The sequence below is a fragment of the Phyllostomus discolor genome, chromosome 10 (assembly GCF_004126475.2).
Source record: "Phyllostomus discolor isolate MPI-MPIP mPhyDis1 chromosome 10, mPhyDis1.pri.v3, whole genome shotgun sequence".
Classification (NCBI taxonomy): domain Eukaryota; kingdom Metazoa; phylum Chordata; class Mammalia; order Chiroptera; family Phyllostomidae; genus Phyllostomus; species Phyllostomus discolor.
The window spans coordinates 62,144,559-62,216,647 of NC_040912.2; positions in this window are offsets into that span (position 1 = coordinate 62,144,559).

Here is a 72,089-nt window from a genome sequence, read left to right on the forward strand (position 1 = left end):
ATCTGGGCTCTAATAAATTTAGCTAATAATGAGTACATCTTAATCAATATTTTTGTTGTAGATTGAAAAACCAAGAAATATATGGTACAAAAGCAAGGTGCTGTCCCATCTCCAACAATTCTCAGCAAATTATTATTTTCTAAAAAGGAGAATTTTACCAAGCATTTAAGGAAGAGGTAACCTCTATTCTTCTCAAACTATTCCAAAAAAAATCCAAGAAAATGGAAAACACCCAAACTCTTTTTTTGAGGCCCGCATCATTCTGATCACAAAATTAGATAAAGACAGAACAAGGAAAGAAAACTAGAGGCCAATATTGCTGATGAACATAGACACTAAAATCCTCAACAAAATACTGGCAAACCACATCCAACAATATGTTAAAAAGATCATACACCATGATCAAGTGGGATTTATCCCAGGGATGCAAAGATGGCACAATATATGCAAATCAATAAATGTAATACATCACATAAACAAAAGGGAAAACAAAAATCACATGATCATATTGATATATGTGGAAAAAGCATTTGATAAGGTACAGCACCCATTTATGATAGAAACACTCAACAAAGTGGGAGTAGAAGGAGCATACCTCAACATAATAAAGGCCATGTAAGAGAAGCCTACAACCAACATAATACTCAATGGGCAAAACTGAAAGCTTTCCCAGTAAAATCAGGAACAAGACAAGGATGTTTGCTTTCACCACTTCTATTCAACATATTATTGGAAATTCTAGCCAGAACAATCAGAAAAGAACAAAAAATAAAAGTCATCCAGAATTCCAGCCAAGATGGAGGCATAGGTAGATACACTTTGTTTCCTCGTACAACCAAAAGAAGGATAACAACCAATTTAAAAACAAAAAGCAAGCAAAACTACCAGAAAATCAAACTACATGGAAGTCTAACAATCAAGGAATTAAAAAAGAAATATTCATCCAGATTGGTAGGAGGGGCAGAGATGGAGATGGGCAGCCAAGGCAAAGAGGACTTGTGGCAAGGTGGCAGCTGGTGGTAGACTGGGGTGGATGAGGCAGTGGTTGGCAAACCAGAATATCCCATATTCACATTGGATAAGCTGGGAGGAAAATCTGAGGAGTGAGACAAACTGCACAAACCAAGGTCCAGTGAGGGGAAATAAAGCCTCAAAATTTCTGGTTGTAAATACCCGAGGATGTAGTAACAGTGGGAGAAACTCCCAGACTCACAACGGAGTCCTTTGGAGAGACCCATGGGTTCCTAGAACATATGTACAAGCCCAGCCACTGGGGAATCAGCACACAAAGGGCACAATCTGCCTTTGGGAAGTGGAGAAGTGACTGAAATTGAGGTGACAGCCAAGCAAGCTAGAAAGTGGCATTGTTCCCTCTCTGACCCCTCCTCCACATACAGCACCACAGCTCAATGACAATGATGAATACCTGAGGCTTCACTTCTTACAACTTAAGAGGTGTCCTGAGACAAAGAAAAATAACCCAAATGAAAGAACAGATCAATATTCTAGAAAAAGAACTAAGCAATGAAGAGACAGACAACCTACCAGGTGCAGATTTCAAAACATTGATAATCAGAATGTTCACAGAAATAATTGACTATGGTCATAAAGTAAGGGAAGAAATGAAGGCCAAACCAAGTGAAATAAAAGAAAATATACAGGGAACCAACAGTGAAGAGAAGGAAACTGGGGCTCAAATCAATGATCTGGAAGAGAAGGAACAAATAAACATTCAACCAGAACAGAATGAAGAAACAAGAATTCAAAGCAATGAGGAGAGGCTTAGGAACATCTGGGACAACTGAAAATGTTCCAACATTCAAATCATAAGCATGTGGGAAGGAGAAGAGGAAAAGGAAGATATCAAAAACTTATTTGAAAAAGTAATGAAGGAAACCTTCCCCAATCTGGCAAAAGAAATAGACTTCCAGGAAGTCCAGGATCCTCAGAGAGTCCCAAAGAAGTTGGATCCAAGAAGAAATACACCAAGGTACATCATAACTAAGTTACCTGAGATTAAAGATAAGGAGAGACTCTTAAAAGCAGCAAGAGAAAAGGAGATAGTAACATCCAAAGCAGTTCCCATAAGACTACCAGCTGATTTCTCAAAGGAAACCTTACAGGCAAGAAGGAGCTGGAGAGAAGTATTTGAAGTCATGAAAGGCAAGGACCTACATCCAAGATTACTATATCCAGCAAAGCTATCATTTAGAATAGAAGGGCAGATAAAGTTCTAGGAATTCATCATCACCAAGCCCCTATTAAATGAAATGCTAATGGGACTACTTTAAGAAAAAGAAGAAGATATAAAACTGTGAACAGTAAAATGACAACAAATTCACAACTATCAACAACTGAACCTAAAACAAAACAAAACAAAGCCAACAAGTAGAACAGGAACAGACTCACAGAAATGGAGATCATGTGGAGGGTTACTAGGGGTAGGGGTAGGGGTAGGGAAGGAATAGGGAAAAAAGGTACAGGCAATAAGAAACATAATTGATAGGCACAAAATAGACAGAGAGAGGTTAAAAGTAGTATAGGAAATGGAGAAGTCAAAGAACTTATAAGTACAACCCATTGACATGAACTAAGGGGAAGGGGGAGAGTGCTGGAGAGACAGTGGATGCAGCTTGGAGGAGGATAAAAAGGAGGAAAATGGGACAACTGTAAGAGCATAATCAATAAAATATACTGAAAATAAAATAAAATAAATAAATAGAATTTTTTTAAAGAAATAAAAGGCATCCAAATTGGAAGGATGATATAAAACTATCACTGTTTGCAGATGACATGATAGCATACATTGGAAATGCTGTAGACTCCATCAAGAAATTATTCACCTTAATAAGTGAATTTGGCAAAACAGCAGGATACAGAGTCAATATTCAGAAATCAAAGGCATTTTTGTACACCAACAATGAAATATCAGACACAAAAATTAGACAAACCATCCCATTTGCTATAGTAACAAGAAAAATAAAGTATCTGGTAATAAACCTAACCAAGGAGGTAAAAGATATGTACTCAGAAAACTACAGAACACTGAAATTTAAAAGACAAAAATAAATGGAAGCATGTATCGTGTTCATGGATTGGAAGAATAAACACCATTAAAGTGTACATACTACCCAAAGAGATCTATAGATTGAACACAATCTCTATCAAAATACCAGTGACATATTTCACAGATATAGGACAAATATTTCAAAAGTTTATATGGAAACACAAATACCCTGAATAGCCTCAGCAATTTTGAGAAAGAAGAACAAAGTAGGAGGGATCACAATACCTGATATCAAACTATGTTAGACGTTCGCTGTAATGAAAACAGTATGGTACTGGCATAAGAACAGACACATAGATCAGTGGAACAGAATAGGGAGTTCAGAATTAAATCTATATATCTATGGTCATTAATATTTGAGAAAGGGTGCAGGAACATAAAATGGAGTAAAAATAGTGTCTTTAACAAATGGTGGTGGAAGATCTAGACAACTACATGCAAAAAAATTAAACTCGACCATCAATTTACAACATACACAAAAATAAATTAAGATGGACAAAAGGCTTAAGTATATGTCAGGATACCTTAAAAGTTTTAGAGGAGAACATAGGCAGGAAAATTTCAGATATTCTATGCAGCAATATATTTTCACCAATATGTTTCCTGGAGCAAGGAATATAAAGGAAAAAATAAACAAGTGGTACTAAAACAAATTAAAAAGCTTCTTCATTGCTAAAGAAAACATCAGCAAAATGTAAAGGGAACCAACTGTATGGGAAAGTATATTTGCAAATGATACCTCAGACAAGGGTTTCATCTACAAAATATATAAAGAACTCCACACCAGGAAGACAAACAATCCAATTAAAATATGGGCAAAGGACCTGAACACTTTTTCAAGGAGGACATACCGAGGGCCCAGAAACATATTTTTAAAAATGCTCAAAATCACTAGCCATTAAAGACATGAAAATTAAAACTTCATTGAGATACCACTTCATACCAGCCAGAATGGCCATCATTGACAAAGCAACAAACAGCAAATGATGGCAAGGTTGTAGAGAAAAGAGAACTCTAGTAAACTGTTGGTGGGATTGCAGACTGGTACAACCACTATGGAAACAGTATGGAATTTCCCCAAAAAACTAAAAGCAGAACTGTCTTTTGGTACAGTCATCCCACGGCTGGGATTATACCCTAAGAATCTTGAAACACCAGTTCAAAAGAACCTATGCATCTCAGTGTTCATAGATGCACTATTTACAATAGCCAAGTTCTGGAAACATCCTAAGTGCTTTTTAGTAAATAAGTGGATCAAAAAAAATGTAGCATATTTACACAATGTAATAGTATGCAGCAGAAAGAAAAGAAATTCCTACCCTTCTCTACAGCATGGACAGAACTGGAGAATATTAAGCTAAGTGAAATAAGCCAGGTGGTGAAAGTCAAGTACCACATAATGTCACTTATACGTGGAACCTAATCAACAAACAAACAGGCAAGCAAAATAGGACCAGAGATATGGAAATAAAAAACAAACTGACAGTGACCAGAGGGGAGAAGGGTGGAGGATAATGGGGGAAAGAAGGGTAAGGGTCATCAAAGAATATGTATAAAGGACCCATGGACAAAGACAATTGGAGCAGAGGATTGAATGTGGGTGCGGGGGGGGGTGGATACAGTAGGGAAGACTAATGAGGGGAAGGAGGGACAACTGTAATTGAACAACAATAAAAAATAAATAAAAACCAAAAAATTTTCATTTTAAATCTATAAAAATGAAAATGCTTTAAGTAGCAGGAGCAGGTTTAAATTATAGCTTGACAATAATTTTATTTAGTAACTTAATGTATTTTAATTATGACAGAGAGAGAGCAAAATATTATCAAAACACACAGGCTTTGAATCAGAGAGAAATGAGTCTATTCATCCTCTGAGAGTTGTGGTCAAGATGGAGGCATAGGTAACATGCTTCAGCTCCTCACACAACTATGGAAAGAATTGCAACTAGATCTGAAAACAAATAACACCAAGATCTGTCAGAAGATAAAGCTATATAGAAGTATGACAGCCAAGTTTTTTAAAAAGCCACATTTATCCAGGTGGTTAAGAGGGGTGGAACTACAATGATGGGCAGAAAGCCATGTAGACATGGTGTGGCATGGAGAGGAGGTGGGGCAGCAAAACAGATTATCCCACATCCACATATGGTGTATAAAATTTGGGAGGGGTACTTTGGGAGCAATCAATCCTACTGCAGATCAGACCACACAGCCCAGGCTTCTAGTACCAGGAGGCTAAATCCCCCTAACTTCTGGTTGTAAAAACCAGTGGGAGTTGGGGTTATGGAAGCAACTGCCTAATTTTCTGCTTAATGGGCCCTCATGGATTAAAACATACACAGACTCACACCATCTGGAATTCAATACCAGGGCCACAGCTGGAAGGTCACCAGTGTCACAGAGCAAGTGCAGGGCAAATCTCCAGATGTCAGACAGTGGCACTGACTCCTCCCTGAGTCCTCCCTCTAACACAGAGCCATAAAGTGGTGAGACTGGTTTGCCCTGCCCTGGCAACTACCTAAGGCTCTGCCCAACACAATTTACAGGTGCCTTTACTACAATAGGCCACACTAATAAGATAGGGAGTTAAAACAGCTTACCCAATACATAGAAATGAACACAGGAAGGCTACAAAATTGAGAAGACAAAGAAATGTGGCCCAAATGAAAGAACAGAATAAACCCCAGAAAAAGAACTAAACAAAATGGAGATAACCAACCTATCAGATACAGAGTTCAAAACACTGGCGATCGAGATGCTCAAATAACTCGAGTATGGTAACAACATAAAGGAAGAAGTGAAGGTTACACTAGTTGAAATAATGAAAAATACAGGGAATGTTCAGTGGAGGGAAGAAAGCCAGGATTCAAATCATAGGATTTGGATCCAGGATTTGGAACATAAGGTAGAAATAAGCATTCAACCAGAAGAGCAATAAAAAAAAGAATTTTAAAAAATGAGGATAGTATAAGGATCCTCTGGGACAACTCCAAGCCTGCCCACATCTGAATCATAGGGAGGCCAGAGGGAGAAAAAGAAGAGCAAGAAATTGAAAACTTATTTGAAAAAAATAATGAGAGGAAATTTCCCTAATTTGACAAAGGAAATAGACATGCAAGACCAGGAAGCACAGAGAGTCCCAGGCATGTTGGACCCAAAGAGGACCACACCAAAGCACATCATAACTAAAATGCCAAAGGTTAAAGATAAAGAGAGTCTTAAAAGCAGCAAGAGAAAAGCAGAGAGTTATCTACAAGTGAGTTCCCATAAGACTATTAGTAGATTTCTCAAAAGAAATATTACAGGCAAGAAGGACCTGGCAAGAAGTATTCAAAGTGACGAAAAGCAAGGACATACAACCTAGATTACTCTATTCGGCAAAGTTATCATTTAGAAAGGAAGGGTAAATAAAGTGCTTCCCAGACAAGGTAAAGCTAAAGGAGTTCATTATCACCAATACATTATTACATTAAATGTTAAAGGGATTAGTTTAAGAAAATGAAGATCAAAACTATCAACATTATAATGGCAACAAATTCACAACTATCAACAACTGAATCTAAAAACAACAAACTAAAGAAACAAACATAAAAGAATCGTAGATATGGAGACCATTTGGAGGATATCAGCTAAGAGGGAGAAGGGGAAGAATGGGAAAAAGGAGTAGGGGTTAAGAAGCATAATTGGTAGCTACAAAATAGACAGCAAAATGTTAAGAACAGTATAGGAAATGGAAGAAACAAATAACTTACATGCATGGCCCATGGACATGAACTAAGCAGGGGGATTGGTGGAGTGAAGGGCAATACCAGGCAAAGGGTGGCAAAAGGGGAAAAATTGGACAACTCTATTAGCATAATCAGTAAAATGTATTTAAAAATTCACCTTCTACTATTTTATTTTTTGCTGTGTGAGTATCATTTCCTTGGTAGAGCGTAAGAAATCATCAACAAAATGAAAAGACAATCCAATGAATAAGAGAATATAATTGACAACAATATATACTTAAGGGGTAATTTTTAAGAAATTATATGTAAAAACTTATAAAAATAACACACAAAAAACCCCACAATCCAATTTAAAAAAATGGGCAAAGGACCTGAATAGACACTTCTCCAAAGAGGACATACAGATGGCCAATAGACTTATAGAAAATGTTCAAGTCACTAATCATCAAAGAAATACAAATTAAAACTACACTGAAATATCATTTCACACTTGTCAGGATGGCTATCAGTATATCAACAAATAGCAAATGTTGATGAGGATGTGCAACAAATAGCAAATGTTGATGAGGATGTGGAGAAATGGGAATTCTTCTGCACTGTTGTTGGGAATTCAGATTGGTGCAGCCACTATGGAAAGTAGTATGAATTTCCTCAAAAAAGCAAAAATAAGATTGCCTTATGATCCAGTGATTTTACCTCTGTGAACTTACTCAAAGAAACCTGAAACACTAACTCAAAAGAAATATGCATGCTTATGTTTGTTGCAGCATTGTGTACAATAGCCAAATTCAGAAGCAGTCCAAGTATCCTTCCATGGATGATACAGAAAAAAAGCTGTGGTGCATTCACACAATGGAATACTCCTTGACTATAAGAAAGAAGGAAATCTTATCCTTTACAATAGCATGGATGGACCCAGAGAGCATTATGTTAAGTAAAAAATAAGTTCTTAGAGAAAGACAAGTACCATATAATTTAACTTATATGTAGAATCTAATGAACAAAATGAACCAACAAGCAGAATAGAGACAGACTCATAGATAGAGGGCAAGCTAACAACTGAAGGGAGAGGTTAGGGACTGTTCTGGTGTGGTGGAGGGATTGAACAAAAATAATAAATAAAAGAGAGAGAGAACTAACGGACATGAATAACAGTGTGTAGATTGCAGGGCGTGGGGAAGGTTGATGGAGGAGGTGGAGGAGGGCATAACAGGGGTAACTAGTGATGGAAGGAGAATTGACTTGGTGTGATAAACACATAATACTATGTACAAATGCTGTATTATGGAACTGTGCACTTGAAACCTGTTTAATTTTGTTAACCAGTGTCACACTAATAATGCCATTAAAAAACAAAATGGAAAATAATTATACTTATTTTCTTGGGATGTTGTGAAAATAAACACAAATATAGATAGAAAATCTGGCTCATCATAGGTGCTCAATAAAAAAAAAGTTCTTATTAACTAAATCATGTCTATATAGGAATAGTATTATTTGATTTATTGCTGAACTTTTACTTGGAAAAGAATTATAATAATCAGGTACTAAGATTGACTAGTACTTGTAGCATTTTTTTTCTCTAAAATGGGGAAAAATCTGTGCCTCTTAGAGTGTGACAGGACGTAGCTGAGCAGTAGCTATTCTTAAGTAGGAGCTGACCAGCAGCTGTTCTCAGACAACAGCCATTCCCAGATTAGCAGTTATCTCAAGGTCGTACACTAACCCCTGTTTCAGCAGCTGCATTCCTTCCCCTCCTCCATCTGCCTGTGTAACAAGCATATAAGGAAGCCCCAGCAAGATGCTCATTGCCCAGAATTTGGATTTTTTTTTATCTCCTCTGGGTCCACATGCGTGAATAAACCCCACTTTGCAAACTTTGAGGCCGTCTGAGTCATCTTTTCTGTAACAAGAGTATACTGTGTATAAGGCAAGTTTCCTGCAGTGACATTGTGGAGCCTTTGGGGACCACTTTGGATAACAGTACTGTATGATTTTTCACCCCCTCCCTTCATGAGTTATGATGCTATTTCTGTGTGATCCAGCCCAGTGGGAATAAGCTATCCAAAACTACCTTTAACTTCTCTTAAGTTTGTTTATTTTCGTGAAGAAAAATGCTATGATATTCCTTTGCAAGTTTTCTTCTCCACTGCATATTTTTGCATGAAAACAGAGGGCAGAACTTTCCAAAAGTTGTATCTACTTAGAGATAACTGGGTAAAGCATTTACACAGAATTTTACATTTATGTTGACTACATGTTTTAAATGGGCATTGAAGACTGATTGGACTGTGGCTGGACCTTTTCCTGTACTGGAGAGATTGCATAGTGTATTTCTTACACCTTCTCTCTCAGGAATTCAGACATGATACAGAAAATAAAACAGTAAGCCACCATTGCCTACAGAATATGAGAAGTAAAAAGAGCAGGAAATGCATTGATACATAATTACCATTTCCCCAACCCACACCTGGCCAGTTTATCTGGTGGATCACTTAAGTTTTTGGCTCTCTAGTATCTAATACTCACTTGGGTGTTCATGAAGATCCTAAAACAGGTTTACATTACAGATGAAAATGTAATAATATACATGCCCTGAAGACCTACTCTGTGAAAGATAACTTTGAAGATATAAAGAAAAATAGGACACAGTATCTGCCATCAAGGAATTTTTCATTTATTAAAAAAAAGTGCCATACAGAGAATAAACTATATAACTAAGCAGAATTTATGAATGTTATAAAAGACAGAAACAGTTTTTTGATGAGTAGAAATCAATTATAATCTGATAAATGGGGGGACTGGTCACAGAATGAAGTAACACTTAATTCATAACGGGGATAAAATGTAGAATTTCATTCTATGTAAATGCTCAGAATGAAAAAATGTTTAAAGTGTGAAGGGTAAAAGATCAGAGCATTATCTAGCAGGTTGCAGAGGTCCACTCAGAGTGAAATTTGAAGAACAGATGAAACTTAAATAAAAACGAGATGTACAGGTGTGTAGAGGTAAAAATGATGTAATTACATTTTGAATATGTTCCCTTTGAGATGTTAGCAGAATATTAGATTCTTTTTATTTGAGATGAAATTTTTAGTCTAGTGCTTAGGAGAAAAGATAGAACTGAGAACGGTTGACTCCCAACACCATAAAAGTAGTAGTTACTATTGTTGGCATAAAGGTGGTAGTTATAGTCATCAGCATTAAGGTTGTAGTTGAAATTGTGAAGTAGATGTACTAACCCAACAGGAGGTATGGATGGAGATCAGAGAAAAGCGAGGAGAGGTCTTCTGGGTATTTCTACGTTCAGGGCATAAACATAAGAAGTAGGACCCAGGAGAGACTCAGTAAAAGAAAACCTAAATAATTAAGAAAAGAACCAGAAAAGTGCAGTGTCATGGATTCTAAGGGAAGAGAAGCCTTCAAAGAACAAGTGGTTGTTGAACACATGGTGAATTCTAACAAAGACGGAGAGTCAAATAATGGCAAAACGAAAATTCTGTAGCTACATAGGTGCAGAAAGTTATTGGCACCGTTTTATAATGGTGTCAGTAAAAATTACAGATGGAAATAAAACTGTTAATATATTATACAGTTTAATATAATATATTAAATATTTAATATTAAATATATAAACTATAAATATATATAAACTATAAATATATATATCTATAGTTTATAAATAAACTATATATATAAATAGATATATATTTATATATTTATATAAATATATTTATATAAACATATAAATATATAAACATTTAATAAATATATTAAATATATAATATTTAACAGTTTAATATATATATTAAATGTTAATATATATTTTGGATATTAACCCCTTATTGAATATATTGTTTGCGAGTATCTTCTCCCATTCAATAGGTCTTCAGTTTTGTTGTTGGTTTCCTTCATTGGGAGAAAGCATTTTAATTTGATGTAGTCCAGCTTGTTGGTTTTTATTTTTGTTGTCCTTAAGGAGACATATCAAAAATATTGTTGAGACTAATGTCAAAGAGTTTACTGCCTATGTTTCTTCTAGGAGTTTTATGGATTCAGGTCTTACATTTAAGTCTTTAGTCTATTTTTAATTTATTTTTATACATTGTATAAGAATGTTGTCTGGTTTCATTTTTGCATGTGTCTGCCCAGTTTTCCAAACACTGTTTGTTGGAAAGTCCATGATTTCCCCATTTTAAATTCTTGCATCTTTTGTATATTAGATGACCACATAAGTGTGGGTTCAGTTCTGTTCCATTGATCTGTGTGCCTGTTTCTGTGCCAGTACTATAATGTTCAATTACTATAGCTTTGTAGTATAGTTTATAATCAGGGAGTATGATATCTTCAAATTTGTTCTTTCTTAAGATTGCTTTGGCTATTCAGGGTCTTTTGTTGTTATATATAAATTTTAGAATTATTTTTTCCAATTCTGTGAAAAGTGCCATTGGTATTTTGAAAGGGGTTGCATTGAATGTGTAGATAGGGTCGTATGATGCGGATACCAGCCTGCAGTGTCCTCGGCAATATGGATGAGATGAGATAAATTCACACAGACTGCTGAGTCCTGTGGAGGAAAAGGGATGGCACAGCTACTCTCTCAAACCTGGACCCTTGCCTTGACAAGCTTTTATTGGCTTTCTAATAGCATACATCAAAGGTTTTCATTCATTATACTTAGGTTTGCTTTAGGTAATTACTTTTTACAGATAGCAAAGGAAGGGATGTTACTTATTACTTTTTACAGATTAACAAGGAACAAATGTTGCAAATGCAAGGGAACAATAAAAGTAACAGGTCTGGTTACACTTCAGTCCTTGAGAGAATTAGCACGAACTTCAGGAAGTTACTTTAAAGATATGAAGCAGGCATTTGTTGCCTGAACTCAGTGTGAGAGAGCTTTAGCAAGAGCAAATCACAAAGAACTTCTTCATGGGCATGGTCCTGTGTGCCAACTCACCCCCCACTGGTTTTCCATGTGGGTGCTGAGCTACTTTTGCATGTATCAAGAAGTGGTTCCCTACAGTAGTACAGATATTTTAATGATATTAATACTTCTACTCCATGGGCATGGTTCATGTTGAAGTTTTCAGAATACAAATATTTTGCCTGCATGGTTAAATTTACTCCTAGAATGCCCATCAAGATGACAGAGTAGGTAGATGCAGCACTCACTTCCTCTTATGCCCACATCAAAATTACAAATAAATTCTAGAACAAGTAACCTGGAAAACCATGTGGGCACAAAAATTTTTAAAGTACAGATATAAAGATGAAGCCACTTCAAGACTAGTAGGAGGGGCAGGCCCCACACATGTGGCACTTGACAATCAGGAGGGACATCTCAAATGCTGAGCTCTCCTTTGAGGATCAAGGGTACCGAACTCCACACCAGGCAACCCAGCCCAGACCACCCGTTCTAGGAAGAGGAGCCCTCCCACCAAAACTGGCTGTGAAAATCAGCAGGGGTTCTGCCCTGATGGAGAAGAAGGTATCCTTTTAAAGGGCTTGCATACAGACTCACTTAGTCCAGACATTCACCCTGGGCTCCAGTGAAAGGACAGTGGGTTGGGGCCAGAGACATACAGGAAGAAGCTGAATTGTGTGCCTTCAAGGCAAGGGGTTGTGAGACAGTTTCTATTGTCCCTCTGTTGGGCCCTCCTCATACACAGCCTTCAGGTGGATGCCATGTTTCTTATTTTGAGCCCCTCCCCCACACATACATGGCCAAATCTAAATCTGTATTAGCTTAGTGACAGCTTGGCCCACCCTGCCAACTCCCTGAGACACTCCCACCTAACTTGTGCATCACCAGAGGCTCTTTCAGTGTCAGGCAGTCAGCCTTGTCCTTCACTGCACTCTTTCTGAAAAATTGTGAAAGGTCCACAGGCCCCATAAAGGTGGCTACTGGCCTTGGTGTGACCTGTGCCTTTTGCTGAGTGGCACTAAGCATGGTGTCAGCACCAAATCTGAACCTGGTAAACACCATTTGCCATATCCTGGTGACCCCCTGAAATCCTGTCACACCCAACTCATGTACTGCCCAATATTCCTTAAGTGGTTGAGTTTTGTGGGCAGCCCAGAGGTGGTGGCAGATCTATGCATTGTGCTAAATGGTTCCAGGTCTGGTACTGGAGGCAGTCAGCCTCAGTTCACAGTGTGGCCTCTCCCATATGTATCCATGCCCAGCATAAGGAGTTGCCAAATGTAGATTGCTTTGTAGCCCCTAACAGATAGCCTCAGTCTGGTCAGAAGCAACAACTAAGCTTGGCCTGTACTAGATACTCTTCCAAAAGGCCCCCAAAGCACCCACCTGGTGGCCAGCTTCAGATCACAGCAGAGAACCAGTAAATTAAGACTACAAGTGGCAAACCCAAAGGGATGTCTTGGCAATCACCAGAACGTGCTAGAGTGAATCTCACTCCATGTAGTGATTCCTCACACAACAACTCATAGGTTCATTTATGGTCACTCTTCAGAGCCAATCAACCTAAGGGTTAATCCCATCTACCTGCTGAAGTTCCAACAGCAATAAAGGTTTAACTACAATAGAAGGGCACACCCAACCCATACAAGGAATGCTCCTGTAGCACCTGGTTCATGTGATCAGAGAGATTGCATCACTGGGACCCACAGGTCACCTACTACCTAAAGCCACCCAGGTCTACTAATACATAGAAGTTGACAAAGACAAGTTGACAAAATGGGGAGACAGAGAAACATGTCTCAAATGGAAGAACAGAAGAACACTCCAGAAAAAGGAACAAATAAAATGAAGGCAAGCAATCTACCAGATACACAGTTCAAAATACTGGTTAAAGAATGCTTGGGAAATTTAGGGAAACCTTCAACAAAGAAATAGGCATAAATAAAAAACATAGAAACTATAAAAAGATCCAGTCAGAAATGAAGAATACAATAAATAAAATGAAAAATATTCAGAAGAAATCAACAACACAGTAGATACAGCAGAGGATAAAATCACTATTTCAAAGACAAGGTGGCAGAAAAAAATTCCAGCTGGAAAAGTGAAAAGATAAAAGAAAAAAAATGAGGACAGTTTATGGAATTTCTGGGAAACATCAAGCAAAAAAACATTTGCATCATAGGGATACAAGAAAGAAAAGAGCAAGAAACTGAGAACATATTTAAAGAAATAATGACTGAAAGCTTTCCTCACCTGGTGGGGACAAAAGACATACATGTCCAGCAAGTGCAGAGAGTCACCAAGAGGGTGAACCCAAAGAGGCTCAAATGAGACATAATTAAAATAGCAGAGGCTGGAGACAAGGAGAGACTCTTAAAAACAGAAATAGAAAGACAGCTACCCACAAGGGAGTTCCTATAAGACTATCAGTTATTTCTCAAGAGACATTTTTTAAGTAGTAAAGTGCTGGCATAAAATATTCAAAGTGATCAAAAGGAAAGACCCACAACAAAGAATACCATATTCTGCAACAGTACCTTTTGAAATCAAAGGAGAGATAAAAATCTACCCAGACAAGAAAAAAACTAAAGAAATTCATCACTACCACACCTGTATTACAAGAAATATCAAAGGGATTTATGTAAAAAGAGGAGGGCATGGAGAAAAGCATAATATGAGTAATAAAATGGCAGTAAAAAGCACATATCAATAATCACTTAAAAATATTTTAATCATTGTTCAAGTACAGTTTTCTGTCTTTTACTTCCATGCCTACCCACCCACCATCCCTCCCCAACTCCCTCCCATTTCCACCCATCCCTCCCCACCTCCCGTCCATTTCCACCCCCCTAGTTTTTGTCCATGTGTCCTTTATACCCTTTTACCTTCCCCTTTTCCCCTGAAATTCCCTCCCCTCTCACCTCTGGTCACTGTCAGCCTGTTCTCTATTTCTGTGTCTTTGGTTATATTTTGCTTGTTTCTTTGTTTTGTTGATTAGCTTCCTGTTAAAGGTGAGATCATATGGTATTTGTCTTTCACTGTCTGGCTTATTTCGCTTAGCATAATGCTCTCCAGTTCAATCCATGCTGTTGCAAAGGGTAGGAGCTCCTTCTTTCTTTCTGCTTCATAGAATTACATTGTGTAAATGTACCATAGTTTTTTGATCCATTCATTTACTGGTGGACACCTATGTTGCTTCCAAGACTTGGCTATTGTAAATTGTGTAGCTATGAACATTGGAGTGCACAGGATCTTCTGGACTGGTGTTTCAGGGTTCTTAGGATATAACCTAGCAGCGGAATTGCTAGGTCAAAAGGCAGATCCATTTTTCGTTTTCTGAGAAAATTCCATACTGTTTTCCATAGTGGTTGTACTAGTCTGCAATCCCACCAACAGTTCACTAGAGTTTCCTTTTCTCCACAACCTCTCCAACAGTTGTTGTTTGTTGCTTTGTTTATGATGGCCATTCTGACTGGTGTGAAGTGGTATCTCACTGTGGTTTTAATTTGCATCTCTCTGATAGCTGGTGATATTGAGCATCTTATCATATGTCTATGGATCCTCTGTGTCCTCCTTGGAGAAGTGTCTGTTCAAGTCGTTCGCCCATTTTTTTAATTGGGTTGCTTGTCTTCTTAGAATGGAGTCATGTAAGTTCTTTATATATTTTGGATATTAAACCCTTGTCTGTGGTATCATTGGCAAATATGTTTTCCCATACAGTTGGTTCTCTTTTTATTTTAATACTGTTTTTTTTTTTTTTTTTTGCTGTGCAAAAGCTTTTATTTTGATGAGACCCCATTTGTTTATTCTTTCCTTTATGTCCCTTTCTCTAGGGGGCATATCAGTAAAAATGTTACTGCATGAAATATCTGAGATTTTCCTGCCTATGTCCTCCTCTAGGATTTTAATGGTGTCACAGTTTGTATTTAAATCTCTTATCCACCTTGAATTTATTCTTGTGTATGCTGTAAGTTGGTGCTCCAGTTTCTTTTTTCTTTTCTTTTTTTTTTTTTTTTTTTGCACATAGCTGTAGAGCTCTCCCAACACCATTTGTTGAAGAGGCTATTTTTATTCCACTTTATGTTACTTCCCCTTTTGTCAAATATTAATTTACTGTAGAGACTTGGGTTTATTTCTGGGCTCTCTGTTCTGTTCCATTGGCCCATGTGCCTGTTTTTAGGCCACTAACAGGCTGTTTTGATTACAGTGGACTTGTGACCCCTCCTACTTTACTCTTCTTTCTCAAAATTGCAGCACCTATTCAGGGTCGTTTATGGTTCTATATAAATATCAGGTATTGTGATCCCTCCTACTTTACTCTTCTTTCTCAAAATTTCAGTGCCTATTCAGGGTCGTTTATGGTTCTAAATATAAATATTTGAAGTGTTTGTTCTGTTTGTGAAATATGCCTTTGGTACTTTAACAGGCATTGCATTGAATCTGTAAATTACTTTGGGTAGTTTGGACATTTTGATGATTTTAATTCTTCCCATCCATGAACACGGTATGTGTTTCCATTTGTTTGTGTCTTCCTTGATTTCATTCTTTAGTGTTGTATAGTTTACTGAGTACATGTCTTTTATATCTTTGGTTAGATTTGTTCCTAGGTGTTTTATTTTTCTTTTTGCTATATCGAATGAGATTTTTTTCTTGAGTTCTGATTCTGCTGTTTCATTGTTGGTATAAAAAATGCCTTTGATTTCTGGATATTGACTTTTAATCCTGCTGTTTTGCCAAATTCATGTATTAGGTAGAGAAGTTTTTTGGTGGAGTCTATAGGATTTTCTTTGTACACTATCATGTCATCTATAAACAATGACAGATTTTTTTCCTCCTTTCTGATTTGGTTGCTTTTTATTTCCTTTTCTTTTCTGATTGCTGTGGCTAAAACTTCCAATACTATATTGAATAGAAGTGGTGAAGGTGGACAACTTTGTGTTCTTCCTGATCTGAGTGGAAAAGGTTTTAGTTTTTACCCATTGAGTTTGATGTTGGCTGTAGGTCTCTCATTTATGGCATTTATTATGTTGAAGTATGCTCCCTCTATTCACACTTTGCTGAGTGTTTTTATCATAAATGGATGCTCTACCTTATCAAATGGTTTTTCTGCATCTATTGATATGATCATGTGATTTTGTCTTTGCTTTTATTTATGTGATGTATTACATTTACTGATTTGCGAATATTGAACCATCCTTGCATCCCTGGAATGAATCCCACTTGGTCACAGTGTATGATCTTTTCAATGTATTGTTGGATGTGGTTTGCCAATATTTTGTTGAGGATTTTAGTGTTTATGTTCATCAGTGATGTGGGCCTGAAGTTTTCTTTCTTTGTTGTGTCTTTATCTGGTTTTGGGATTAGGATGATGCTGGCCTCATAAAAAGAGTTTGGGAGTCTTCCATCATTCTGGAGTTTTTGGAATAGTCTGTGAAGGATAAAGATTAGCTCTTCCTTAAATGCTTTATAGAATTCTCCTGTGAAATCGTCTGGTCCAGGGCTTTTGTGGTTTGGGAGTTTTTTGATTACTACTTTAATTTCATCTGCTGTCATTGGTCTGTCCAGGCTTTCTGCTTCTTCTTTACTGAGTTTTGAGAGATTATATTTTTTCTAGAAATTTGTCCATTTCACCTAGGTTTTCAAATTTCTTGGCATACTGTTCTTCATAGTGATTTCTCACAATCCCTTGTATTTCTGTGGTATCAGTTGTAATCTCTTTTCTTTCATTTCTGATTGTGTTTATTTGGGTCTCCTCTCTTTTTTTCTTGATGAGCCTGCTTAAAGGCTTGTCGATTTTGTTTATATATTCAAAGAACCAGCTCCTGGATTCATTGATCCTTAGAATTGTGCTTTTAGTCTCTACATCATTTAATTCTGCTCTGATCTTGGTTATTTCCTTCCTTCTACTTTCTCTTGGCTGTCTTTGTTGTTGTTCCTTGAGTTCTTGTAGACATAGGGTTAGGTTGTTTGTTTGAAATGTTTCTATCTTTTTTAGGTAAGCCTGTATCGCTATGAACTTCCCTCTCAGGACTTCCTTTGCTGTGTCCCATAAGTTTTGGATTATTGTGAGCTCATTTTTGATTTCTTCTCTAATTTCATTCTTGACCCATTCATTGTTTAACAGCATGCTATTCAATCTCCATGATTTTGAGTGTTTTGGTGTTTTTTCCTTAGGGGTGGTTTCTAGTTTCAGTCCCAGGTGGTCTGAGAAGATGCTTGGTATCATTTCAATTTTCTTGAATTTTTTGAGGCTTGTTTTGTTTCCTATCATATGGTCTATATTTGAAAATATTCCATGTGCATTTAAAAAGAATGTGTAAATAGCTTCTTTGGGGTGAAGGGCTCTATATATATCAGTGAAGTCCATTTCATCTAGAGCATTGTTCAATGCCACAATATCTTTGTTGATATTTTGTTTGGAAGATCTGTCCATTTTTTAAAGTGGGGTGTTAAAATCACCTACTGTAACTGTGTTGCTGTTGATATTTTTCCTAAAGTCTTCTAAGACTTCCTTTATGTATTTGGGTGCTCCTATGTTGGGTGCATATATATTTACAATGTTTATGTCTTCTTGGTGGATTCTTCCCTTAAGTATTATGAAGTGCCCTTCTCAGTCTCTCTTTATGGGCCTTTTTTTGACATCTATTTTGTGTGATATGAGTATTGCTACCCTGGCTTTTCTTTCCTGTCCATTTGCTTGGAAAATTTGTTTCCATCCCTTCATTTTCAGTCTGTGTAGATCTTTTGTCCTGAGGTGGGTCTCTTGTAGGCAGCATGTGTTGGGCCCTGCTTTCTTATCCATTCAGCTATTCTATGTCTTTAGATTGTAGCATTTAATCCATTTATGTTTCAGGTTATTTTTGATAGGTACTCATTTATTGCCATTTTGTAAGCTTGTTCCTCTCTCTGTGTCTCTTTTCTTTCCTTTCCTTAAAGCAGCCCTTTATCATCTCTTGCAGAGCTGTTTTGGTGGAGGTGTATTGTTTTAGACTTCTTTGTCTGGGAAGCTCCTTATTTGGCCTTCTATCTTGATTGAAAGCCTTGCTGGGTAAAGTAGCCTTGGTTACAGGCCACTGGTTCTCATTACTTGGATTATTTCTTGCCATTCTCTTCTGGCCTAGAGCGTTTCCATTGAGAGGTCAGTTGCTAGCCTTATTGGGATCCCCTTGCATTTTACTTCCTGCTTCTCCCTTGCTGCCTTTAAGATTCTCTCTTTGTCTTGAAATTTTGCCATTTTAATTATGATGTGTCTTGAGGTGGGCACCTTTGTGTTCCTCTTGATTGGGACTCTTTGTGTTTCCTGGATTTGTGTGACTTTTACCCTCATCAAATTAGGGAAGTTTTCCATCATTACTTTTCCAAATAGGTTTTCTATCCCTTGCTCTTCTTTTTCTCCTGCTATCCCTATTATATGGATATTATTACATTTCATATTGTCTTGCATTTCTCTTAATCCCTCTTCATTCTTTCTGAGCCTGTTTTCTTTTTCTTACTCTTTCTGGGTGTTCTTTTCTGCTTTGTCCTCTACTGATCCCATCTTCTGCTTCATCAATCCTGCTTTTGATTTGCTATACTGTCTTCTTCAGTTCAGAAATTGTATCCTTCATTTCCTCTTGCCCCTTGTTGATAGTTTCTATTTCCTTTTTCATGTTGATATAGTTTGCAGTAAGTTCATTGTAGTTTCCCTGTAGTTTCTGGTAATTCACTGTGAGCTCATTGAGCTTCCTAATAACCATGGCTTTGAACTCAATATATGATAGTTGAGTTGCCTCTATTTCATTAGCATTATTTCTGATGGTTCTTCCTTTCTCTTTATTTGGAGATTGTTTCTTTGTCTTCCCCTTGTTTGTGAGACTCTTTTTGTTAGTCTCAGCTCCTTAAATAGATCTGTTCTGGTACCCAGGGCATGGTGTGAAGTTCTGTGGTAGAATACCTGTGAGATTCAGTGGTCAGTCTCCTTTTGTATCCTGGTGTTCACAGCTTCCACCTACTCTTTTTTGTGATCTGTTTGAGGGGGAAGGCAAAATGGTTTAAGACAGCAGAGAGTATTTTATGATATTTATGGTAGCGGTTGGTAGAGAAGAGATAGGAGATCCTTTGGCTATGTATAGTGTTAACTGTGATATTCCAACCAACTAGCCACTTTTTAGAAGGGATGGAAAGAAGATGAGACTCTTGTTGGGGAGGGAAGGCTTCTGAGTTGGATCTAGAAAGCAGTGAGGTTGTGGGAGGTCAGATACTGAGTGAAAGTGAGAGTAAAGATAGTAAAGAGGTGCAGTGTGTGAGAGAATAGAGTTAATCACCACAGTAATAGGTTTCAGTAAACCATGAAATGGCCTCAGATCTGGGAGGGGCATTGTATAGTATTTACAATTATATGGAATAGCTATTATTTATAAGAATATTAGAGCAACAATCATATAACAGAATCTATGAAATCTAGATAACAAGAATAGGGACTATAGGACCTTGAGTAGTGTGTTAGTGGAACACAAATGAAGTGAAGGACAGTAAATTAGCAATACACTATGAATGAGGTAACAGGGGAACCTGTCAAACAATACAATATAACCAGCCAAGCAAAGATGACTATACAGAAAGGAGAGGAATGCAAAAATACTGTTAAAATAAAATATGTAAGAAAAATGAAAAAAATAATAATACAAATATGCAATGACTTGCAGGTTTCCTGTAGTAGCAAAGTGAAATTTGTCTCACTGTCTCAGCTATTTTAATGCCCCCTCTTTGGGTCCAGCTCTAGTATTTTCACAGTTCCAGGTGTTTTTGTGTGCGTCACTTGTGGGTATTTAAAAAGATAAAAGAAAAAGGAAAAAAAGAAGAAAAAAAAGAAGAATGAAGAAGTGATAAAATTGGAAAGGAAGGAAGAAGGAATAAAACTAGAAAGAAGTAAAGAGAAGCAAAAGGAATTGAGAGATATGAGATACAAAAATAAGAAGAATTAGAAATTAAGAAAAATTATTTAAAAAATCAAACAAACAAATGAAAAACCTCTTGCTGGTTTCAAACTGGCCAAACTCATTTTTCTGGTCTTGCTTGCTGCAGCAGACTGAAGGGCAATTGGTTTTGCTTTTCTCACTTCCTATTCAACACTCAACTTGCGCATACTCTCCCCAGGGCTAGCCGTGCATTCTCCCCAAAGTTAGTCAGGAGCCTCTCCTCAGGCCTTGGGTTTTGGATCTGGGTCTTCCTCAACTTGTGCTTTACCTGGGTTTATGGATGTGGGCTCCACATATCAATAATCACTTTAAGTGTAAGTATACTACATGCTTCAATGAAAAGATTTAGAATAGCTGAAAGGATAGGAAAACAAAACCAATATATCTGTCTATAAGAGAACCACTTCAGCTCTGGCTGGTGTGGTTTAATGTATTGAGCACCAACCAGTGAACTAGAGGGTTGCCAGTTGGATCCCAGTCAGAGCCCATGCCTCAGTTGCAGGCCAGGTCTCCTTCCAGGGTGTGGAAAAAAAACAATACATTGATGTTTCCTTCTCTTCCTCCCTCACTTCCCCTCTCTCTAAAAGTAAAATAAAATAAAATCTTTTAAAAAAGAGAGTTTATGCTTTTTGATCTCACTTCAGATCAAAAGGCATACACAGACTGAAAGCAAATGGATGGAAAAAGATATATCATTCAACTGGAACTGAAAATAAACTGGGATAGCAATACTTGTATAAGACAGAATAAACTTTAAAACAAATGCTATAAGAGACAAGAAAGAACATTTTATAAAGGTAGAGGAATCAATCCAACAAGAGGATACCATTGTAAAGATATTTCCCCCAACAGGGGAGCACCTAAATATACAGAGAAAATATTGATGGAAATAAAGGGAGAGTCTGATCCTAAAAGAGTCATACTAGAGAATATTAAGACTTTATTGACATCAATGGACAGATCGAACAGACAGAAAATCAAAAACAAAATAGCACCCTTAAATGACACATTAGAGGAGATAGATTTAATTGATATTAGCATTTCTATCTAAGACACACAATATATATTTTTTTCAAGTGTAATGGAACATTTTCCAGAATAGACCATCTGTTTAACTATAAAACATATCTCAGTAAATTTAAGAAGACTAAAATCATGTTAAGCATTGTCTTTAATTACAATGATATGAAACTAGAAATCAATTTTAAAAATCACACAAAATTGTAGAGACTAAATAACATGCTAATAAACAATAAATTAGTTACCACTGAGGTCAAAGAAGAAATAAAAGGATGTTAAAACCAATGATAATGAAAACAAAATGACCAATATCTATGAGACAGAGCAAAAGCAGTCCTAACTGTAATTTATAGAGGTATGGGCCTACCTCAAGAAAGAAAAATATCGAATAAACAATCTAACTTTACACTAAAGGAACTAGAGAAAGAACAACAAACAAATCTCAAAGTGAGTGGAAGGAAGGGAATAGTAAATGTCAGAGTGGAAACAAATAAAAGAGTCTAAAAATGTAATACGAAAGATCAATGAAACCAGGAGCTTATTCTTTGTAAAGATAAAAATAATTCATATACCCCTATTCATACTCATCAAAAAGAGAGGACAATCAAATAAATAAAGTCAGAAATGAAAGGGAAGTGACAACTGATACCACAGAAATACAAAGAATTATAAGAAAATACTCAAACATTAATTATATACCAATAAATTAAAAACCTAGAAGAAATGTATAAATTCCTAGAAATATACAATATTTTATGACTGAATTAAGATGAAACAAAACCTGAACAGATTATTAGTAGTGAAATCAAATTAGCAATAAAAAAGTCACAACAAACAAATGTCCTGTACTAAATGGCTTCACATGTAAATTTTAACAAACTTTTAAAGAATAATTAACACCTATCCTTCTCAAACTATTTCAAAAAATTCAAGAAGAGGGAAGGCTTCCAAGTTCATCTTAAGGAACCACAGATACCCTGATTCCAAACTTGACAAAGATATTATATAGAAAAAAATAATAAACATAGATGTTAATATCATAAACAAATTATTAGCAACCAAATTCAACAATTATTAAAAAGATCATATACCATGATCAGGCGGGATTTATTCCTGTGGTGAAAGGTTGACTCAAAATCCACAAATTAATTAGTATAATATGCTACATAAAGAAAATATAGGATAAAAATTATATGGTCATATCAATAGATACAGGAAAAGGATTTGACATAATTCAGCATGGATTTATAATAAGAACTCTCAGCAAATTGGAAATAGAGGGAAACTTACATAATAATGCCTTAAAAATAATGCCATAAAAAATACCTTAACATAATAATGACCATATTTGACAAATCCACAGCTAACATTGTGCCCAATGGGGAAAAGTAAAAGTTTTTCCTTAAGATCAGGAATAAGACAAGGATATCCACTTTCACCATTTTAGTCAACATAGTTTTAGAAGCCCTAGCCACAGCAACAAGAGAGGAAAGAGAAATAGCAGACATCTAAATTTGTAAGAAAGAAATAAAACCGTCATTATTTGCAGATGGCATGATCTGCAAATAATGTGAATAGTAAAGATTCCACCAAAAAACTATCAGAACTGATAAATAAATTCAGTGAAGTAAGAGTATACAAAGTTAATACTAAAAAAATCAGTTGCATTTTTATAAACTAACAAAATGTTAAAAATAAAAAAATAAGAAAAAATCTTATTTAAAATTGTAGCAAAATACATAGGAATAAATTAATAAAGGTGGTAAAAAAACTTATAACTGAAAAATTATAAGACTTTTAAGAAAGAAATTGAAGAAGATACATTATCAACATACAATCAAAACATATATCATGTTCATGTTTGGGAAAAATTAACCTTATTAAAATGTCCTTATTACCTAAAGAAATCTATAGACTAAATGTAACCTCATCAAAATACCAAAGAAATTTTTCATGAAACTAGAAAGAATAATTTTAAGGAACCCAAAACACTAATTCAAAAGAATATAAGCATGCCTGTGATCACTGTAGCATTATTTACAATTGCCAAGATTTGGAAGCAGTGCACATGTCCATCAATAAATGAGTGGATAAAACAACTATGATATATTTACACAGTGGAATTCTACTTGGCTGTAAAAAAGAAAATTTTACCCTTTGCAACAGTATGGATCCAGACCTGGAGAACACTATGCTAAGTAAAGTAAGCCAGTCAGAGAAAGACAAATACCATATAATTTCACTTATATGTGGAATCTAAAGAACAAACTGAACTAACAAGCAAAACAGAGACAGATTCATAGATGGAGAACAGGTAACAGATTGCTAGTGGGGAGTCAGGTAGGTTAGAAGGTGGAGGGATTGAGCAAAAAGACAAAGGACCCATGGACATGGCCAACAGGGTGTTGATGGCTTGAGGGAATAGGGGTATTAGGGGACTAAATGGTAATGGAGAAAATATAATAAATATGATACATTTTTAAAAAATGACTGTAAAAAATAAATAAAATAAAATTTATATGGAAGCACAAGAGACCCTGAATAGCTACAGAGATCTTGAGAAAGAACCAGGCTTGAGATTTTACTGTCTGATATTAAACTATACCACAAGACTGTAGTTATCAAAATGGCATGATACTGACATTAAAACAGACACATAAATCAGTGGAACAGAATACAGAGCCTAGAAATTAATGCATACTTATATGGTAAATTAATCTATGACAAAGGAAGCATGAATATATAATGAAGGAAAGACAGTCCACTGAATAAAAGGACAGATGCATGCAAAAGAATGTAACTAGATCACTGTCTCACCCATATACAAGAATAAACTCAAAATGTGTTTAAGACTTAAATGTAGGACCAAAAACCATAAAACTCCTAAAAGAAAACATAAGCAGTAAAATATATGACATTATTCTTACTACTATATTTTTCAGATATATTACCTCCTTGGGCAAGGGAAACAAAAAAAAGTAAAGAAACGGGACTTTGTCAAACTGAAATGTTTTTATACAGCAAAGGAAACATCAATAAAATATAAGAGAATGTTCCAATTGGGAAGATATTCACCAATATCATTCTGTAAAAGTCAATATCTGAAATTTAATAAGAACACAAGCAACTTAACACTAAAGAAACAATTTAACCAAAAAAAATGGGCAAAGACCCTGGATAAACATTTCTCCAGAGAAGACTCACAGATGGCCAAAAACCACATGTAAAGATTCTCAACTTCACTAATCATCAGAGAAATTAAAATTAAAACTACATTGAGATATCACTTCGCACCTTTCAGAATTGTTATCGTCTACAAATCAACAAACAAATTTCGGAAAGAATGCAGAGAAAAGGGAAACCTGGTGCATTATTGGTAGGATTAAAAATTGGTTCTTCCACTATGGAAAACAATATAAAGGACCCTCAACGTATTCAAAATAGAACTACCTTATAATCCATCAGCTCCACTTATCGGTATTTATTAAAAAAATCCAAAACACTGACTGGAAAAGATATGTGCATCCCTATGTTCAATACAGCATTGTTTACAATAACCAAAATATGGATGCAAACTAAGTGCCCAACAATAGATGATCAGATAAAGAAGCTATGGTACATTTATACAATGAAATATTACTCAGCCATTAAAAAAATTAAATCTTGTATGTGACAACACAGACACAGTAGACAGTATTACACTAAGTGAAGTAACTCAGACAGAAAAAGACAAATACCATAAGATTTTACTTATGTGTGGAATCTAAGGAACAAAATAAGTAAACAAAACAGAAACCAACTCATAGAAAACAAACTGATAGTTGCCAAATGGGAAGCAGGTTGGCAGACTGGGTGAAAAAATTTATATAATTAAGAAGTAAAAATTGTTAATTACATAATAGTCATGGGCATGTGAAGTACATCATAGAGAATATAGTCAATAATATTGTAATAACTATGTACGGTGCCATGTGATTACTAGAGGAACTACTACTTCATTTTCAATAACCAGGATATGAAAACAACCTAGGTGTCCATTGATAGACAAATGGATAAAGAAGACATAGATACAATGAAATAATACTTAGCCATAAAAAGAATGGAATGCTAAGTAAAAGAGGTCATACAGAGAAAGACAAGTACTGTATGACTTCACATATACACTATATGTGGAATCTAAGATAACATAAGAAATGAATAAAGGAAACAAAACAGGAACAGACTCGTAAATACAGGGAACAAACTCATGTTTGCCAGAGAGGATGGGGAAGGGAGAATAGGTGAAACAGGTTAAGAGAATGAGAGGTACAAGCTTCTAGTTATAAAAGAAATATCATGGGGATATAATGTACAGCATAGGGGATACAGTCAATAATATTGTATTAACTTTGTTACTAGACTTACTGTGGTGACCACATTGTAAGGTATATAAATGTCAAATCACTATGTTGCACACCTGCAAGTAATATAATATTGTATGCCAACTATAATAAAAAAATAAACTAAAAAATTAAAAAGGAAATAGATGCAGTAGTTGTGGACATGGTGATGTAGAAGGGTGTTAATGGGTTTTTAGGGATATGAGTTCTAAGAGCCTCCTATGAAATGAAATATAATAATAAGTGTGTTGACTTTGAAACATTGCTTGACCTAGGCCACAGGGACTTTTTGTCAGGCTTCCAAGAGAGGAACGAAAGGAGAGGAGAGAGAGAGAGAGGGAGAGGGAGAGGGAGAGAGAGAGAGAGACAGAGAGACAGAGAGAAAGAGAGAGAGAGACGGAGAGACAGGGAGAGAGAGGGAGAGGGAGAGAGAGGGAGAGAGAGAGAGAGGAAAGAAGGAAGGAAAAGAAAGAAAACCTGATTTTCTTTACAGAAGAATAATTAAGACAGCTGGCACAGGTAAGGTTAATATCATCCAAGATGGGATTATCAGGAGAGAAGCAGAACTTTCTATTTAAGATAAACAAGTGCCCTGGCTGGCATAGCTCAGTGGATTGAGCACAGGCTGCAAACCAAATCATTGCAGGTTTGATTCCCAGTCAGGGCACATGCCTGGGTTACAGGCCAGGTCCACAGTGGGGGCCATGTGAGAGGCAACCACACATTGATGTTTCTCTCTCTCTCTCTTTCTACCTCCCTTCCTGTCTCTAAAAATAAATAAATATTTTTTAAAAAGATGAAGAAGTGATATAACAGAAACAAGTAAGACCCAAGGGTCACTCTGTGTTTCCCCTGTCCCTTGTAAAACCTAAGTCAGCTGTAGAAAGAGAACCTGTCAATTTGGAAGGACCCAGGAATTCAATGCATGGAAACTTGGAGTTAAAGTACTTTAAGGTTGGTTCCTAGACTCTTAGTTTTCTTCCTTCAATATTGCTTTTGACCAGGACAACCTTAATGTTTTCCTCCACTTAACTAAACTTTAAATATATTTCTTTTTAACTGTAGGACCCCTTTTCTTAGAACATTTACTTTAAAAAACTTGTCATTGTAAACAGTGTCTCTGCCCCTTTGGAATATATATATCTTTTCCCAGCCTCTTACCAGTTTTACAATATAAGAATGTCTTTCTCAAGAACCTGGAGCCATCCCTTTGAGAAGTAATCATCAATAAACAGGAGGTTAGGGGGTGGAGTGATTGGACAAAAGGAAAGGACTCATAGAAATGGGCAACAGTGTGGTGATTTCTGGGGAAGGAAGTATATGGGGACTAAATGGTAATGGTAAAAAAAATATAGTATGGATTACATCATAAATAAATAAATAAATAAATAAATAAATAAATAAATATAGGAGCTCTACTTCTCAGGCTCTGGGGAGAGTAGGAACCTACATAAATGCCAATTAATAAACAAAGAGAGCCTAATCACTTTCATCAACCTCTCCAGAATGTCCTCCACTACATCACCTCGGTGCTTAAAAATCCCTCTGTAACAGGGTGCAGCCAAGAGGGGGGCCCCAAATAGGGATTTGAAATGGGGTCCAGAACTCAAGGTGTCCAGGAAATATTAAGACATCCTCATCCCCCAACACACTGGTGTGGGTTGGTGGAAGGGATACATGGAGCAGGGCCATTCAGAGCTGTTTTGCATAGCAACAGCTTTGCAGCTAACCTCTGGTGTGGTCATTTAACATGTCTATAACCTTTAACTGGTTGCATAGATATGTTAAATAGCTGTGGCCATGCTGTGAGCCAGGGGAATGGAAGTAACTTCCCCACCAAGATGTAACTGGGGGGCAGGTACCCCGAGTTATAGTGCCTGTGTGAGAGCTTGGAGATGTTTGGCTCCATGATATGGGGTCACGCCTGCCCAGACTCAGGATGGAAGCCCAGTAAAGCTGGAAGGATATGAGAGTGCAGGCAGGTGTAGCTGATTGTGGGAGCAGTCAGAAATGGGGCTGCAGAGGAAGATTGGCACAGAGATTTAAACCGACACAGCAGCCATTGTGGGGAGAAGCATGCAGTTTTGGCTGAGTGCAGCCATGGTGCACGCAGCCATGGTGCAGAGAGGACCACACAGCTGGGGCAGTCGAGAGAGAACCTAGCAGCTTTGCCAGAGTGGGGACCCCCACAGCCTAAGTAGAGGGAACCACCACTTGGCTTTAGGAGAGATCCCGGCAACATAGCTGAGAGTGCCAAGAACTGAGGGAGGCCTACCAGCTGAGGCGGATTACTGGGAAGAACCGAGGGCTGCCTGAGCCATGGACTTCTATTTCTTTTCCTGAGATATGGTACCCCAGACTGGGCAAAGGGGGAAAGAAGGACTGTGTGTGTTTGTGGGTGTTTTAAGGGACTTTGGGATTTTGATGAAGACATTACTACTACTACTACTACTTTACTACTACTACATCACTACTTTAAGTTTGTATAGTATTAAATAAACATTTCCTTTCCTTTTCATGGATCTCTGGCATTGAGAGATGTCTTTCCTCTGGCAGCAGACATAATGAGCCTGGGGGGTTCCTTTTGGTAATAGTATATCGCCTTTCGGCCCCCACCTTGTTGTTCTGTAACACCTCCACCTTTCATTCCTCTATTTTAATACAATTGTCTCTTATTGCAAAAAACCTTGAATAAAGTCTTTCTTGTCTATTTAATTTTGTCACAATTTTTTTATACTTCCAAGAAGCATATTTGATTATCATTGGAGTTTTGATGCTTAGCCTTTTGTTTTGCTTCTATACATGCTCGCTGTCTTCCTAGGTTTGCTGAGTCTGGAGATCAAAGATAATGTATTTCTCTGCTAGGTGGATGGACTAATTCAATAACCCAGAAACATGGCTTAATGATGGGGGACTCAAGAGTTGGAAAATTGTAGTTTAATGTAATAGTTAATAATAGCCTAGTAGTTAATGCATGTAAAAAGCTATTATTTCAGGGATGGAAGGTACGGCCCACCCTGACTCCAGGAAACTGCAAGCGATTGACCTTTGTGCTCCAGAAACAACCACAAGCAATCAAGGTAGTCTCTGAGCCATTGTGTTCCTAAGAGAAACAGCCCCCCACCCAGAACACAGATAAAATCACCCAGGACACAGGACACAAATAAAGAAAAATCACAGATCAGCAGATGAAAGGATGTTGGGGAATTTTCCAGGCTGCAGCTTTTATCTGATTAACCTGTTTCCTGAATTCCAAATCCCTTACCTACAGTTTTTCCCTTGAATTACAGACCTCTTACCTACACTTTTCTTGTCCTTATGAAAGGGTTGGTTTAAAATGGAATTTAAGATGGTCTGTTAGGGTACAAACCTACCTTCTTCTCAGATCGCTGGCCATGTGAATAAAGAGCCCATAAAAATTCAATTCCTCTTTCTGCTTCTTGGGTCTGGTAGGTAATAAGCAGCAGGAATGCTGGCTTTTCTGGTTTTATTAATATAATGGTAACTGATAGATATACTCCAGTCTGAAAAACAGAAGTATTTCAGCCCTCTCTCTGAAGTGCAATATACAGAGTACACAATAATTTAAAATGTGTTTTTAAATAAAGAAATGTCTAGTAATAATCCCTGATATTAAGGAGATTGTGATACATATATCTGAATTCTGGATAATTAAAAGAAGTAGAATTTGGTCCTGAATGATGGAATCTGAGTTTCAGGACAGCCCCTTGGTTTAGATTCATCTGTCTTCCAAATGTACTAAAGAATATGGCTGTGTCTTTAAAAGAATGATAAAATATTTATTTAAAAAATAGAGCACATGTACAGAAACTACTTTCTCAAATAAATAACTTGGTCATTTTACTTTTATCTTTGAGATGCCTAAAGGTACCACTCAACATCATGGTGAAAAATTAAGCTGTATTTAAACCATACCAAACTAGAAATTTTTAAAAAACTAAAATAAATACACAAAAAGCATTTTTCGGCAAAATTTATTTTCTTTTTTTAAAAGATTTTATTTATTTTTAGAGGGAGGGGAAGGGAGGGAGAAAGAGAGAGAGAAACATCAATGCATGGTTATCTTTCATGTACCCCCTACTGGAGACCTGGCCAGCAACCCAGGAATCTGCTCTGACTGGAAATTGAATCAGTGTCTCTTTGGTTCACAGTCTGGCAATCCACTGAGCCACACCAGCCAAGGCTGTGCAAATAATACTTTCAATAAATGTAGTTGCTAGGCTAGTTATTAACTTTGGTTTAATTTCAATTTTTACTGAAGACTAATACATCCTAGAAGGGGAAAATGGTTTTATAATGAAAAAGGTAATTTGTCACAATATTGTTTTCTTTATATGTCATATGATTCTATCTGCTATTTTATATCTTTGAAGTAAATAAATACACATTACCAGAAAAATACTCATCCCAAACTAAATATGTTTTGATGTTTAATTGAAAACAAAAACAAAAACAGAGAAACACCATCTCTATTTGTCATTTGAACTTTGCAATGTATTATTGTCATTTTATAAGATTCCTGACTTTTTAGTGGCAAATTTCTGTGAGCCGCACTATGGTAGATGTTATGGTACTACATTTTGTAATAAAAATAACCTCATATTTTTATTTTTACTGAAGAGTATAGTGTCAATATAAAAAAAGTTCAGATGATACAGAGGACAAAATTGAGTAAGAAATAAGAAGGAAGCCCATACAGTGTTTCCCTCCTTTATTCTATCTTTAAGACATCAAGGGAATTGGTTGAATGTGTTATCTCTATTTATTTCTGAAGTATTATATGAGAACAACAGAACCTTCATGAAACTTTGTAAAGAAGATTTCACACTGAATTCTTTTATCATTTGAAGAGGAAGGTGTAACTTGACCATTCATAAAAATCTATAGAGACTGTGTTTGGGTTAAGAAAATGAAAAGGTATGTACTCCTGACAATCTTCTCACACCACATAACTAAGCCTACATTTTTTTTTCTATTAAATGTGCTCATGTGGTTTTGTGACTGTTCATGCAAAAGGTCAATTAGTGTTTCAGCTCTCGATCATGGGGGCACACTAGATAAGTGCCAATGACCAGAGAAGCCAAAGAGATGAACTTGGACATCTTTTATCTACAACTTTAAAAACTATATCTTATTGGGGCATAAAATTTTGAAAACTATTGTAGAATTATCAGTTAGGGCCTGGATATAAAAAGAAATGATGCTTTGCAAAATCCCCCAAGACTGCCTGAGATTTTCATGGTAATGAAGTGTCAGTGGAAGTTGATGGGGCTTGTTTGCATGTGTATGGATGTGGAGTGGAGTGTTGCAGAAGGGAAATGCTGGCAGACTGAACTTTTGCATCTGAAATGCCATTTGGAATTCACTTGTGTACTTCAAGCCCAGTCTCAAACTCTTACTATTAAAAAATGGTCTACAGGTCAGTGTGCTGTAAAGAATTGATTTGACAATAGCAATTTTAAGTCATTGATGGCTTAAAATTTTCAACATTTCTCTCCTCTCTGATGTAGTGTGAATAGAAGATGTTTGCCTGTTATTTATGTAATAATAGCCTGATGAAAAAATAGAGCATGTGTGCTTCCCTCCTATTTGTCTTCTGCATTAACCTCAGTTGGGGTCATGTGGAAATGCTATGGGTACTGATCACTGCATGTTACCAGCATTATTGCTTGATGTGCCAATAAGCATAAGTGTGAGTGGCTAATAATCACCACCACAGTCCTCCTAGGTGCCATTTATCTAGAGCTAACTCTGAAAAAAATTATTTAAAATTGTGACATTTAAAAAATAAAAATTAAAACTTATGAAAGGAACAAAAGTCATCTGCACAGCGCCCTCTTGGCACCATAAGTTAAAGTTTGTTAGAGCTGCAGATCAGAATAGCATAACACAGAGACAGCCTTTGTGGTTCTCAGCTCTCTCATGTACCACCCCTGCTTCCCCCACTTACTAAAACACACCTATTTTTGAACACTGGTTTCATGATCTTGAGAAAGATTTGGCATACACATGCAAAAGCAGGGTTAAAAGGGAAAAAATATGCACAATGCAAAGTATCTTTTAAATGGAAATGCCAAGTTCCTTATACATTTGAAATAAACATTTGTTATAGGGCTTCTCTGAGAAGCCCATTGTTTCCTTTTTCTTTTTTTTTTTTTTCCACAGAGGGCTGAGGGCTGTCTTTCTCACCCTACTCAGCTTCCTGAGTAGAGGTCCACACTGGCTATGCCCTTAATTACTGCAGAGGGTCACCTCTGAAGGGGTTTAGAAAGTTCATTAGGGCTAAGCTGCTTTTTGACCTCCTTTTCCACAGTTCTAGTCAAAGGTTTTTTTTTTTTTTTATTTTGAGAAAATATTGACCTTAAAAACACATAATATCTACACTTAGTTTTGGAATTTTTTAAAATGACAGGATTATTAGGAAGACAAATGATTAGACCTGGTTTGTACACATGCTGATGACATGTAATCTCACCTGAGGATATGTTTATTGATTTTAGAGAGTGAGGAAGGGAGAGAGGGAGGGAGGGTCAGAAAGACAGAGAGGGACAGAGAGAGAGAAACACTGATGGATGGCTTCCTGCACATAGTCCCCATGGGGAATGAACCTGCAACTTAAGTATTGCCCTGACCAGAGATAAAATCTGCAACATTTTGGTATATGAGACATTGCACCAAACTGAGCCACTAGGCCAGGGCACCAAAGAGGTGACATTCATTGTTCGAAGTCAGTTCTATCAATACTAGGAGGTTTATTAGGAATTTCAAATAATACACAATGCAGATTATACTGAAAATATTTGCAAGTTCCATCTTGTATGGGTGTCATCATGCCATAGTGTAGGAGGGTGCAGCCAAAGGGTCTCCAAAAGAAGGATTTGTAAAGGAGTTCAGAACTCAAGGTGTCCAGGAAACATTAGAAAAATATAAAGAAGGTCCTCACCCTCCACCCTAGGGGAAGGGACAAATGGAGCAGGGCCATTGAGAGCTCTTTTGCATAGTAACAGCCTTGCAGCTACCCTCTGGAGTGGTCATTTAGCATATCTATAACCTTGAACTGGTTGCATAGATATGTTAAATAGCTGTGACCAGCTCTGAGCCAGGGGAATGGAAGTAACTTCCCCAACCAGATGTAACGGGGGCAGGTCCCCCGGGTTACAGCGCCTGTGTGGGAGCTCAGAGAAGATTGGCTCCATGACATGGGGCCACGCCTGCCCAGACTCATCATGGAAGCCCAGTAAAGCTGAAAGGATATGAGTTCTGGCATGTGAAGCCGAGTGTGGGAGGAGTTGGAAATGGGGCTGCAGAGGAAGATTGGCCACAGGGATTTAAAACCCAGGCTTGGTGGCCATTGAAGAGTGAACCATGCAGCTGTGGCAGTGCAGGGAGGACAGCAGCCACTGAGGAGAGAACCATGCGGCTTTAGCAGAGTGGGGACTCCCGCAGCAGTGCAGACACTGTCCGAGATGCAGCCGCCTGCGGCTCCTCTACCGCCTGGCTCCGAGCCCCAGCTGACTCTGCAGCGGTGGCCCCGAGAAAGGGCCACCAGTAAGTGACTCAGGAGCACCAGGTCACTGCCTGGCTGCCACAGCCACCGCCAGGCCTCTGCATGCTGTGCCCACACTCTCACCACTCCGGCTCAGCCAACCTCGCAGCCACCTGCTCTGGCCAGGACATGATGAGCTCCGTGCTAGCCCTCTTGGTGGTGCTGCTGCCGCTGCTGTCACTCTCCCAGAAAGGGGGATCACAATGCCCCCCCCCCCCCGGCAGCCATGAGAAGAATCACCATGTGGCTTTAGCTGGAGATCCTGGCAACACAACCAATGGTGCTGGGAACTAAGGAAGGCCTGCCAGCTGAGCATAAATTACTAGGAAAAACTGAGAGCTGCCTAAGCCATGGACTTCTATTTCTTCTCCTGAGATATGGTACCCCAGACTGGGCAAAGGGGGGAAGGAAGGACTGTGTGTGTTTGTGGGTGTTTCAAGGGACTTTGGGATTTTAACAAAGACATTAAGTCATTACTTTTAGTCTGTATAACTTGAATAAATAACTCTTTTCTTTTTCACCAATCTCTAGCATGGAGAGCTATAATTCTCTGACTTAGGGAAAGGTAAACCTAGTACAGGGGGACCATAGTCGAAATGGGGATTAATTCTTTAGCATTGTGGGACCCTCTTCCCTGGTGGCCAGTCGGGGAGGATCATGGGAAACCACTTGCACAGTAGCTTTAAAGTAATGCAACTACTTGTATATACTCAGTAAAGTCCAACAAAATTAGCCAGGAAGAATCTGCCCTATAAGAATAGAATCCCTCCAGCCCATGAGGTCAATCTCTGCTTGGAGTTGGCCTGCTCCCATGTTCTCTTCCATGAACTCTGGGTGTTCGGTTCAATTCTTTGTCCCGATCACTAAGAACCTGGTTACCTGTGCCCACCTGTGACAATAGGATGTTTTGTAATTTTACTAATTACATGCCTGGCTAACCTCCTACTCTTTTCTTAAAGTAGTAGAAAAGGTATAATATTGGCTGTTCATGTTGTTATCTTACTCAAAAAGAGAATAAATCATTTCTAAAGTATTTGTAAAGTAACTTATCTTTGAAAATGCATTTTAATAGTAATTGTAAATACTTCCGTTTTGAGAAGTCTTCAGAGTTGTCATGGAAAGTGAAATAAAAGGCTCCTGTGGGAAGAACTTTTCAGCCTGTTGCAACTTGATTGTTCACACTTCAAAGCAATCTTAAGGAAAACTGTAAATAAGGCTTAGGCACAAAATTCCATGGGCGTCTGAGAATACTCAGCCTGCTGAACAACAGAACAGTCTGAATTCTGGCAAACAGCCAATTTCTGAGAGAAAATTTGGAAAGGTTTAATATACACTGAAGTATGGGTAGACTCAGAAACTCTGGATGTACTTAGCTTTGTGCCACTTAAGGAACTCATTTGACTTTCCTGAGTATGAAGTAGATCTGGTTGTCATGTGTTATACCAGATTTTGGTACTGCTGGCACACTGATAATAAAATCTGGTTTATAGGATGGTCATACCTTTCACAAGAGACACTTCTCCTTCTCTCTTCTTTTTAATGCTCATTTGGACTTACTAGAATCTCTAAAACAGCCATGGTTGGTGTGGCTCGGTGGACTGAGCATTGGCCTGCGAGCCATTGGGTCACCAGTTCTATTCCCAGTCAGGACACATGCCTGGGTTGTGGGCCTGGTCCCCAGTTGAGGGTGTATGAGAGGAAACCACACATTGATGTTTCTCTGGCTCTCTTTCTTCCTCCTTTGCCCTGCTCTAAAAACAAATAAATAAAATATTTTTTTAAATTTTTAAAAAAAGAATCTCTGAAACAGTTATCAAACATTTTAACAAAAGAAAGATACACTAGGGATGATAGTTGGGTGAGAATTACAAAGTGTGAGTTGTATGATAAAAAAGGCTTTAAGTGAGTCCTCCAGCCACGTTCCCATAGCTATCCACAACACAACACTACCTTACTTTTTGAAAGTGGACTAACTGCCATAATACCTAAGAGCAACACACACACTTTTCTTCATTACTTATCTGAAAATCTCACTTATTTATGTTTATGGCCATACTCTCCAGATGAAGGCCCTTTGGAACAGAAACCACTGAAATAATGATGGGCAATCAGTCACTTGTAAATCGTAAAACAGAAAATGCCCAAATATTGCACAGATTTTTTTCCCTATGATAGCCTGGTAATTAAAAAATTAATATAAAAATTATTCACCTTCAAAGGGATCTGAAAAAAAAAAACACAACTATTGAATGCATCAGCAAATGTTTGATTTCTATTAAGAAAGCTCAATTTTTCAGTTTCTCTTTTAGTTCCCTTAGCATTCATTTCCCTATTGCTGGCATCACCAGAAAACTAACACTATCAAATTTATTCTGAAGCTAAATTCATCAAATAATTGACAAAAATCTTAGCTATCTTGGAATGTTACATCTAAAAACCAGGTTTGTTTGTTAGAATCATAGCCTGCTCTCAAGAAATGAATGTACCATTTTCTCCATTAACTGGCATCCAAAAGAGAATATTCCTCAAAAGTAAAGTAAAACTATCTTAGAAAGCTAAATATCTTTTGTGTTGTAGATACAATGATGTCTAAGTTCATCTCTTTGGTTTCTCTGGTCACTGGCACTTATCTAGTGTGTCCTCATGATTGAGAACTGAAACACTAATTGACCTTTTGTGTGAACAGTTACAAAACCACATGAGCGCATTTAATAGAAAAAAAATGTAGGAATCAAGTCTTTGATTCCTTTTTGATTTTATCAAAGTTCACATATTTTGAGATCTTGGAAATTTCCAAATTTGCTTGATAGTACTATATTCTCTCAGTATGCATTAAAAAATGATATTAGGACATTCTAGAGTCTGGCATCCTCTTTTCTTGTGTTTTATATTCAATCAGTCAATTTCTTAAGATGGCAACAACTTCAACATTGCAAATCAACATGTGCAAATATGCTTAAGGCCAAAAGATAGAGACAGTGAAAAGAAATTCCCTGAATATTGCTTCTGCTTCAATTTGTGGGTAGATTCTTATTAAAGTTTATGTTGGTAAACTAATTTTGAGTGCACATATTGCAAGGCTGATATTCACATTGTGTTACCACTGTGGTTGTATCCGTCATTAATACTGAGAAATTGCTACACAGGTGGTAGATAGCTGTTGTTGCACATCCTCCTAAGCTCTGTCCTATTTCTCTGGTCCCTTCCCCAAGATCAGAACCTCTCCCATACTCCAGCAACTGTTAATGCTGGTTTGCCAGGTGCCTCTTGGGCTTTGCTCCTGAACTAAGTCCAATATCTTTTCTGGGTTATTGTTGCCTTCCAAAAGTATATTTTAAAACTCACCCTATCTTATGTGTATGGGAAGCAATAAGGTCAGACTGTTAAGATTGAAATCTGAATACTGCCATTTAGTAACTTTTTGGCTTTGGGTGAGTTGCTTCACTGCTCCACATTCCTGTTACTGCCATAAATAGGGATCATAATAAAAATTAGCTCACAGGCGTTTCATGCACATTAAATAAAATAACGTATTTTAAGTGTTCAGAATAATACCTCTCAGTAAATGTTTAATATTGTTGTCATTTCATGATAGTGTACATGGAAAATCCTATAGAACAAAGAAATTAAGGAAGACACAAACAAATGGAAGCATATATCATGTTCATGGATTGGAAGAATAAACATTATTAAAATGTACATATTACCCAAAGAGATCTATAGATTCAACACAACCCCTATTAAAATACCAATGATGTATTTCACAGATATAGAGCAAACATTTCAAAAAATTATATGGAACCATAAACAACCCTGAAAAACCTCAGAAATTTTGAGAAAAAAGAGCAAAGTAGGAGGGATCACAATACCTGATATCAAACTATATTACCAGGCCACTATAATCAAAACACTCTGGTACTGGCATAAGAACAGACACATATACATCAATGGAACAGAATAGCGCACCCAGAAATAAACCCATGTCCATATGGTTAATAAATATTCAACAAAGGGAGAAGAAGCATAAAATGAAGTAAAATAGCCTCTTCAACAAGTGGAGTTGGGAGATCTGGACAGCCACATGCAAAAAATGAAGCTAGACAACCAACTTACACCATATACAAAAATAAACTCAAGATGAATAAAAGTCTTAAATATAAGTCGAACATCATAACATTCCTAGATGAGAACATAGGCAGGAAAATCTCAGATATTCCATGCAGCAATATTTTCACCAATATGTCCCTTAGAGCAAGGGACATAAAGGAAAGAATAAGAAAATGGGACTTTATTAAAATAAAAAGGCCCTGCATGGCTAAAGAAAACATCAGTAAAATGAAAAGGGAACCAACCATATGGGAAAAATATTTGTAAATGATACCTCAGACAAAGGTTTAATCTCTAAAATAGATAAAGAATTCACACAATTCCACATCAGGAAGAGAAAGAACCTAATTAAGAAATGGGCAAATGACCAGAACAAACACTTCTCCAAGGAAGACACACAGAAGGCCCAGAGACATATGAAAGGATGCTCAACATCACTACCCATTAAAGAGATGCAAATTAAAATCTCATTGCGATACCACTTCATACAAGTCAGAATGGCCATCACTGACAAATCAACAAACAATAAGTGCTGGCCAGGTTGTGGATAAAAGAGAACCCTATTACACTATTGGTGGGAAGGTAGACTGGTGCAACCACTATGGAAAACAGTATGGAATGTCCTCTGAAAACTAAAAACGGAATTGCTGTTTGACCTGGCAATTCTACTGCAAAGGAACCTATGCACCCCAATGTTCACAGCAGCAGAATTTACAATAACCAAGTATTGGAAGCAACCTAAGTGCCCATCACTAAATAACTGGATCAAAAAACTATGGTACATTTACATGATAGAATACTATGCAGCAGAGAGAAAGAAGGAGCTCCTACCCTTCATGAGAGCATGGATGGATCTGGACAGTATTATGCTAAGTGAAATAAGCGAGTCAGTGAAAGACAAATACAAGTTGATCTCACCTATAAGTGAAACCTAATCAACAATACAAACAAGCAAGCAAAATATAACCAAAGACATTGAAATAAAGAACTAACTTACAGTAACCAGAAGGGGATGGGGAGGTGGGTAACAGGGCAAGATAGGGGAATGGTCATCAAGGAACATGCATAAAGGTTACATGGACAAAGCTGAAGGGAATAGGATTGAGGGTGGGAGGTGGGGATGGCTGGGGTCAGGGGACAGGGTTGAGGGAAAATGGAGACAACTGTACTTGAGCAACCATAAAAAGAGACAGAAATATGAAAAAAATCATTGTTATCTTTGCTGCCTGGAAAAGTAACAGATTCTAAACTTATCAATTATAATCTTGGAATTTTTCTACTAGAATAATATTCCCCTGACTCAAATATTCTTAGTAGTATGATAAAGTGCTAGACTAGAGCAACAATTTGAGTGAGAAATAAAGTCCATTTTCAATGATTTAAAGAGATGATTCAATGGGGAATATTGCATGCCTATTTTCATTATTTAGAATGATGCTATGTAAGTAGGAAAAAGCTAGTTAAAATTTGCATGATTTGAATTTGACTGAAGGGGAAGGTCAAGGAATACTCATTTCCACCTAGCACTGACAATTCAGAAGAATGGTTTGAACACTTATACAACAAAAATTGCTGCATTAGCTGCCCTACAGTAGTTCTATCACTTGAGTGGAAGCAGGAGGTATTAATTGGTGAAGGATCACACCAGGATGAGGTGTATATTCTTTGCTGTAGCCTCTTGATGCTTTATCTCTGAAGATGGAAGCAATGTGGATCCTGTTCCTCTTAAGTCAAACCAATAGGTTCAATTAAAAATTAACTCCTGTTTTTAGTGTAACTGCCAAACTCTGTCACTTGTGATATATCTGTGTGTGTGGAAGCGACTGTTAAGGCGTGGGGGATAAAAGGAGGAGGATTAAAGGGACAGACCAAGTAATATAATCAAATGCTCTTTCTTCTGGTGAAGTAAATAACCAAATTTTCCTTCGCCCCTTCTCTCTGTGAAGTGGCATAGAAAAAATTAGCCATGGGAGTAATTGGTTATTTATTCTAGCATACCTACTACATGGCCAGATATTCCAAGCTTCATTATTGGACTCTAAATTATACAAATGATTTAAATTCAATGGCATAAACTAAACTGAATGTGTTAGCCTGGAACAAGGTTAGTCACAGAATTATCCATACATGTACATTTTGTGAATAAAGAACAGAGTGGGTAAATTCCTTTTGGTCACCTTTTGGAACATTTTTGGAAGACAATATTAATTCTTTTTTCCTTAGTAATAGCCACATTCAAACTCTAGTCCTTCAGTATCTAAATACAATATTTATTAGTTATTTTTTATAATTAGATCCTCCCCCAAATGACTCTGATGAAAACTTAATTGTTTTGACAAAGATAATGTGATTCAGTAATGCCAAGACCAGTATAGCCCATAAAGTAAAAGTTAGTTTTTAATTAAAGAGAAGAGAGAAAAGTGAATGATTAAATTCTAGCTAATACTTTTATTGCTTGTGATTCATAAAGATACATACATAGTCATGGGTGTGACATGGTTTAAATGAACAAATGTGTAGTGGAGTATATTTCTGCTCTTCAAAGGCCACATGTCTTCAGAATCAGGTCTAAATTAAAACTTTCAGTGGCCCAAACAGTAGAAACCATTATGGAGATTCCCCACCTTCTCATGCATAATTACCAAAAAGAAAAAAAGTTACATTGGAAAATATGTGTAAGAAAGTGAGATTTATAATGCTTCCTCTAAAGATATAAAAAAATATAAAGTATTCCTGTTTGTCTTTTTTGGGGGGGCCTCTGATTTTCTGCAGTCTTGTAAATGTGTTTGTCTGTTGGGTGGTTAAGGGTTTTCATTTGAGAGAGTAGAAAGTATTATTTTTAATGTTCCTGTACCAACCAAACTTAGCCTTTATTTGTGATTCCCAGCACCCAGAGGAAGCAGATTCATTTGAAATGGTGACCATTATCTCATTTCATACTTTATGTCTTGCCCTCTTTAGAAACAATCCACACTTCAGCAGACAGAGTGACTGTCTTTTCACAACATTCTTCTGTACAAATTCTCTAAATAGATTTCCATTGTAATTATAATAATGATTAAGAAGGAGACAGCAAATCAGAGCATTTACCATTTGTCAGGCTTTATTATAAGTGCTTTATATATATTAACTGATTTGATCTAGAGAATAATTTTGAAAGATAGGTATTATTATCACCAAACTACAGATGCGAAAAATGAGGCACAAAGGGATCAAATAACTAAAATCGGAGAGATACCAAAATGGTAGAGCCAGGATTTAAAGTCATTTTCAAAATTTAGTTAGAATGAAAACTAAAATTTTATTTCTTACATAGAAGAGAATAAGAATAATGACTTCTCAATAGCAGTTTTGGAAGCTAGAAAGCCATTGAACAATGCTTTCAAAAATTTACATGGAATTATTTTTGATCTTTAATTCTATACATAGAAAAACTATCAATTATCTGTTATAGTTGAGTAAAAACATTTTAGACATGCAAATCTCTAAACAAAAATGAATTTTTATTATTCATTTATCAGGAATCTGCTAGAAAATACATTTCACAAGCACAAAAAAGTAAGCAATCTAAAATAGAGATGGACATAGAGTCCTAGAAACAGGGCAACCAACATAGGAGATAAGTGGCGGTAGATTCCAAGATAATAGTAAAAACAAGTCTAAGGGTAACATTTGAGTAATAGTTCTACAGAACAATCTACATGGGACTAGAAGGTGGGGACTTCAGTAGAAAATTATATTGACAAATTGTATGAAAAATTTGTGCATGTGAAAAATTGTATTAAGAGGTATTTCATAGACTAGTTTGAGCTATAAAAGAGATTCAAGAACCACTATGCAAAGTAATTTTAAAAAAGTTATTTATTCCAGAGAAGCAAAATAAAAAAAATCACAAAAATGTATACATAATCAGAATAATACTTTCATTAGTGAAGAACATGTTCATGGTTATAATAGTGAATTACTAAATATGGATTTAAGAAATAATTGTGATTTAGTAAAATTGGGAAATAACAGTGAAGAACTTTATTCATTATAGTAGAAAGTTAATAGACAATATCTAAAATTTATTAATCAAAAGTGACATTTTATTTTATTATTTATACTTTATTATATTTTTTCATTACAATTTAGTTCCCTTATAATGCCCTCCCATCAGCAATCACCATACTGTTGTCCATGTTCATTATTCTTTTTCACTTTTGCTCAATCTCTCCAACCCCCCTCCCCCCACTATTTAGAAACAGACAGGTAAGCACCATAAGAAACAGAAGTGTTAAGAGTGGTTGACTCTGGCAAACCACACCAGGAAAAGAGGAGAGATTGATGTTTTTAGTTTAAGTCTCATAGTCCTATTGAACTTTTGAAAAATTTGCATGCATTGCTCTGACAAAAATAATAAATGTACTTTTAAACTTTTAGAATTAAGCATGTTGCATTTTAAACCAATCTTTTTTACATAAATCCAATATGATATTAATAACTGATAAAATAATAGGTACCATGAAGGAGTGCTTACTCTATGCCCAAAACTATAACAATGGCTTTTAATCATCTGATTTAAAAATATGGTTTAAGGCAACTCCAAAATGGCTGTAGAGTAGGCAGAATCTGCTCCTGGCACCAAACCAGGATTGTAGAGCTAAACTATGGACCAAATGACCCAAATAACCAATGGAAGTCTAGCTGAACTGAAATTTATAACCAAAGATTTACAGAAGAAACTACACAGAAACTGGTAAGAAAAGTAGAGATGTGGAAAAGGCTGGACCCTGCACCCACATGCAACAGCACATAAATTGGAAAAATCTCTCAAATTGCAAATCTCCTTTTTCCCCAGAGTGAGGGATCACAACCCCATGCAGGAATCATAATCCAGAGCAACAAAGATAGGAAAAGGAGTCCACAGAACATCTGGCAGTGAAAACTAGTGGGGATTCAGTCTGCCTGGGAGAGAAGAGAGCCTGCTAGAGATCCAGATGCAACCTTCAGGATCAAGCAGTTCTATTGTTACAGCACCAGCTTGGAGAGTGCATTGCCTGATCCTCCAATTACTGGCAACACCACTATTTTGTGTTTTGGTCCTGCAGAGGGGTCTACCGGTTGCACCTAGCAGGGGCCTTAAGGGCACTTTTTCTTTTTCTGGAAAAGGTCTTGGAAGGGACTTGGACAGTAACTAAATTGTGCAGCTTTGAAAAGGGGATAACTTTCCAGTGCTTCACACAACTTGGTGAATCACTTGTACTGCTTTTCTACTTCCCGTGGTCCCACCCTGCTGAGTTTAGTCCCACAAGAGGATCAGAGTGCCATGTAAAGCTGGGACTTTTGGAACACATCTCCAGGGAGGCTTTTGTATTGGAATCTAATGAGTAGGTACTGAGATTTGTGGCCACATCGTGGAGGACCATTTCTATCTCCCCTGTGAGTTCAGCTTGTCCTATTCCCCCAAGAGACTTATTTGACTTGCCTTTCTAAAAGCTGGGGACCCTGCCATGCTAAGCTCAATCTTGCATGGGGATATGAAACCTGCTCAGAGAGGGGACTTTTGGTGTACACTCACCTTGGAGATTATTGCACGGTTAGTGGAAGAAGTACCTGCCTACCTTCTACAGGCTCTCTAGTACCACCGACAATGGGACGCTATCCGGAATGACCCTCACAAGTCCCAGTGGCCCTCCCTTGCTGAGTTTAGCACTACAGGGGGGAAAGGAGAGTTCTTTAGAGTTGAGACATTTGGAGCACAGTCTTCCTTATAGGCTTTTGTCTAGGACTGGGGCCAAGTATTTGTTCCCCCTGTTGTGGGTTTGGCTGGCACCACCCCAAGAGGCTTTTTTGATGTTTCCTTCCAATCCCTAGAAGATCATCTTACTAAGCTTGTAATGGGGGTAGCTGGCTATCTCCAAACTGAACTTGGGGTGTGCTCCTCCTCTGGGAGCTAGAGCTGGGGACACTAGCAGAGACTGAGTGGTATGATGCTGGAGTAGAGGCCACTTTTCCCCTCATTCAGTGCCTGGCAACACAGCCTTCAAGTAAACAACCTACTAGCCCTGTCTTCCTGACTCTGGTCATTCTGTTCTACCAAGATAGTGATCTGGGAAGGGTTTTTTGGGTCTCAACTAGCCTGGGCTTACTCTATATTATTCCTTCCAAATGCTCTGGAGGAAGACCAGGCCATCTAAGGTGGAGGAAGAGTAGCCAGTAGGTGGGGGCAGACTTCAGGGAGCTCAGACCTCTAATAGATTTGCCCCCAGCTCCAAGCTTGAGGAAACCAACCCATGAACACAGATTGGTCCCTTCCATGCACACCAAGGCCCAGTAGATGCAGTCACAAACAATAGCTTGAGACAGGTAGACCAAGGCAGGTAATACAATGTACAACTACAATAGGAAGATGCATATAACCCACAAGAAACATTCCTGGAGCACTGAGCTTAGGTGATCTAGGAGGTTGCACCATTGAGCCCCAAAATACACCTACATTATAAGACCATTATAACAACTTTGGGAGTCATAATAAATATACCTAATATAACAGAGACAAAATGGGGAGATAAAGAACTATACCCCAAAGGAAATAATGAAAGAAATCCTCACCAAAATAATTAAATGAAATGGAAGCACCAAGACCAGATGCAGAGTTTAAAATAATGGTTATAAGGATGTTCAAGAACCTAAGGGGAAGAATAGATGAGCTTGATGAGAATGTAAACAAAGAGCAAGTAAGCATTAAAAAAGACACAGAAACCATTTAAAAAACAGTTAGAAATGAAGAATATGATATCTGAAATAAAGAATACACTAGAAGGAATCAATAATAGCTTGGGGGAGCAAAGGATTGAATCAACGAGTTAGAGGACAAGATAACAGTGAGAACTGAAGCAGAGCATCAAAAACATTTTTTTAAATGGGGAAACTCTAAGATATCTATGGGACAACATCAAGCCTAACAACATTTGCATCTTAGGGACACCAGAAGTAGAAGAAAGTGAGCAAAAAATAGAGAACCTATTTGCAGAAATAATGGCTGAAAACTTTTTTAGCCTGGTGAAGAAAAAGTCACTCAAGGCCAGGAAGCACAGAGACACCTAATCAAGATGAATCCAAAGAGGCCCACACAAAAGTACCTCATAATTAAAATGAGAAAGGTGAAAGACAAAGAGAGAATCTTAAAAGCACAAAAACAGAGACTGTTACCTACAAGGGAGCTTCCATAATGAACCTAAACTCAGGTTCTGCTACTTCCCACAACAAAATCCAAACTTATGAAATGGATGCTGGTGTAAAAAGAAAGAGGTTTATTCAGGTGCTGTGGCCTGAGAGAATGGTGGACTCCTGTTTCAAAAATCATCTCCTGTTTTTGCTCAAGCACACAGTTCTTATACAGGTAGGAAGGGGGGTTGTTTCCTATTCCATTATCTTGGCTCACTCAGCCTCTAACATCTTTCTAGCTTCTGGTGTGCTCCGGCCCCATTCATTCAATTTCTAGCTTTTGGTGCATTCAGCATAAGAGCCTCCCTTGAGTCATCTTCATAAATGGGGGAGACTCCCTGGAGTGCCCTGACTGTTTATGGTAGTAATAAGGCTATTAGCTGATTCCTCAACAGAAACACTTCAGTCCAGAAAAGATTGGCATAAATTACTCAAGAAAAGCAAGAATCTACAGTCCAAACTACTCTCTCTGGCAATGTGGTCTTTAAAATTAAGCCAACACTTTGGCCAGGTTGCTCAGTTGTTGGTGCATCATGCCATACATCAGAAAGTTTTGGGTGTGATCCCCAATCAGATCACATACCTAGGTTGTTGGATTGAGTTCCACGTTGATCTTTCTCTCTCTCAAATCAATAAAAATACTCTTGGGTGAGGATTAATAATAAATAATAATAATAATAAATAAAATTGAAGGTGAAATAGTGAGATTCCCAGACAAAAAACAAAACAATAAAAAAAGTTAAAGTAGTTTATTACCACCAAACCAGTATCACAAGAAATGTTAAAGGGCCTGCTTTAAGAATATAGAATAGCTGAATGGACAAGAAAACATGACCACCTGTCTACAGGAGACCCATCTCCTCAGACCAAAAGATATGACCACTTATCCACAAGAGACCCACCTCTTCAAAACAAAAGATACATACAGACAGAAAGTGAAGGGGAGGGGAAAAAGCATTCCATGCAAATGGGAACATAAAATAAAGCTCGGATAGCAATATCTAGATCAGACAAAATAGACTGGAAAACAAAGAGCAAGAGACAAAGAAAGTCACTACATAATACTGAAGGGATTGATTCAAGAAGAGGATATCACCCTTGTAATCATCTATGCTCCCAACATAGGATCATCTAATAATATATATATTATTTTGGTGGATACTAACAGAGAAATTGACAGTAATACAATCATGGTAGGGGATTTTAACACCCCACTGACATCAATAGATAGATATTTTGGACAAAAAAATCAACAAGGAAACAGCAACCTTAAATGACACACTGGGTTGGATGAATTTAATTGATATTTATAAAACATTTTTCACTGAGCAGAATATACGTTCTTCTAAAGTGCACATGGAAAATTCTCAAAGATAAGCCACATGTTTGGATGCAAAATAAGTCTTAAAAAGTTCAAGAAGTTTGAAATCATATCAAGCATCTTCTTGAATCACAATGGCATAAAACTAGAAATCAACTACAATTAAAAAAACTGTAAAACGTTCATATACATGGAGACTAACTGACATGTTATTAAGCAATTAATAAGTTAACATTGAGATCAAGGAATAAGTCAAAATCGCCTGTAAATAAATGAAAATGAACATACCACATTATAAACCAAAAGTCTATAGAATAGAGCAAAAATAGTCCTGAGAGGGAAGTTCTACCCTATTAAAGGCCTACCTCAAGAAGCAAGAAAAATCTCAAATAAAAAATCTAACCCTATGCCAAAAGAACTAGGAAACCACCACCACCAACAACAACAAACAAAGCCCAGACAGAGTAAGTAGAAGGAAAGAGATAATAAAGACCAGAGTGAAAATAAATGACATACATATTTTTATAAATTACAAAAGATCAATAAAACCAAGAGCTGGCTTTTTTTTTTTTTTTTTTTTTGAGATAACAAGATTGAGGAACCGTTAACCAGACTTATCAAATAAAAAAAAAAGAACTCAAATAAAATTAGACATGAAAGAGGAGCAGTAACAACTGACATCACAGTAAATACAAAAGATTGTAAGAAAATACAATGAACAATTATATTCCAAGAAATTGTATAACCTGGACAAAATGGATACATTTTTAGAAACACACAATCTTCCAAAATTAAATCAGGAATAATCAGAATGTCTGAATAGACCAATCTCATCTGATGAAATTGAAGCAGTAATCAAAAAACTCTCAGCAAACAAAAGACCTGGACTGGATGGTTTTACAGGCGAATTTTACCAAGCATTCAAAAAAGAACTAACTCCTATCCTTCTTAAACTATTGCAAACATTTCAAGACAAAGGGAGACTTCCATGGTCTTTTTACAAAGCCAGCATTATACTAATTCAAAAACCAGACAAAGACATTGCAAAGAAAAAACTATATAGGCCAATATCCTTGATGAAAGTAGATGCTAAAATCTTCAACAAAATATTAACAAACTTGATCCAGCAATTCATCAAGTTATACATCATGATCAGTTGCGATTCATTTTTGGCATGTACATTCAAAGTGAATTATTTATTTTATTATTGTTTTTATATATTTTATGCAAGTCCTTTATTATATATGCATTGTGCAAATATTTTCTTTTTATATAAGACTGTTTTTATTCTTCTATCAGTGTTTCACAGAGCAGAAGTGTTTTAAAATTATTTTAATAAAGTCCAAACTTACCATTGTTTTCTTCACAAGTTGTGCTACTTGTGTTATATTTATAATTCATCACTAAACACACTGTCATACATTTTTTGTGTATTTCTCTCAGGAACTGTTATAGTTTATAATGTTATATTTAGGTCTATGTTCTATTTTGAGTTAATTTTTATGAAAGATTTAATATCTATGTCTAAGTTCTCCATTAAACTGATTTTTCCTCTTTGTCAAAGATCAGTTGATACTATTGGTGTAGCTTTAGTTTTTGGTTTACCTGTCGGTTCAGTTAAACTTTGTGTCTATTCTTTTGTCTATACTATGTTGTTTAATTACTGTTGCTTTTTTGTAAGTCTTGAAATCAGGAAGTATGCGTTTTTAACCTAGTTTATCTTCAGTGGTCATTGTCTTTCCACATAAACTTTAAAATTAGTTATTCATATCCACAGAATAGCTTACTGAGATTTTGATTGAAATTTCACTGAATATATACATCAAATTGGGAAGTGATATCATAACAATGTTGGGTGTTCCAATACCCATTAATATAAAATATGTTTATGCATATTCAGATAATCTTTGATTTGCTTTGTAGTTTTCTGTATATATGTCTTAGAGATATTTTATTAATCTATACCCAAGTATTTAATTTGGGACTGCTATTATAAATATCAATTCTTTAAAATTTCAATTTCTAATTTTTCTTTTATATTTTTGTATATGAACATTATATCTTGGGACTGAATTATACTCAGCTATTAGTTCTAAGAGAGCTGTTTGGGTTTTCCACCATAATCAATTCTGTCATTTGTGCATAGACAGTCTTCTTTTCAATCTATAAACTTTTATTTCCTTTTCTTGTCCTATTATACTAGCTCACACTTCCACTACAAAGTTCAATAAGAGTAAAATGAGGACATACTTGCCTTGTCCCTAATCTTAACATGAACTTGTATAGTTCCTCACCATTAAATGCAATGTTTGGTGTAGGTAATTTGTAGAAATTTTACTAAATTGAAAAGGTTCCTCTGTTTTCCCTATCAGCTGAGGTTTTTATTTTGAATGTGTTACATTTAGCCAAATGCTGTTTTCTGTGTCAATTTATGTGATTATATAATTTTTCATTTTTAATCTATTACTGTGATAGATTACATAATTGATTTTTTCATGTTACATACCTCAAATAAATTCCACTTAGTTGTGGTATAAAATTATTTTTATTATCTTCTGGTTTTGAAGTATCATTATTGAGATATTTAAAAATAATATAAATTAGTTGTCTAATGTAAGATAGAGGACTATGTCAGTGAGTCTATGCTGAACTGGGAGAAATGACACTTGAAAAGTTTTGCTGTCTGCCACAATTCTCACAGAACTGACATGGTACATGATACTGTGAGGTTTGTTCTGCTTACATTGGAAATTTGGAATGTCAGATGACTGTGAAATTATACAACACAGGATGTTTCAAAGAAATTTAATGATCTTTTACCTCTTTGTTATATATATATATGGGAATATATGGGAATATATTCCCAAAATTATTGCCAGGGTGAAGAAAAAAATAGTCTAAAATCACTTTAAAATCATCTTAAAATCATCTAAAATCAATCACATATATAAATTTCCATATATAAATTTCTCATAAAAATGATAGAGATAGAACAAATACAGTGATAGTTATAGTAGATAACGTCTGGTATTCTGATACTACTGGTAGATAGAAGGGATATCAAGAAATAAAGTCATATGAGCTGCCTCCTGAGTCAGACATTGACCTAGTTTTTTTGACAAGTAGTTATAGACATTTACTCTCACACCTCTTGTATAGACAGAAATGCCTCACAGATGGGGAAAAATTTGAACTGGTGTCATCCAGTCCTGATTATCCAGTAATATCTGTAATATCTGTCCTGATTATCCAGTAATATCTGTAGACAATGGAAGGTTCACCCACCAGTCTCCCTGACAGGGAAAATTCTGGTTTTCAACCATAAAAAGCTTATAATTTATAAGGTTGCCCCAGTTATTCTTATAATTTTTATATTCCTATATCCATATATGGTATAGCTGCAGATATACTCAATCACATAGTGATTTTGTATGGATAAACACACTACATTAGGCATACTTGTATATATAAAGGGTGCATCTATAAAAATAGAACTTTTACTGTTTATTGGTGATTACATGTTACATGCATAAAACATATTGTATTAGCAGCAGATCACTTTGTAAAAAAGTATAAGAAATAGAAGTAATGCAATTTCAAAGCTCACATTAAGACTTTACAGGCTCACATGCACTAAGAGTCAGGTTTTTTTTGCTAAATATGAAAAATATGGTTCATATATGCTACCTCTATTTTAATATGCTGCCCCCAGCCTTAGATTAAGATCAGAATCTCAGTAACTTTATACCTTAGGCATTATTTTATAGTTACTGGCTTCAGAACTAAGAGGCTTCTTAAAATATCCTCAGTGTGTTATATGTATTAAATATTTTTATTTTTTCATTGTTTATTGTATAGTTGTCTCTGTTTTCACCCCACCACACCCCTCTGCTTCATCCTTCCTCATCACTCACCCTTGAAACTACCCTTTTTGGCTTTGTCCATATTTTTCCCCATTAACCCTCTCAATCCTCCCCTCTGGTTACTGTCAGTTTTTTTCTTCAATGCAATGTCTCTGGTTACATTTTGCTTGCTTGCTTGTTTTGATTAGGTTCTTATAGGTGAGATTATATTGTATTTGTCTTTCACTGCCTGGCTTACAGTCTATTTATTATATGTCATTGATAATGTTTTTATCATTTGGCAATGATTTTTTGGATTTGATGTGAAAAGTAAAGGCAATAAAATAAAAAATCAACAAGTGAGACTAAATAAAACTCAAAAGCTTCTGCACAGCAGTGGAGACCATAAACAAAATCAGAAAGCTACTACTGAATGAGAGTATATGTATGTAAATCAGATACCTGATAAGGGGTTAATGTCCAAAATAAAGAAATTATACAACTCCATAGGGTAAAATGCAATTCAATTAAAAAAAAAGGCATAGTATCTGAGCAGATATTTTTCCAAAGTATACATACAGATGGCCAACAGGTACATAAAAAAATCACTAATCACCAGGGGAATACAAATTAAAACCACAATGAGGTATCACCTCACACCTTTCAGAAAGGTATCATCAATATCATCAATAATTCAATAACAAAGAAAACAAGTATTAGCAAAGAAAACTCTCATGTATTTTTGGGAATGTAAGTTGATGAAGCTACTATGGACATTCCCCCCAAATTAAAATATGTCTCAAAACTGCCTAATTCTGGAATCTCAATTAGATCCGAGGTCCTTTGGACAAAAGTCAATAAAATTCAGGGTTGAGGTAAATGATGCAGAATGTTTAAAATAACTCCAAACTGAAATTACCCATTCTTTCTTCTTTTAACTTTTTAATTAAAATATTCAGATATAATTTAATTATAAAAAATTAGACAATCAATATTTAATACAATGTGTTTGGACAAACATTTATCCTTAGGTTCACAACAGTTTTACCCCTTTGAAGTCAATTCTGGTCCACCATTCATTTTTTTTATTGTTGTTCAAGTACAGTTTTCTCTGTTTTCCCACCACCACTTTCCACGCCCCACCCCTCACCTCCTACCTGCAATCTTACCTTCCTTTTGGATTTGTCCATGGGTCCTTTATATATGTTCCTTGACAACCCTTTCCCTTATTTCCCCACTTAACCTCCTCCCCCCTCCCTTCTGGTTATTGTCAGTTTGTTCTTTATTTAAATGTTTCTGGTTGCATTTTGCTCACTTGTTTGTTTTGTTATAGGTGAGATCATACGGTATTTGTCTTTCAACACCTGGCTTATTTCAGTTAGCATAATGTTCTTCGGTTCCATCCATGCTGTCATGAAAGGTAGTTCTTTCTTTCTGCTGCACAGTATTCCATTGTGTAAAGGTACCATAGTCTTTTGATCCACTCACTTACTGATGGGCACTTAGGTTGCTTCCAGCACTTGGCTAGTGGTCCACTACTCCTGAATGGAGGCAATCACTGATCAATTATTGTCACTATAGATTAAATATCTTCATTATAGGTTTTCACATAAATATACAAAATAAATATTTCATGCTTATATCCATCTGAGCAACATATTTTTATATTCATGCATGTTTTTGGTATGATGAATATTTTATTATATATTTAACCATTAATATAGTAGTAATGGGGTTGTTCTACCTTTTGGCTATAAACAAAGCTTCTATAAACACTAGTGTAGAAGTTTTTTTGTGTGTGGACATATATCTTACATCTCTGATGTAAATAAGTTGAAGTAGTACTGCTGAATCACATGATGAACTTAATTTTAACTGTGTCAAAAACTGCTAAGAAGTTCTTTAAATTACCATTTTATGTTTTTGCCAGTGATGTAGGACTGCTTCCATTACTCCATTTCCTCGCAGACTCCTGGCATAACCAGACATTTTAGTTTTAATCATTCCAATAGGTGTGAATTCTTTTATTTTGCTTTAAAATATGTTTTTGATCTTGTACTTAATTAAGCACTGATCTTTATTTAGAAGGAAATGATATAATTACAAATTGGAACTCCATACTCAAGAAGTGGTATGAGAATGTAACATTGATTTAACATACAATGCCATTCAAAATTGTTTGGGGTATTCTATATTGTTTGCATTTCCATATAAACTGTAGAATTGGACTTCAGTGTGTACAAAAACCTTCTGGAATTTTTAATGAGATTGCATGGAATTTCTAGATGATTTTGCAGAGAACTGATTTGCACATTCTTTTCAAAATTAATTTTTAGGAATACATCTTAATTTTTATGCTTTTATTTTTCTTTCTCATGATTTATGTTTCATTTATAAAATACAAATTATATATTTGTATAATCCTTGTATCTTGTCTCTTTACTACATTCCATTTTAGTTCCAGTAATTTTAGTGCAGTTCTTGTACATGAATGATTGTGTCTTCTGTGAATGAAAAATGATTAATTCTTTCTTTCTAACCTATATTTTTATGCCACTTGCTAAAACCTGCATAGGATTATTGAATGCATGTGTTGGTAGCAGTCATTTTTGTTCAGAAAAAAGCATTTCGTGTATGAGTTTATCACAGTTAAACAGTGTACTCATCATTTTTAATCAGGTTTTTTATTGTTGAATTTTAAGTGCTTTTTGTATATTTTGGATAACAGTTTGTGTCAGACATGTCTTTTGTCAATACTTCCTCCAAGTCTGTGGCTTGTCCTCTCATCCTCTTGAAACTATCATTTATAATGTATACATTTTCAATTTTAATAAATTCCAGCATATTAATTATTTATTTTATGGAACATGTCTTTGCTGTTGTATATAAAAAGTATTACCAGAAAAGGAAAAAAGAACTCTGTTACAATCAGTAGACATCCAAGATGGCAGTGGATTAGGTGGAAGCTACACTAATCTCCTTCTAGGACCAAACTGGAATTACAAAAAAATTACAGAAAAATCATCCTGAATAACCAACTGAATACTAGATGGAGACAAGCCTTATAATAAAGGACTTATAGAGGAAGTCTCATAGAGACTGCTATTCACCCTGGGCTCTGGCGGACGGAGGGCAGAGTGGACTAGAGCCACATGTGGAGAGTATGGGCGTCATGGATCTGGAGAGAGAGCTGAGGAGTTGGCTGCCAAGATCCCCATGCTGAGTCAAACCCTTATATTGTAGAAGTGGTCTTTCAAAGACAGAGTACCACTGTACATAAGGCATCAGCAATAAGGCAGGGGCAAGCAATAGCCCCACCCACTGGAATTCCTTTTACCTCACCCTGAGGAATTTAAGCCCTGCTGAGAATTAACAGCCTGAGTTTCTTTAAGTTATCAAGCCTGACAAGATGCTGGCAGGCAGATGGGTCTCTGGGCACTTTGAGACTTTTACTGACCTGCCCCCAGGCCTGGTGTTGAAAAAAAGCAAGACTTGGTGTGCAGATTGGTCCTTTTTGCATGCACTCAGGCCTAGCAGAGGGAGTCACAAGTTGTGGATAACTGACAACTCCAAATAGGTTTCCCAGGGCCAGTCATGGGCAGCATCTAACATAAGCAGATGATCAGAGAGACTGAAACACTGGGTCCAACAGGACATCTACTACACAAGGCCACTCTACCAAGACTGGGAGTCAGAGCAGATGTACTTAATATGCATAAACAAACACAAAGAGGAAGAAAAAGTGGGGAGAAAAATAATAGATCAAAAAGGAAAGGACAAAAAAATTCTCAAGAAGAAGAAGTAAATGATATTGAGGCAAGTGATCTATCATATATAGAGTTCAAAGTAATGCTTATTAGCATGCTTGACAGCATGAAAAAAGGCATAGTAACCATAAAAAGGGCCAGTCAGAAATAAAGAATGCAACATATGATATAAAGGAGGCACTGGAAGTAATAAAGAGTAGGTTAGATGAAGCAGAGTATCAAATCTGTTTGGAAACACAAGACAGAAAACAATGATCAGAACAACAAAAATAAAAATGAGTAAAAAACAATGAAGATAGTTTAAGGATCCTTTGGGGCAACACAAATTGTAATGACATCCACATCATAGTGGTATATGAGGAGAAGAGAGAGAACAATGGATTGAAAACCTATCTTAAGAAATAATGACCACCTTTTCCCTAATCTGGTGAAGAAAAATGACACACAATTCCAAGAGACACAGAGTCCCAAAACAAGATGGACTCAAAGAAGTCCACATGAATACATATCATAATTAAAATGGCAAACAGTGAAGAGAAACAATGAAGACCAGGATTCACTGTAAAAACAAAAGGTGAATCTTAAAAGCTACAAGAAAAAGGCAGTTAGTTACCTACAAAAGAGCTCCCATAAGACTGTCAGCTAATTTCTCAACAGAAACATTTCAGGTCAGAGGAGATTGGCATTAAATATTCAAACAGATGAAAAGCAAGGATCTATAACCAAGGCTACTTTACCCAGCAAGGCTACCATTTAAAATTGAAAGAGAAATAAAGGTCTTCCCAGACAAGAGAAAGCTAAATAGTTTGCTACAACCAAACCAGTATTATAAGACATGTTAAAGGGCTTGACTTAGGAGAAAGAAGAAGAAAGAAAAAGAAGGAGGAGGAGAAGGAAGAGAGAGAAAGAGGAACAGAGAGAAAAAATAAAGTGGCAATACATATGTACCTATCTATAATCATTCTAAACGTAGGTATTCTAATCAAAAGACTTAGGGTAGCTGAATGGATAAGAAAACAAGATCAATATATAAGCTGTCTCCAAAAGACCCACCTCAGAACAAAAGATAAACACAGACTGGTGAAGAAAAATGGCACACAATTCCAAGAGACACAGAGTCCCAAAACAAGATGGACTCAAAGAAGTCCACATGAATACATATCATAATTAAAATGGCAAACAGTGAAGAGAAACAATGAAGACCAGGATTCACTGTAAAAACAAAAGGTGAATCTTAAAAGCTACAAGAAAAAGGCAGTTAGTTACCTACAAAAGAGCTCCCATAAGACTGTCAGCTAATTTCTCAACAGAAACATTTCAGGTCAGAGGAGATTGGCATTAAATATTCAAACAGATGAAAAGCAAGGATCTATAACCAAGGCTACTTTACCCAGCAAGGCTACCATTTAAAATTGAAAGAGAAATAAAGGTCTTCCCAGACAAGAGAAAGCTAAATAGTTTGCTACAACCAAACCAGTATTATAAGACATGTTAAAGGGCTTGACTTAGGAGAAAGAAGAAGAAAGAAAAAGAAGGAGGAGGAGAAGGAAGAGAGAGAAAGAGGAACAGAGAGAAAAAATAAAGTGGCAATACATATGTACCTATCTATAATCATTCTAAACGTAGGTATTCTAATCAAAAGACTTAGGGTAGCTGAATGGATAAGAAAACAAGATCAATATATAAGCTGTCTCCAAAAGACCCACCTCAGAACAAAAGATAAACACAGACTGGTGAAGAAAAATGGCACACAATTCCAAGAGACACAGAGTCCCAAAACAAGATGGACTCAAAGAAGTCCACATGAATACATATCATAATTAAAATGGCAAACAGTGAAGAGAAACAATGAAGACCAGGATTCACTGTAAAAACAAAAGGTGAATCTTAAAAGCTACAAGAAAAAGGCAGTTAGTTACCTACAAGTAAAGGGATGGAAAGGGATGGAAAACATATTTCATGCAAACAGAACTTTAAATAAAAGCTGGAGTAGCAATACGTATATCTGACAAAGTAAACTTATAGGGATGTCCAACCTGCTGCCCATGGGCTGCATGCCGCCCAGATGGTTATCAATATGGGCCAACACAAAATCATAAATTTCTGAAACTTTTTTTTGTTCATCAGTTTTCATTTGTGTTTGTGCATTTAATATGTGGCCCAAGACAATTCATCCCCTCCAGTGTGGCCCAAAGATGCCAACAGGTTGGATGCCCCAAAGGGTAAAACAAAGGTTATAGTAAGTGTCAAAGAAGAATACTACAAAATGATAAAGGGAACAATCCAACAAGAGGACATAACCCCTGCAAACATTTGCGCACCCACATAGAAACACTAAACTTAAATGGAGAGATCGACAGCAATACAATCAGAGGAAGGGATCTAAACACCACAATGACATCAATGGAGAGATCTTAACAGACAGAAAACCAACAAGAATACAGTGGCCTTACATGAAATACTAAATCAAATGGATTTAATTGATATCTTCAAATAATTTTACCCCAGATCTTCAGAATATACATTTTATTCATGTGTACATGAAATGCTTTCTAGGATACACAATGTATTAACACACAAAACAAGTCTCAATAAATTGAAGAATACTGAAATCAGATCAAGCATGATCTCTGAATATAATGCTACAAAAGTAGAAATCAATCACTAAATCCTTGTGTATTTTTCAGAAGAACACTAAAGAACACACAAGGACATGAAGGCTAAATAACATTACTAAACAATGAATGGGTTAACAATGAGATCAAGGAAAAGATCAAAAGATACCCTGAAAAAAACAAAAAATGAGAACACAAAAATCCAATCTCTGGGACACAGGAAAAGCAGTCCTAAGAGGAAAATTCACAGCATTATGACTGATCTTAAGAAGTAAGAAAAAGCTAAAATCTAACTTTACACTTAGAGGAACTTGAAAAAAAGAACCCAAAGTGAGTAAATGAAAGGAAATAATAAATTCAGAGCAGAAATAAGCAAAATAGAAAAATGAAATAAACAAAAACAAACAAAAGTTCAATAAATTCAAAAGTCAGTTCTTTGAAAGGACAAACAAGATTGACAAACCTTTAACCAGATTCACCAACAGAAAAAGAGAAAGAGAAAGGACCCAAATAAATAAAATGAGAAATAAAAGAAGAAAAACAACAACTGACACCAAAGAAATACAAATAATTGTAAGAAATGATTATGGACAGCTATATGCCAACAAACTGGACAATCTGGAAGAAATGGACAAATTCCTAAAAACATACAATCTTTCAAAACTCAATCACGAAGACTCAGAGAATCTGAATGAACATATCACAACTAGTGTAATTGAAGTAATAATAATAAAAAAAAATCGCACAAACAAAAGCTCTGGGCCAGATGACATCACGGGAGAATTTTACTAAACATTCAGGGAAAAACTAACACCTATTTTTCTCAAATGACTCAAAAAAATTCAAAAAAAGGGAAGACTCCAAAAGTTCATTTTACCAAGCCAGCATTACCTTACTCACAGAACCAGATAAAGACACTACAATGAAAGAAAATTATAGGCCTATATCCTAGATGAACATTGATGTTAAAATCTTCAACAAAATATTAGCAAACTGAATCTAGCAATACATTGAAAAGATCACGTACCATGATCAAGTGAGTTTTATTCCAAAGATGCAAGGTTGGTACAATATTTGCAAATCAATAAATGTGATAAACCACATAAAAAAGTAAAAATTAAATGTCACATGATCATATCAATGGATACAGAAAAAACATTTGATAAAATCTAACACCATTTATAATAAAAACTCTCAGAAAAGTTTTTGGAAGGAACTCCATACAGCAGCATGTTCCTCCTGTCTACCACAGATGAGAAATAAACCATCCTGGACACAATCTTGCTGTTCTGGTGGGAAAACGGATTAAGATTCCCTCTAGTGGAGAATATCCTGAGCTATTCGTGTAGGTATATACATGCATAGCTCATCAATCAATCTCAAAAGGCTATAGTCATACAAAAACAGGTATTATCTATAGATAACAATCGAAGGAACACAGAAATTTGTCATAAGTCAGAATCTGTTAGTCATACTGATGCCAGAGGGTCTTTCATACATATTTCATGAGATAGGGAGTTTACTCCTTATGCCTTGAACTTAAACATTCAATTTATATCACCAGGGCTATACAAAACAAAGTAGAGCAAGCTTCAAAGGATACAATGTACATGTCAGGCCTGATTCCCACAGGAACTCTCAGTGTTAGAGTCAAGTCATGCTTGCCACCTGCATTTTTAACCTGTTTTTCCAGGGAGACTTACTAGCTCTTTTCAGGGCTTGGTCTCATGGGGCTGCAGTCTTGGAAACCAAACAGAATGGTCCCCAACAAGTTGGAATAGAAGGAGTATACCTTAATGTGATAATGGTTGTATATGACAAACCCACAGCCAACATTGTACTCAATGGGCAAAAACTAAAATGTGCCCCCTTAAGATCTGGAACATGACAGATATGTCCACTTTCACCCTCTTTTTTTTTTAAACTCTTTTTTTTTTAAGATTTTATTTATTTATATTTATTTTTAGAGAGGGAAGGGAGGGAGATAGATAGAGAGAGAGAGAGAGAGAGAGAGGGAGAGAAACATCAATGTGTGGTTGCTGGGGGTTATGGCCTGCAACCCAGGAATGTACCCTGGCTGGGAATCTAACCTGGGACACTTTGGTTCCCAGCCCGCACTCAATCCACTGAGCTACGCCAGCCAGGGCACTTTCACACTCTTAATCAACATAGTACTGGAAATCCTAACCACAACCACCAGGCAAGAAGAAATAAAAGACATTCAAATTGGAAAGGAAGTAGTAAAACTGTAATTATTTACATGTGGCATGATACTGTATATAGATACTCCTAAAGATTCCACCAAAAAACTAACTAGTAGAACTAGTAAATGAATTCAGTAAAATAGCAGGATATACAATAAATAATCAGAAATATATATGAACTATCAGAAAGTGAAACTAAGAAAACCAAACCATTTACAATGGCTTCAAAAAGCATAAAATACTTAGGAATAAATTTAACCAAAAATGTAAAAGACCTGCACTCTGAAAATCATTAAGACACTGAAGAAAGGGAGAAGGCAGGAGACAGAAGTGAGGTAGGTGGAAGCTGAACCTGCTTTCTTGTGCACCCAACTGGGACACCTAGCCAATCTTCTTAGGTACAGAGTGAACAACCAATAGAATTCCAGCTGATAGGAAGTTCGGAAGCAAAAGAGTTCAGAGGACACTTAAAAATGGGCAGTATCAAGATTTTGTAGGCAGATGGGAGGGTTCCCAGGCCCTGCCCTGGGGACCTTGGCTTCCAGGGGAGTGATGGTGACTTTGCAGCTCCCTCCCCTCCCAAAGTGGCAAGTTCTCAGACCCACACCAGGAGAGACCTGGATGCTTCAAGTCCCTGGCGGGGATAAAGATGCAATAATAGTCACACAGCCAGTGGAGTATCCTGGCTGGTACTGTGGTCGGTGGCTGGCACATTACCAGAAAAACTGAGGAGCCAGGTGACAAGTGGACATTGGAGAGGAGAGGGCCTTCATTGGCCATGACACAGGTAGTCTCTGGCCTGTGTTGGGAATAAGGAAATTAAGAACTAAATTTCCTCTAATAGACAAAAACCACATTGTAGCTAAAAGGAAATGATAAGGGAGACACAGGGCAGTTAAGCAAACATCCTGTGTCTAGCAGACACTCTCCCCTGAGTAGGCTAGATAAGCAGTGCTTTGTAGTTTTTAATGAGAAAATAGAAAACTAGCTAGCTAGAGCCAGGAGATTACTAGGTTAATGAACAAACAGCCTGCCTTCCCGCCTTATGCAAAAATGCTTGGTTTGAAATTCCCGTGCACGGTCTCTGTAAGCAAATTGCTAACTGCCACGTCTGCTTCTGTACAATGCTTGCTTGCCCGCCCCTATATAAGAAAGTAGTTGTACACGCTCGCGGCGGCTCTCGTTTGCAGCTCCTTGTGGGCACTGTGTCGCTGGACAGTTTGAGAGTTTGCCCCTGCGCAGGTTAAACTTGGCCAATAAAATAACATCTTTGAACCCCTGAAAGTCTCCGATATTGGTTCTCGTGTGTGCTGGATGCTACAGCCTGGTCAGAGAGTTGCTCTATGTGGAAAGCTGGGAGTTTGACAGGAATAGCCTGCCGCATACAAGGGAAATTCACTCCAATAAAAGGCTTTCAGCTGCTGAGCAAGGACCTCTCATGCTAAGCAGATGGGCCAGCAAGGAGGGAGGTGGGGGAGGCATGATTCATTCCCAGAGCAGGGCACCTCACAGATTGAGCAAAGGGGGGCACCAAGGGTTCAGAGAGGTAGCAGTGCCGGGAGAGACTTAATTCAATAGGGGAACTTCACTTCCCTGAAGGGACTTTGCCCATGCCCAGGGTCAGGCCAACAAAGAGGAAGTTGGAGGAGTGCTATTTGCTCCTACTCAATGCACCTCATGGATTAATTAAAAGGTTTCCCAAGGAGGTGGATTAGAGGTGCCAGTCTGGCACGTATACACCGTGGACAGTGTGGTCCATACAACATTCTGAAGGCCTGGGCCTAAAACTGGGCACCTGTGAATATTGCAGCTCAGACTGAGGCCCCATCCTCAATGAAACAGAGAAAAGGAAAAAAACAAAACAAAGAAACAGTGCCTGCAGCATCCAGGAAGAATAGCAAAACTAGCTTGGCAGGTTTCAAGTCTGCAGAAGGCATTTTTTTCCCCAAGGGTAAGACAAAAAGACCTGCAGCTGTGACAAGATCAAAGGCAGATCCCAAAAGAATCAGAAGTCTAACAACAATACCTAAGACATATTTAACTTTGCTATCCTTCAGAACTTGCATTTTATTTATTTTTAATTTTTTTTAATTTTTCTTCTTTCTACTTAATTTTTTTTGTTTTGTTTGTTTCTTTAATTTCATTGTTTGATTGGTTTTCTTTACTCTCTCCATATTGCATTTTAATTTTTCTCCTTTTACTTCACTTGCATTTCAATAACACACTGTGTTTCTTGTAGCATCCAGCACACACGAGAACCAATATCGGAGACTTTCAGGGGTTCAAAGATGTTATTTTATTGGCCAAGTTTAACCTGCGCAGGGGCAAACTCTCAAACTGTCCAGCGACACAGTGCCCACAAGGAGCTGCAAACGAGAGCCGCCGCGAGCGTGTACAACTACTTTCTTATATAGGGGCGGGCAAGCAAGCATTGTATAGAAGCAGACGCAGCAGTTAGCAATTCGCTTACAGAGACCGGGAATTTCAAACCAAGCATTTTTGCATAAGGCGGGAAGGCAGGCTGTTTGTTCATTAACCTAGTAATCTCCTGGCTCTAGCTAGCTAGTTTTCTATTTTCTCATTAAAAACTACAAAGCACTGCTTATCTAGCCTACTCAGGGGAGAGTGTCTGCTAGACACAGGATGTTTGCTTAACTGCCCTGTGTCTCCCTTATCATTTCCTTTTAGCTACAATGTGGTTCTTGTCTATTAGAGGATATTTAGTTCTTAATTTCCTTATTCCCAACATTCCCCCGTTTTCTCTTGGGGGTTGTCAAACCCTTGACTCTTCATCACTAGGGATAATGGTATAGGGTTGGGATAAAACTATTAGCTTTACTACTTCTATTCTTTCTTTAATAAAGGCTATGATCCTATTTAAAATGTAGGGCCTTATAGTGATTGCTAGCAGGAGTATATCTTAAGGTCTAGTCTACTTTTTTTCTAATTGATTTTCTGGGGATTTTGTCTTCCAAATCTATTTGGGGATCCTTTGGCTGCATCCTCTTTTTAGATATACCCACTTTAAATTCTTTTAAAGGACAATGGACGAAGGTCTCGTCTTCTTGTAACTGCTTCCGGCTGGAAATAGACATTGTTTTACCCACCCATGGGTCAGGGGTGCCCTGAAAGTGGGGGTGCAGCACGGAGGGAGTCCTTCCTGTAAGGGGAAGGACCTTACAGAATCCTGGTCAGTTGGCTGTCACCAGGAAGTCGCAGGCTCAGTGTCCAAAGGCTGGCATTACTGGACTGTTGGCGTCCTGGTTATATTCTGGAGGTGACAGATTTGGAAAGAATTGGAAGGCACAGTTAAATCATAACCATTGAATGACAAAGGCAGGGGCTTAGGTATGGCTTATCTGGAGGAAGGTGTACAAGGCATGCTACATCTATCCAAAGCTTTTGTAGTCCATTATACTTTACTCAGGCTGAGGGAATATATTATGATTTCCCTCCTTTCAGATATCTAAACTTTTCTTGTTCAAGCTATTAAGACAGAAAAGGGAAAATCAGTTTTAAAGTGAAGCCCACAGATCGCCCAAACTGCTTACTAACCCAACCACTTAGTTTAGCCAAACCGTTGAGTCTCGGGGTGATGATGAAAATGGGCTCCTTAAGCGAGGTTTATATTCATTCACTCATTTAACCAATTACTCAGGTAATGAAGTCATAGGCATATGCCCTATGAAAACAGAAGAATACACAGGTTAATTCACACAACAATCCCCAAACCAGTCTCTGTGCCTGTGAGACTGTCTTTTGGGAAGACATTCAATTGCAAGGTTCTTCCTGCAATAACATTTAGTAATAGCAATTTCACAGGTCCTCTGTACCTGTAAATTGTACATTTTTGGTGATATTACAAACTCAGTTTCGACTTTCAAATGAAAACAAACTTTCAAGACAGTTAGCTGCACCATTCTGATGTCCAATACTAAGCATTGTGATTTTCCTTGAACCACGATTTTTCTCCTTAAGATCACCTTCACTGTTATTACAGGGACTACTTTGAGTCCTGCTTTTAATTTTGACTGTTCGTTTGCATAAACACACCAAGAGCAGCCTGGATCACTTATGATCCTTGAGTCTACCTTGCTGGAACTCACACAGGGAGCCTTTAGATTGACTTCTCAGTCCGCCCCCCTTGGAGCACAGAAGCAGAGCCACACATCTGGCTTCGCCTGTACCAGTTGTTTCACTCAAAACCTTGAGGCTTCCGTTGTGCTTACAGGTTTCTTTTTGGCCATCTTTCAGGGAAGCAACCTTTGTTCCTTTCCTGGAAAGACTGCCATGAACCACACAACCAACCAAAGTACCAGGCTTTTTTGTGGGCTTATGCTAGCTTCACAAGTCAATCCCAGTTCCTCAGGGCTTTCTGGTGACGACCAGAACCCATACATGCCTCCTTCAGACATGACATTCCAGTCAAAGTCATGGTTAACAAAACCACTATTAACGACTGGTCTTATTGGTTTTACGCAAAGAAACCTTGTATTATCACTCACTTCTTCAGAATGCCAAATTCTGGAGGGATCAGGTAGGGAGAAAAATACAAAGCCTGAAGGAAAATCTTTTCCCTTCTGATATCCACCAGGCTTCCTAAAACCTTTACTTCCACAGACTTTCTGCAACATTCACAAACCGTCTATTTTATACAGCTTCTGATATCCACCAAGATTGCATTTTTATGCCTTATACCTTCTTTTATTAACTAACACCACATAATTCCTTTCTAAAACTTTCCTACAGAGTGTGAAGTTTCAACTTTCCCTGGAATTCTCAATTTCCTTTTTAGAGCAGATACAGAGTGAAATCCAAAACACAGAGTTTCCAGAACAGTACACAGGTAGGGGCATTCTCTTGCACAGAGACATTCTTCTTTGGGCCCGGTCTTTTGGCAGAGACATGCTGCTTTGCCCATGGCTGAAGCACTTATCAGCCCCAAATGACCCTGTCTGGGTCCTGAGTGGCAAAAGCATTCTCCCCAACCAGTTACAGGTAACCTTTCCTAGGTCTTAAAGTACAGAAGGTTTCTGATCAGAAACAACACCAATGTTAGAAATCTTGCTTGTTTCCTACACAACCAGAAAACAATTCAGGTTTCCTTTACTCCAGGTTTAAAACTTTCACATCCTTTACACATAATTTTTACACATCCAGATTTAACCATCAATCTCTTAATCCTGGTTCCTTTCCCACACTGAGAAGGACTATACTTAAACTCAGTACTCAAACTCAGTATGTGGCAGCCAAAAGTCCCTAACACTACAGGTACCTTCCACTAAAAGTCCCTAGGTTCTCAGGGACATCCTGCAGCTTTCTGAAGCTTAGATCTTGCAAACATCCTATAAATCAGATGGTCACCTTTGGACCTCAGTTCATGACCTTCAGAACCAGAGCCATTCCTATCAGAACCAGTTACACAGAGAACCTGACTGATGCAATGGCAACGCAGCAGCAGCATATAGCCCATAATCTGGAGAGATCCCTTAGCCCACCACCTTGTCCAGTTCCAAGATGACGGCGCCCATGCACAACCCACCCTCCATGGTGGGGCACTCACGTGGCTCATCCTCCATTTTACCCAAAATGGCGCCACACCCACATGGCTTGCTGTACGATCCCCACCACATGTGCAGGTTCAGCTTATAGAGCTGAGGGGTTTGCTTCTTCCCCAAACCTGAGTATAGATTTCCTTACTGCTACCTGGGCTCCCCGAAACTGTAAGTGAGCAGACAAGGGCAACCTGGGAGCAGGATACTAACCAAACTATTATCCACAGCCCCATTATTCCAAAATGGTATTCAGAAACCAGTTTTCAACCAAAACACTTTCACGTTTCTGCTCCCTCCCCGTTTCATTTCCTTTCCACCTTTCCAGGTGTGATAGGCAGCCGATGCCCTCAGGAGGAGTGCAGAGAAATTCTCGAGACTGGGAAAACTCCAAAGTCTCACTCTCTCGCACCTGAGGGGGTCAGTCTGCCACAGACAATTATCATCCCGGCAGAGATGCCAAAAACTGTTACAGAACAAACAAGGGGGGGCCTGGGATGATATACTATTATTGAAAGAAGGCCCCGGGTCCGTTATGTCCACCGCCCTAGGAAAGACGTCTCTCAATGCCAGAGATTTGTGAAAAGGAAAGGAAATGTTTATTTAATGCTATACTAACTTAAAGTAGTGACCTAATGTCTTTATCAAAAAATCCTGAAGTCCCTAAAAACACCCACAAACACACAGTCCTTCCTTCCTTCCCCCTTTGCCCAGTCCAGAGTACCATATCTCAGGAAAGGAAATAAAGTTCATGGCTCAAGGCAGTCCTCTGGTTCTTCCTCTCAGGGCTGCCGGAGTCTCCACTCTGTCAAGGCCGCCGTGTCTGGGTTTAAATCCCCGCGCCAATCTTCTTCTGCAGCCCCATTTCTGACTCCTCCTACACTTGGGCACACTTGCCCTCAATCTGCTGTCTTCTCCAGCTTTTCTGGTCGCCATCGTGGGTCTGGGCAGGCGTGACCCCATGTCATGGAGCCAATCTTCTCAGAGCTCCCACGCAGGTGCTGTAACTCAGGGGACCTGCCCCCCAGTTATGTCTTGGGGGGAAGGTCCCTTTCCATCCCCCTGGCCTTGAGCATGGCCATAGCTATTTAGCATATCTAAGTGACCAGCCAAAGGCTATAGGTATGCTAAATGACCATGCCATGGATTAGCTGCAAAGCTGCCCTGCATGTTCTTGCTCTGTGTGCCCCTTCCCCCAACTCACACTGGTGGGGGAAGGGGTGAAGACACCTTAAAATCTCATGGACACCTTGAGTTCTGGACCCCATTTCAAATGCCTATTTGGGGTCCCCCCTCTTGGCTGCACCCTGTAACAATCCCTCCTTTCCAAGTACAGATTTTGCCGCCTCTCTTATAATATGGTCTCTTTCCTCTGATGTAAAAAGAGTCTGCAGAATCTGCTGACAATTGTCCCAGGTCGGCTGGTGAGTCCTGAAATAGTTTCTAGGAGGGAAATCAATCCCTGGGGTTTCTCAGAAAACGGGGGATTCTGATGCTTCCAATTATACAAATCATTAGTGGAAAAGGGAACATAGATTAACTGTGGTGGTGCCCTCGGCAGGGCTTCTGGTGCCGGGGGTGCTTCCAGGAGTGGCAAGATGGTGGCGTCTCCCGCCAAAGGCAACGTGGCGGTGCCTCCCACCGGAGGAGGCAAGATGGCGGCGCCTCCTGCACCCATTCCATAGTGAGTTCCCCCTCGAGTTTGTGGCGGGCTGGAAACTCCACCTATCTCCGGCAAGGAAGAATCAGGCTCCTCTTTGCGGGGATAAGGCGGGGGTGCATTCATAGGATCTAAATGGTCCTCCACCGGCCCTGGTAAGACAGGGTACAGCCTCGACTGTCCCAGGGGCCCACCTAATGCAGTGACCGGGGTCTCAGTTCCCCTCCCTTTTGCCTTATTCCCCGCTGATGCTAGGCACACTGCCCGCCTCCCTCTCTGATTTCCACTCTGACACTTCTTGATGTAGCGGGGCCGCTAGATGGCAATGTCGACCCAGACATCTATGTAGAGGAACTGATATGGATGGGGAACCCTGTATACTGTGGCTCGAACAGCCACAGAGGGTGGTAGAACAGCAAAGAGGGTGGGCAAGTCAAAGGTCCCCTCTGAGGGTCATCCAACATCAAAAGTGGGCCACTCGAGCTGGCTTAAGGTTCTTAAAAATTCCGGATCCGGTGGGGGTCCTCCATACCCCTGTGCTTGCTGCTGGAAATCGGAAAAATTCCTTAACAGACAATCAAGTGGGGATTCCGGCACCGACTCCTGTTGGCCCATTCTGATGAGGTCCGGGAGATAGCAGAAGAGACAAATAATACAAACCAACAAGGCGACAGACAAAGCAATATCCCTCACACACAAATTAGGCATGTAATTCAGAAGTCAACTTGTGACACAACGCGCAGACAAAACAAGACACAGAACACAGTCGCTCGCCCGCCTGGCCTGCCCTCTCGAGAGGTGATATCGATCTTGGCTAAGGTTGCCCGATCAGAGTCCGGGTTAGACTGCCAACCATTATGCCGTATGATCTGACACAGGATCCGCAGGTTAGGGCCCTCTCATGCCCCGTAGGTTTCCCTGTGGGGCTACAAACACAGTCATTCACAAGCTCGTTCACTCACACACTCAAATATTTCAATTGCAGTGCAGCGCGGCGCAAAAGGGAAGGGAATCTAACGTGACCGGTCACTACTTAATTTCCAAAACCAAATTCCAGGGGCGGCGTCCCACCTCTGGAGGTTCCTGGGTAGGTTATCGGCAGCGTCCCACCTACTACCTCAGGATTATTTGCTCCGGAGCCCAGAAACCAGAAACCAAAAGAGGATCCTCAGCTAATACTTACTCAGCTCAAGCTGCCCGTCCAGTCTCCGAACCAAAACTCCACCAATAAGGCAGATCTCAGTGGGACCTCCATATGTAGCATCCAGCACACACGAGAACCAATATCGGAGACTTTCAGGGGTTCAAAGATGTTATTTTATTGGCCAAGTTTAACCTGCGCAGGGTCAAACTCTCAAACTGTCCAGTGACACAGTGCCCACAAGGAGCTGCAAACGAGAGCCGCCGCAAGCGCGTACAACTACTTTCTTATACAGGGGTGGGCAAGCAAGCATTCTACAGAAGCAGACGTGGCAGTTAGCAATTTGCTTACAGAGACCGTGCACGGGAATTTCAAACCAAGCATTTTTGCATAAGGCGGGAAGGCAGGCTGTTTGTTCATTAACCTAGTAATCTCCTGGCTCTAGCTAGCTAGTTTTCTATTTTCTCATTAAAAACTACAAAGCACTGCTTATCTAGCCTACTCAGGGGAGAGTGTCTGCTAGACACAGGATGTTTGCTTAACTGCCCTGTGTCTCCCTTATCATTTCCTTTTAGCTACAGTGTGGTTCTTGTCTATTAGAGGAAATTTAGTTCTTAATTTCCTATTCCCAACATTTCTATCCTTCAAGGCCAGGCAGGTCCATGCTATTTGTGCAGACAGAATAATATTCCCAGAGCCATGGGAATGTCCAGCATGCCTTTATTCATGGATGGGCATGCTATGCATGCAGCAAGCTACATGTCTATCTGCATGTCTCATGTTGTGGCCCTTGCTCCCTAGCATGGCACCCATCATGGCACCTGTTACCCTGCATGTCCCCCATCATCATCACCCCCTACAGGGAGCCTCTACCTGTTTAAGTACTAGAGGGAACAAAGCCAGCAAGATGCCAGAAATTATATAACATAATTCTGTTCATGTGAGCCCACTTCATATTATGGGAACAGTTTATCAGACTCACAAGGCTATGAGAACACTACTTATCAGGCCCCTCCAAGGCTGTGGGAACCCTGCCTCCCTTAGCTACCCAGACACCTGGGTCAGGAAGTCAGATTGCCTCCCCTTACCCTACAAATACCACTCCTCATTTTTTACTTTATTTATTCAGATTATATATTTCTAATCATATTATTGTTATTCCAAGTCCCTCACAGCTCCCTACCCTGGTCTTAACCCATTTTTCCATCTTCTTAGCGTTATTATTGCTGTGGTTAACTTTATACTCTTACACACTATGCCAAGTTTCTATCCCTTACTCCCCTTATATCTCACCATCTAACCTCGCATAAGCATTTTGCTTTCTAAAGTCATGTCACATTTTTTTCCCATCTAATAAGACTCTTATCTCTTTTTTGTCCTTTATAAAAGTGGCTAGTTAGTTTAAATATCATGGTTATTGCTGTACTTCTCCAAAGGACCTGATATCTGTTCTCTACATGTCAGTACTTTAAATCCCATAGAATACTCTCCCGCTGTCTTACTCCAGTTTATCTTTGCCCTACCCTTGACTACATACAAGACAAGATGGGAATTGTGAGTATCAGTAAACACACTGGAGGGGAGAACCCACAAGCAAAGGAGCCACCAACAGCTAAAGCCCAAGTACAACAGGAAAGCCCACACAAACAGAAGAAAGGGCAACACTAGAGCATACAGACAACAATATCTAAGAGACCACATCACTGAGTCTCAAAGAATTTCTACCACAAAAGTTCACCCTATGAAGAGAGCTGTTAAAGCAGATCATTGGGAATCACAGAAACACACAAAAAAAGCAAAATGTCTCCCCATTTTAGGAAATGGGGAGACAAACAAAGAACCCACAAATGAAAGGAATGCAAGACTTCCCAGTAAAAGAATGAAATGGAGTCAAACAAACTATCACATGTAGAATTCAAAAGAATGATAGTAAGAATGCTCAAGGAACTAACAGACAACTACAAGGAACAGAGTGAGAACTACAACACTATGAAAAAGGAAATACAAACTATAAACCACAACCAGGAAGAAATGAAAAATACAATTTCTGAAATAAAAAATATACTAGAAGGAATTACAAGCAGGCTGAATGAAACAGAGGACCAGATTAGCGAGCTTGAAGACAGGGTAGGAAAACCCAGGCAAAGCAGCAAAAGAAAAGAGACTAAAAAATATGATGATAGCTTAAGGGAACTGCAAGACAACATAAATATAACAAAATTAGATATATAGGAATATTAGAAGGAGGAAGAAAGGAGAAAGGGATAGAAACTCCATTTGAAAAAATAATGACAGAAAACTTCTTGAACCTGGAGAAGGGAAAATCCATCCAAGTTCAGGATGGTGCCAATCAAGATGAACCCAAAGAGGCCTACTCCATCATACATCACAATGAATGTGAACTTTAAAAATATTTTATTTATTTTAGAGAGAGGAGAAGGGAGAGAGAGAGATAGAGAAATATCAATGTGCAGTTGCCTCTGTTGAGCTCCCTGCTGGGGGCCTGAACTATATAACACAGGCTTATGCCCTGAATGGGAATGAAAGCGGCAACCCCTTGCTTCACACTCCTGTGCTCAACCCACTGAGCCACACCAGGAAGGGCTAAATGTCAAGTTTTAAAGACAAAAGAGAACATTAAAAGCAGCAAGGGAGAAACATGATGTAACATAGAAAGAAGCTCCAATAAGGCTAGCAGCTGACTTCTCAACGGAAATGCTCCAAGCCAGAAGGGAATGGCAATGACTATTCCAAGTAATGAAAAGCAAAGGCCTGCAACCAAGACTACGTTATCTAGCAAGGCTTTTAATTAAAAATGGAAGGCCAAATAAGGAGTTTCCTATACAAAAGAAGCCTCAAAGAATACATCTTGTCCAAACCAGCTCTGCAAGAGATGCTAAAGGGTCTGCCTTAAGAAAAAGAAAAAAAAAGAGTGAGAGAAAGAGGAACACAGATTTAAAAATGGCAATGAATAAGTATTTATCAATAATAACCTTAAATATAAACAAATTAAATGCTACAATCAAAAGACATAGAATAGCTGGTGGGTAAGAAAAAATGACCCATACATATGCTGCCTACAAGATACCTACCTCAGAACAAAAGTCCTACACAGACTGAAAGTGAAGGGCTGGAAGCAAATATTTCAAGCAAATGGACAGGCAAAAAAAGCCGTGGTAGCAGTACTCATATCAGACAAAACAGACTTCAAAAAAGGGCCATAAAAAGAGACCCAGAAGGTCACTTCATAATACTCAAGGGAAAAACCCAACAAGAAGACATAAGCACTGTAAATATATATGCATCCCACATAGAAGCACCCAAATGCATAAAGAAAATCTTGGAGGACTTCAAGAAAGATATTGACAGCAACACAATTATAGTAGGGGGTTTTAACACCCCACTGCCAAAAATGTATAAATCTTCCACACAAAATATCAACAAAGATATTGTGGCATTCATCAATGTCCTAGGTCAAATGAACTTAACTGATATATATAGAGCCTTTCACTCCAAATGAAGCCAAATACACATTCTTTTCAAAAGCAAATGGAACACTTTCAAAGATGGACTACATGATAGGACACAAAACAAGCGTCAACAAATTCAACAAAATTAAAATCATATCAAGCATTTTCTGACCACAGTGTACTGAATCTAGAAACTAATGTCAAGGGAAAAACTCAAAAACACACAAACTCATGGAGATGGAATAGTGTGCTATTAAACAATGAATGGGTCAAGAATGAGATCAGGGAAGAAATCAAACAGTTTCTGGAAATAAATGAAAATGAACTCCCAACAATCCAAAAGTTGTGGGACACATCAAAGGCAGTCCCGGGAGGGAAGTTCATAGCAATACAGGCCTAGCTAAAATGATAGAACATTTCAAATAAACAACCTAACCCTACACCTACAAGCACTGGAGGAACAACAACAAAGACAGCCCTGTGCAAATAGAAGGAAGGATATAATCAAGATCAAAGCAGAATTAAATGACATAGAGAGTAAAAGCACAATTCTAAGGACCAATGAATCCAGGAGCAAGTTCTTTGAAAAGATAAATAAAATCACAAGCCTCTAAGCAGACTCATTAAGAAAAAAGGAGAGAGGACCAAATAAACAATCAGAAATGAAAGAGGGGATATTACAATGGATACCACAGAAAGACAAAGGATTGTAAGAAATTACTACAAAGAACTATATGCCAAGACATTTGAAACCATAGGTGAAATGGACAAATTTCTAGAAAAATATAATATCCCAAAACTGAATGAAGAGAAGAAAGCCTGAACAGAACAATAACAACCGACAAAATTGAAGCAGTAATCAAAAAACTCCTGACACGTAAAAGCCCTGGACAGGACAGTTTCACAGGGGGATTTTACAGAACAGTTAAGAGAGAGCTAACCCTATCCTTCTCAGACTACTTAAAAAAATCCAAGAAGACAAAAAACTCCCAGACTCTGTTTATGAAGCCAGCATCATCCTAATCCCCAAACCAGATAAAGTCATAACAAAGAAAGAAAACTTCAGGCTAATATTGCTGATGAACATAGACACTAAAATCCTCAACAAAATATTGGCAAACTGCATTGAGCAATACATTAAAAAGATCAGACACCATGATCAAGTGCAATTCATCCCAGGGATGCAAGGATGCTACAATATTAGAAAATCAATAAATAAAATACATCATATAAACAAAAGTTAAGACAAAATTCACATGATCATATCAATAGATTCAGAAAAGGCATTTGATAAGGTACAGCACCCATTTACGGTTTAAAAAAACTTAGCAAATTGGGGATAGAGGGAGCATTCCTCAATATGATAAAGCCTATATATAAGAGACCAACAGGCAGCATCATACTCAATGGACAAAAACTAAAAACTTTCCCACTAAGATCAAGAACAAGACAAGGATGTTCACTTTCAACACTTTTATTCAATGTGGTATTGGAAGTCCTAGCCATAGCAATCAGACAAGAGAAAGAAATAATGGGCATCTGAATTGGAAAAAA